Here is a 72,089-nt window from a genome sequence, read left to right on the forward strand (position 1 = left end):
AGCGGATCCAACATCGTCGGAAGATGCCGCAAACAATCAATATGTTGACGCCATTGACGGTAAACTAACCACGTTGTGGGCTGAGTATGATGTTCATATAAACGCGTTTACAAGACTTCGAAGAAACTTTCAAAAAACCGATGATGCCACGGATAAGTTCTTTGGAACTCCTCCCGTCATCGACATGAAACTTTCTGATATCAAGACCAACATTGACACGATCAAACAAACACAGCAGGATATCGTAGCGGGGATTCCTGATATCGTTAACAAAACCAGTTTGATTAAAGTCCCCACTGGAGTTACTTCCGGGCATATCACCAACATAACATACACGGTATCATCTGGATTTGCAACATGGTCTCGACAAAATAATACTATCAAATATACAGCAACAGCCACTGGAGTGTATAGACTGTCTGTGTTCAGTGCCGCTAAATTTGAAATCTTTACAACATATCCCTGGAGACATTCCACCGACAAGTATTCCGGGGTTGTGACTATCATATTAAACAAGGGAACCGAAGAAACATTTATACTGGAAGCCGCCGACAAGAAATTAACCGCAACATCTTACTGGTGGTGTTTGGAATTCGTAGCTGAAACGCCTCAATTGGTTACTGCATAAAATAATAAAATGGCAACTAAGTCAACAGCGCAACAATACAGATATGATCAAGTACGCAAATGTCATTCAGAGTTAAAAGATACTATTGACAAATGCACAACAAAGATAAAAAAATACAAACGGCGTGTAACCGTGTTAGACACAATAGTGCATTCGGTATCCGCGGTAGTTGCATCCACGGGAGTATTATTATCAGCGCTGACACCAGTGACAACTGCTATCGCAATCACAATTACAATTTCAACATCAACGACAATTGCAGGAGTTGCTAATATAATTGCGAAAAAAATATCCTCGTGTGCGCTAATAAAATTACACGAGTATGAAAAGTTAAACAGCGCGGCCACGAGCACCTACTCGAAATTGTCGTCGTTGATATCATCCAGTCTTGACGATACAATGATATCGGATTTCGAATTCGCGCAGATGGCAGGGGTGTACAACGATTACACAAAGAACTTCGATTTGAAACGACGGCAGATAAATAACGACGGAATTACTTCAGCAGATAGTCGCAAATACAAGCCCGGCGCGAACATCTTTGTTAACAGTAACCTCAACTAAGCCAGAATTCAGTATTAATTTTCCAACTGCAATTCCAGCAAGCGAGATCGCGTTAGCACAATTACGAGTATATCACAGTTGGCCCAATATCAGATCAGCGTCGTTTGGTAAAACAGTGTTAGGATGGCCTGAAGTCGCTCCACTGGCACAACCAATACCACCAACGCCTAAAAAGTCTGACTATGTCACTGACGCGCAGTCATATCATGAAATTACCCCGTCATATAAACAACATCTGGATGATATAAAAAATGCACCGGTGGGTAATTTGCTTAACTTCATCAACAAGGACTATATTCATTGGTTTTTTTCTAATGAACTACTAGGAGGAGAAGCAACTAGGGGTATTGGCCTAATTGGTATTATTGAATATTTTAAAATCCTTAATGAGTTACATAAAACACAACGAACGTATCTACGGCGGCTCTTCCAAGAACAACTTTTTGATATCACAAGTTCACGCAACGAAATTATTACACGGATTGAAATATTAAATCAGCTTGCCGCCGACATGGAATATATTAACCAGCGAGTAATTCAGGCAACAATTGATTACACTGATGACCTAAACCGTTATAAACAACGATTTCTAGCTGCATATTCACTGACAGAAGCCACGCTGCCAAATTTTAAATTTCCTGGGTATAATGTTCCCGAGTTGAAAAAATCCGTCACTGACCTCATCAATGAGTCCTTCGATGACATACTCGCACAACACAGAAAAACACTACCGGGGCCAACTGTCCTCAGACACAACAAAAACCCCGAAGGGCAAGGCCGTCACGTATCCCCGGGCATCGTAAATATAACTGAAGTGGTCGCGGTCAATCTTGTATGTGATGTCATTGATGGCAGTTACAGCACAGACACGACAGTATCAAATCAAGCCCAGCAAGGATTTATTCTTTATTCATTTACTCCGAAAGAACCACCTGGATTTCTGATTGTGCAAGAACCGATCAATCCGGTCTATCTACGATGTCACAATCCGTGGCTGACCAGAATAAATTTACGCTGACAGACCAGCGTGGGAATCCTCTTGATTTACGGAATGAAACACTACATATTAGTCTCCTGATAAAATCAGGGTGAAGTCATAGACTTCCAATCGTAAAAGGATTTTCAATTAATAATATTATATTATAATAATGTCCTTGAAAAAAAAATGTGATGATGATTTCATTGATGATGTCACTGACGACGACAGTGATGATGATAGCAGTGATGTCACTGACGACGACAGTGATGATGATAGCAGTGATGTCACCGTCAACATAAAAAATATTTCAATAAATTATTTTAAACAATAAAAAAATATATAGCATGTACACGCACGTGAAATGTTTTATATACGACAAACAAGTACTTGAAGAATATATCAAAAATGTATTCAGCGGAGGGTTGATAGGCGGTGTTAAAATAGTTATTGATAAATACTGCAACGATAATTTTTTACTGACAGAATCGCAGTTGGAACAACTACGAGAGAATCATATCACGATAATCATGTGTCTTCCAGACCAAATCATGAATTATGCTCACATTTCACGAGATCGTCTCTATAAGATATTGCAGTAAAAATATTTTATTACATTTTTTTGTACACACTGACAAATTCACTGAAATTTATGGGGTATTTACTAGTAAAAATCACAGAAATCGTCCGATTTGCTAATTTAATAACGGTGTTTACTAGTAAAAATCACAGAAATCGTCGGATTTGCTAATTTCATAACGGTATTTACTAGCCAAAATCATGCGAATTCAGTAAAAAGTAAAATAAATATTGAAATCTGCAAAAAAATACATTTCACAATTAATCAAGCAAGTATTATATAATGTATCACCGCGTGAAATGTTTCATACATGATAAAGAACTTCTTGATAAAGCTGTCAACGGAGGAAAAGGTACCCCGGAAAAAATAATGGTTGATATATACGGTCATGACGATTTTATACTGACTGATGCGCAACTGCAAGTATTAATAAAAGATCATGTTGTGATTGCGCATAGCAGTGTACATCAAATTCTTGAATATATACGCGTATTTAGATCTTAGATTGACTCTCAAATATCTACCACTTCACAGATGTTTTTGTATATGACAAACAAGCGCTCGAGCAAGCAGTTAGGGCTGCATTTGCACAAGAAGAAATTAACGTTAAATTGCTTATTCATGAATACGGAGACGAAGATTTCTTACTAACACAGCAACAGTTGGATAATCTCAGACGAGAGCATATTACCGCAATAGTATGTGACAGAGATCAAATTCTCAATTATGCACATTCCTGCATTGAACCCGACCAACTTATCGCGCTGATTTCATCACCTTGATTTCATCAAGGCGATTTCATCAAGGATAAAGTCCAGGAAGTAAAAAAAAGTGATATTTTTTTTTACTTTCGATTTCACTTCCAAGTAAAATCAAAGTGATTTCATCAAGGTGAGATATTTCCTTCCTCGTCGTCGTTGACTTTGTCATCCTTGACTTTGTCAGCGGACATGCAATGTTTCAATTTTCTAACCCGAGTGTTTATTATCTTTTTCATTTCATACTCGGCCGCAATGTATAGCCTATCGTGTGCTGAAAATGGCGTTAAACCATACAACAACAACAAAAAAATCTACTGTAGCCAGCGATTTATACAAATTATTTTCAATTATTTTATGAATCGATATTGGGAAGGAAGAATATAACGTCCTGCGCATTTAGCTTCATGCAATGATTCAAAATCAGACATAATTGTTTCAGAATTTAGTGATAAATTCAATCCGCGTTCTTCTAAATTTTTAATAGCAGTAATCACATTATTGATATTTTCGTAATTCATATATATATTGATATTATATATCTAAAAGAAAAAAAAATCACATCTCCTTGAGTTTCTAGGGTGCCATATGACATCCTACCAAACTCGAGAGCGGAAACACGAACCCCATGTGAGCCCCTAACCTGTCAAATAACAGTCTAGAGAGCCCAGAGGGTGTGTTTGCGAGCGACGAGACATTCCCCATGTGAACCCCTAGCTTACCTGAATGATATGCTAGCAAGGTTCATATTGGGACAACACAACATATAGTATTTACACTATTATACATAATATTTACATTTGTAAAGCTCCTAAATTGCCACCGCATTTTAGCAAGCTTACAGTAGGACAGTACAACATATAGTATTTATATTTGTAAAGCTCCTAAATTGCCACCGCATTTTAGCAAGCTTACAGTAGGACATAGCATTGTATTTGCACTATATAACTTAATTCTAACTTATCCTAGGACGGTACAACATATAGCATTTACAGTAGTAACTAAGGACGGCACAGACAGATAGTATATACAGTAGTAACTAAGGACAGCACAGACAGGTAGTAAGACGACTTATCCTAACGGAGTCATTTTCTACACTCAACAGCGGGTATACCATCCCCTCAAAATCAACCCCTGGAGGACGTAAAAAGCATCCGCCATGAGCGGATATGACGAGATGGTATTGATTGCTGTTGAACTTCGAAGACTCCGTCTTCTAATAAGATCGTATCGTATATAAACCGACGGATACTTGAAAGTTCAAAAATAGCTCAGCGTGACATGTTTAAAATGTTTTATTTGTTTTTTTCTTAAATATGATCGTATAAAAAATACAGATGAACCATAAACCCGAACAAGTGTAATAAAATAAAGATTTTATCCGCAAAAAAAGATAAATAGACAATTACGCATTTGTCAAGGATAAAATCATTCTTGACTTTGTTAAGGAATAAGGGGAAGTTATTTACTTCCTTGTACACAGAAAACCGTCTGCTCGTTGTGTTACCTCTGTGGTATGTAAACAATTTACCTCTGTAGTGGTAACATACAGTTAACAAATTCTGAATTTAAATTATAAGCTGAATTTAAATTGAAAAATACCTGTGAATGCGGAAGTGTTGGCTGTAAATAATATACCGCTAAGTGGCGCTGAATAAATTTACCTGTATTGCACAATCTCAAGGAGTATTGCACATTGACAAAGGGAGGGAACTAATTGCATGAAATATGCCTAACGGAGTTATCTCCGTTTGGAAATACTTCGGATTTTAGTGACAATGAAAAACAATTTTCTGATTATTATATTTTTTTGACAGAGCGGATTTAGTTATATTTTCTGCGACTTTTCGTACTGATGCCACACAAATATCAAAATACTTGCCAGCTGAGTTCATCGATTGAAATATTATTTCTTCATTCGTATCTAAATTTATGGATACAACTGGCCTAGACTCTCTCTTCCCCCCAGCATCCCCACGTGCAACATTTTGGCGTTGTGTGACAGTCCTTAGATAGGATAAATTATTATCAAGTCTTTGTCCATCAATGTGATCAATTACAAGACCGTCTTTGATCTTTCCAAAGAAACACTCGAACGCGAACCTATGACAGAGATAACCTTTCTTTCCAACAGTAAACATTAAATAACCAGAATTATTAGCAGCACCAACTGGTATTTTCCGCTTCAGTGTCTGACTATTCCCTCGCGAGATGCTTCATAATTTTTAATGGTCGGATGTCGGACAAATTCTTGGCTCATTTATATAATAATATATTTGTCCAAATCACAATTTGTCTGAAAACTTATTTAAACAATCGCGCTCCGATATATCGTTATTCTTTTTGTTGTAATATCGCTTGAGTTCACGGTATCGTTTTCCTCCGCCCCTTGCACTTAACTGTGTTTTCCGATGCCACATCACAGACACGGTATTTGTCCTAAACTTCCACGTCGTACGCTTTGGGAATGTTGTCCGCAGAATTCACCTCTGCAGGACTTATTACAGCGAGTTGATGATTTTGTACCAAGCCACTTACAATGATTCATATATATAATATTTTCTTATTTAAATATTTGTCTTAAATATAATATGGAGGAATTTAAAAGATTATCTACCATTGGCACTGGAAGATTTGATCTTGACAGACTAAACCGGGACTCACGAAGACAATCCCTGACTCATATGTTTTATATTATCAGGAATGCCAAAAAAAAATTTCGCAACGACGGCGCATCTCACGTATGGTCGTCATTTAAAATTATACGTGACATTGACTAAGTCAATGTCGTTGACTCTGTCATCGATGCTACAATGAATGATGCACGGGCGAAAACAATTATCAATTACCTCGCTGATGGTAGGAAATATTTTTTCAGAATAAAATTTATTGTGCAAGCAGATTCCGATACGTGGATTATCCGTGACAAACTCGACCCTGTCCTTGCTAGCGTAAAGACCTTTTTGTAAAGTAAAGACTCCAAACCAGGAATGCTGACCGGGATTGATAAACCATATTACGCTCGAGCATATCCTGTGACCGCGGTCATTTATGGAATCTATCCGATAAAAAAACCAAAAATTGATAAACTTACCCCGATGAGGACGTCATCGACGACTTCGTCGTTGTCGCTGAATTGTGTAGCCGAGCGAGTAATGGAACATTTTAAAAATGCGATGCGGGGAAACGGTCTGACTGCGTTAAGACAGTCCAAAATAACAGCGTGGGCTGAGCGGGTCAAACACACAGGAGCATCAACAAACGATGTCGCCAAGCTAGAAAGCGCATTAAGATTTCCCATAACCGTAACAACGATAACAAAGGAAGTATTATACAAATCGAAATATAATCGATACGGAGCTCCAATAAATATCATTGATCATAACGCTCATGCTTGGACTAACGCAGTTACGATATTTCCGCGGGATCGTGTTGTGAAATATTATCGCGGAAACATATTCGATGCTATCAAGCAGATAAGCAAAACCGACCCTGTGTCGATGTGGTTGTTTAAAAGTTCCGAAGATTCCGAGTATGATCAATTTGCAAAACCTAACGGTGAGTTATACCGGACGGAGTCGTTGCAACAACAAATGAAAAAACTCGCAGAGAAATATGCGAAAGTCGAAGAAAACACCGAGCAGTTATTAACTAATTGTTTTACATTTCCGAGTGTTGTCGCCCACTCTCAAAGAGAAAGAAATTAGTGGAGACCAATCCGAAGCGAGTTTCTTTCGTATATACAATTGAGTTGTGTCGAGTATGGACATGGCGGACTGTGGAATACCCGGTATGACCACCGGGATATGATTTCCGTGGATATGTCTGCGTGCTACCCGGGAAGCTTTCTCGGGAACGGCGAGTGCCGCGAATATTTTAAGCGATTTGGACATCCCACGAACTCGATGACACGAGTTGATATAAACGGTCCTTTACCCGACTTTGACTTGACAGGATTTGCTCGTGTGACTTCGTTTGAGTTCGCGGTAAACTTCATCCGTGCTGTTATGTTTGGTTTGGCAGACACGCTAGTGAAAAGCGTTGGGCACCAATAGTATTGTTGCGATATATGCTTGACAGCCGAATACTAGTATCGTTGACGGTCAGTGAAGCAATTATATCATATCGACCGCAGACTTCAGTTTGGTTACCAACACCGGAGCGTATCAGTGTAGATGATGTTATTAGCGAGTATGCACGAGAGAGTCCAAATACTCCGATGGATGTCATTGTCGGTGAAGCTCCTAAAATTCTCGAGATCAAACTCAGCAATAGTGAAAAAACAGCAAAAGACGAAGAATAATCGGTAAATTTACTCAAGGTGGTGCATATGATCATAAACTACATCACTCGCGGCTGATTATCGATGACGCTGAATTGGATTTTATAATTGCCGATGCCGTTGCGAGAAATATATTTTGTAATCGGGAGGACGCGCGCTTCTCCGACGGGGAAAAGTTGGGCACAGTTGTAAGTTATATCGACGGAGAATCGCCTCAATACACACATTTAAGATCTTCGATGCTGGCTTATGTTTCTATAAATTTGCTATCAATGATAAATCAATTTCCTGACACTGCAGTTAGAGTTGCAACGGATTCATTTTATATCAATAAAAGATATTCAGAATCACTGGCTCGTTTTACAAGCACTGATGAATCATGGAGTTCGTGGAGAATAAAAGCGGAAATGTTACATGGATATTGTGAATCCGCTGATATTAAAATTAAGGATGATTATTGTAAATCAGAATTATCAGAAATGTCGAACGCACCATCTGTGTATGATCCAATCAATAGACACAAAACTGTTTACTTGAACGGTCCAGGCGGGTCTGGCAAGACAACTCGAGCGATTGAATTATTTGGAAAATCTTCGATTTTCAAATCGGATATGATTGTGCTAACACCTACACACAGACTCGCCAGGGAGATGAAACAACGAGGAGTTAATTCTTGTACTTATCACAGCTTTTTTAAATACAGCGGTGGTGTATGGACTCCACATCGAATGGGAACAAAATATATTCCCGGGAAAATAATTTGGGATGAGATATGTACGGTACGTTAGATACATTGAAAACGTTTCTTGATTGGCTGCTAACATCGAATACTGCAGTGATAATGTGCGGCGATCACGGTCAGCCACCTTCGTTTGTCGGCGTATCTCCACATTTATGGTTAAAAGATTTTGTTGATTATTACGAAGAGGTGTTTGATGATTATAGAGCACTTGATGCAACGTTGAAGGAATTTAAAACATTAATCAGATTACAACCGAATAAAATTCAATGTGAAATTATGCGCGGGGTGATTCCTGAAACTTCAATGAGCGACTTTTGGAAAACATGGAAACCAGACGATTTGATAGTGGCAAGTAGAAAGATAGTCAGAGACACACTTCAACAACAGCTATTTCAATTACAACAAGAAAAGTTTCCAATGTTGCCAGTGCCGTTATGTTATAGACCAGCTGATACGCGGTTACAGAATATAGATGTTGATATTCCTGGGAAAACAGAGAAACAGAATTTAGTATTGAATGATATTGTGCTAGTTGATATTAATGCTGTCAAAGACGCACTAAAAATGAATAAATCCCCGTGGACGCTAGGATACGCAATGACAATTCATTCATCTCAAGGACTGACTATCAGTGATACAACTGTCTGGATCGTTGATGATCGAATGATCGAATGGTCAAACTTAGTTTACTTAGCTGTGTCCAGAGTCAGAAAAATATCTCAACTGCGAAGAATTGTCTTGGAAGAGTCAATAACTGATAGAGATGAAAACAACAGCGACATAATAAAAAGAAAACTAGCCGGTTACAAACAGAGTGACAAAAAAATAACAGACAATTTGACCTCGACAATGACTTTGTCATTTCGCTAAAACAACAGCAGAATAATCACTGTGCGAGCTGTAATTGTATAATGCTATGGTAGTATTCGGATAAAAAATTCAAGACAATTTACCGTAGATAGAAAAGATAACAGTCGCGGTCATACACGTGATAATGTGATGCTGACCTGTCTTGAATGTAATCGACGTAGAGGCGCTAGTTAAGTGATCGGGGTGGTAATTGTGTATCCTCGGGAATTACCTGCAGTTGCTCACGTGTGAAACCACGTTGAGGAGCAGTCGAATCCAGCCTGTAGATTGCTGGTCTACCATGGATCTTGTTATGTTAGATATCTTGTGTGTAGTAACACTCCAGATATGATCAGTCGCTCTTCGTTTACCACCTTCAAGTTCACCTGGTTCATATAATTATCTCACAGTGACATCACCTAATATTGGCTGTGTTGAAGAATCACGTCGTTGTACGGGTATATGTTTTTTTGTGATCGCGATGGCAGGTTTCATGTTGGTTGTTCGAGTAATTTCATTATTTAGCGCAGCTATCACACTTGGTAATCTTGCAACCCATTCGCGTGATCTCGTATCCTGAATGAATTCCTTCGCGTATTGATATCCAAATAACCGCTCAGCAAGTGTTCGATTAAATCGCTCAACAATTGCCTGATCACGGTGAATTTCAGTTTGTCCTCGTCTGATGGTAACATTATGTTGCTTCATCAGCGATGATACTGCACCTTGAAATTCTTTGCCAGGAACAACTTGTAACAACTGCGGCCATCGCAGACCACCTTGTGGTCCAAGTCCTCGTTGATAAATTCGCTCAAACGCATTGGCTACTTTAGATGCTGTTTTCGTTGATAGCGGTTCTGCATCTTTATATCTACTTGCAACATCAACTACAGTTAACGCGTACCTATATGTGTTTTGACGTCTTCGGATTTTAATAGTATCGTGTGGCAGAAATAATATATCAGCTTGGTGAACTTCATTTGGTACACTAACATCAAAATGTGCAAAGTGAATTTGTTTAGGACGCGGTAGACAAATTTGCCATATTGCTTGTTTGGATAACCAATTTTTAGCAGTAACTCGCGTAACTTTTGCTGCTTCAGCGAGTTTACTAATTGCTGCGCTACCTCTCCAATATCCCTTTGGGGAATAATAAATAGACTCCATTATTATTAATTACCAGCACCTAGCGCTAATTTACCTTTCATTGCAGATTTTATTAACCAGCTAGCTAACTTTACTTTGAAAGATTTATCAGTGATGGCATTTAGCGCGTGAATTAATTTCACATCCGGGAGATGGCGCTGTTGCAAATACTTACTTCGGTAAGCTACATCATGCGCATGACACGCCTTATCGATGGCATTTATCGGATACTCACCTGGTTTTGGTTGATCTAAGGCATCAAGTCTGATATCAAGTCGGGTTCCAGGACCACAGTAATTATATCCTGGAAGATGTTTTTCTCCTGGGTATTTGTCCCACGGAGTTCCGGGTAAATTTGTTAACTTAGCTGCGTTATCACCTCCTCGCTTTTTATTTACCCGACTGAATAAATTTAAACTTTTTTGTGCCGCAACGTTCACACTTGCCTGTAAGCGCAGATCGATTATTTTTTGTTGTAGTGGTTGTTATATCCGCAGTTGGGGTACGTGTTCTACATTTCACACAATATAAATCCATATTATTTTATAATATATCTAATGAAGATCACTGACTTTTCTGCTACAAAACGACAAGAGCCAATCAAACATAACTCGTTGCTACCAAATTCAATTCGAATGACAATTATAGGTCCATTTGGGAGTGGTAAGACGCAGTTGTTACTTAATTTAATAATGAAGTGGATGAAGTGGGAGAAGTTGTATTTGATAGCTCCGTCTGTGGACGATCAGCGGTGCTATGACGTAATAAAGGATTTTAACGAAAGTACAAAAGTTACAAGTGAGGACGATAAAGACGTCGTTGAATTTATCACAGATATCAATGAAGCGCCGAGAATTGATGACATTGATAGAACTGTAAATAATTTAGTCGTGTACGACGATGTGATGTTAGACAAACAGACAAACCCTGCCAGGATATTTTCACGCGGCAGACATAAAAACGTGGATGTGATTTATGTGACTCAACGATATACACAAATACCAAAAGTGATCAGAGATAACTGTAACATTCTTGCGCTGTTTAACGACGTTGATACTCATACACTGAAAAATATACATCAGACTTGGTGTAGCGGCGACATGGATATAAATAAATTTAGAAATTTCTTTAGTCGTGCTCAGGCAAAACCACATGGATTTGTAACGATCTCTTTACATGATCCTCGAACACGGTATCGAGTTGGGTTAGATACAATTTTTAACTAGACAAATATTGTCGAGTATGCATGCAGAGCGAATCAATATTTGCAGATCTCCCAACATCTATGCAGTGAATCTTTAAGTGGCATTGCAGTCTGTGTATGTTTAAGTTTAGGATTTAATTTGGACTTCTACTGAAGTTTATTCAGGACATTAAACTATTGGGGCTTGGGTCTGTAATTCTATTATTTTTTGGGATCTGATTCATAATACTATAGCTTATGTTCCTTACTATTACATTTGTATTTGGTGATCTAGGGAAAAATATTATTTGTTTAATTTTACAAAACTTTTTCCCACTTTTCTCTTACTTATTTTAAGAGCATAGACTCGTAATGATTTATGTATGATACAGGAGATTACACGTTCTTTATTTCCTTTGCCCCATTATCCTCTTTCATAGTCGCTCTTATATATGTATATATGTATATGTATATATATATATATATATATATATATATATATATATATATATATATATATATATATATATTCCTTAAAACATGTTGATGCAAAATAGACCAAACAAGGATGCATCTGAAACACCTTTCTAGTTGCAAACCAATAAAATTTATACAATGAAAATTCAGTTACAATTCGCAAGTTGCAAAGCAAAGCTCTTGAACTTCATCCATAGAATTTCACAAAGGTTGGTTACCATGTTTTTTCTTTAGAATGTATTATAAGGTTCATATTCGTTATATTGCACAATGAAACTCAGCTAAGAAATACTATTTTCAAGACCACATTTTATGTATGTCTCCTAGGTCCCTTTGCCGGGCCACGTTTCCATAGCCATTTCTGCCGCTCATGACCTGTACATTCATTAGCTGTGACGTTTTTTCCATCAGAGCTTATTTCAAGACATCTTCTCGAACTGGGATTATATATCGTGTCGTCCTGAAAATATAAATGTTTTATTTACATCCGCTTTGAAAAGAAGCTTGATAAAACTTTTAATTGTGCAGGGTGAAGTGATCGCCGGTAATTTGTTTTGCCTACTACGTAAACAATTAGGATTCGGGCATTTTTACTTCAAATTTGTTACATGAAAGTTTGTTTATTGAAAATCAAAGATGCTTTAGTACATTTTGACCCAAACATAGTCTGCAGTTGTAATTTAAATTTAAATTTATCTATTCAAAATGTTGAAGAGGAACCGATTACAGTTTGGGGTTACTACTCTTACCAACCGATTACAGTTTGGGGTTACTACTGTTACCAACTATGAAATAATATTTAGGTCGTATTTGCTGATACGATCTTTACCGTAGGTTTAACTCAACTAAGCAACAATAACTGAAGCCTTTGCATAAGACGTTAAGTCTCATTTGCCAGTACTTACGTCTGCGTATATCCATTCTTGGTTGCCATGCTGTCCATGACATCTGTACAGTTTTATTATGGCTGATCCTTGCTCATAATTCCAACAACTAGTATCACGCAAAATTTCATTCTTGGTACTCAAAAACCAGCTCTGAAATATGACAAGACTACTAACGTTGTATTGCAAAGCGATGTTTACTATAACGATACGAGGCTGGTGCTTCGCAAATGGTTGCACTTGTAATGATTTGCTCAGTACGGCCTTAACCATAGACGTTTTAAAGAGACAAAGGAGAAGGGGTATTTTAAACAATATTGTGCCATAATTCTACAAAATCATGATTTAAAATGCAGCGAAATACATAATGTAAGAGTTAAACTATTTAAAGAAGAATATTAAAGATGATTTAACGAATGGATGATATTGATTAAAACAACCAACCTGAAAAAGTCGTCGATCACTTTACTGTTATTTTAACCATGCAGTTAATCTCACCCTAAGAACACGCTTGAAACTTTAAACTCATCTGACATCACATAAATAAAAGGCTGTCAATATATATATAATTGAAATGATATAATCTTTGGTAAAGTTACTCAGCGGGAAAATATTGGAATTGCAATAACATCTTGACATGACAGCACAGGACGCTGTAAATTTTAATATTCTAGATTCCAGTGGTACTGAATGCTCGCAATTCACCTCGTTCACCAACACAAAGTTGCATGTAAAAGTTTGGTGGAAATCTAACAATCTTTGCTAAAGATTTGTCGCGGACACTAATATTAGGCGGACGTTCATTTAGATGAACTCATGTAATGACATTGGGGGAGCTGAAAATTACGACTGTTTTAGGTCTCATCAATAAAAGCACGCATTCTATTCCAGAGGCTACCCAAACATAGCCGAAGTCCGAGTTATGAAATTCAAAATGCACATTTAAATGACTTATGGCCATTGACTCCTGCCATTCTATTCAGGCTTTCATTGCATAACTTTGCTAATTATATTAGAGGCTACATTTCCTGTAAATCATGGTTTAATGCGCCGGAAATCAAACTAAGCGTCTAATCCATTTTAAGGTGTGTTTAAAACCCAACTTTTCTAACTTTTTTGCGGAACACTTAATGCGCTAATTTTTAGCATGGACAATGCTTATCTTTAAAATGCTATATGTTGATGTTTATATGTCAAACTATTGACAATAAGCACTCTTGTTGTTAGGGACGTTTGCTTGATATGGTATATCAGGTAGAAGACAGTAGAGAAACATGAAGAATAACCTTATTTTCGACGGACAAGCAGTTTGATTGCACTCGAAGGAACCGGTAAACAAACAACTGAAACATACAGGTAAAATGCAGTTGGGATAATGATCCTCTAATCGGACATATACGTACTGCTTTCTCTTGTCATTTTATCAAGCCATCATTATCCTTGTTAATTTTGATTTTTTGCATGATATTTCACCACTTGCGCTATCACCGACCGTACTGTTTCATAGGATGTTAATTGGGATGATGATAGGTTTCTCAAATTACTGACTCAACCGTGTTCAGCCTAGATGTTCAAGAGGTACTCCCGTTATTACAAGATTGTCATTTGGTATATTTGGAAAACCGCGTGTGTGTATATGTGTGTGTGTGTGACTTTGGATTTTTAACATAACTTTAAAAATGTTTCAGTCACATCGCAATGATATCTGCAAAGTGGCAGTTGATCGTGATGTTTAGCACTGGGGCATCATCCCGCAAACATGTAGCATCATGTCCCATCCAGCAACATTATCCTGATACGCGTCTCTTAATGCATATCACACCAAGTGAGGCAGCTGCTAGTAACATATTTACAAGACTTTGTTTCGAACCCACGGGCTCCCCATCCGAGGCAGACGCTCTAACCACTTAGGCCACCGGAAAGGTAAAACTTATTTGTACACTACATCGAATATATGACATTATTTTGACATATTTCATATTTAACAGCATGCGGGTGTACTATCACACATTCTTGTGAAACATGCAGAGACGTTGAATCGAAGTCTTCCGAATATAAATCAAATTACCAGCAACAACGCATTAGCCGTGTCTTTCGTAAATCTCTGAATATTTTCTTTTGCGATAATTAATATCTGATATTGATGGAAGTATTAGATTAAATCATAACCCCTTTAAATAATGTTAATGTTTAGCATACCTTATTACTTTGCTCATCATCAACGGCCAGAATCAATAAATAAAACAGAGATCACTTTTGACAAGTTGTTTTGTAAATAAACTGTTCATGAAAGATTCGGTATCTCCAAATTAATAAAGCACGCAAAGATAGGCAGCCAAAATAATTAGCTGAATACATGAGATTGCACTCACTTCCTGGCGAGTACATGATGCTATACTTACTGCCTGGTGACTATCAGCTTGTTGATCACATTATATCTGACTGATATAACATAAACCAGTTAGGATGAAAAACGGTTTCCAGCAATAAACGGTTTTGAAAGCAAAAGCCATGGTCCGCTTTCTTTTTAGAAACTAGTCGAACATCACTTAACAAAAATATATTATTATAATCCAAAATTTAATCTTTACAGTAGAAAGAACCATTTTCTTGTAAGGACTATCGGTAATGCACAATTCAATACAGATTGGTGGTGGACTATACTCTGATGGTGTAGAAATGGCTAAAACTATGTTAATTCTGATGCCCCATTTATTTCAATAAGGTATCCTGCAACATGTAGCAGTCTGTGTTTGAACGAATGTGGGTGTTTGAACGGATAACTTGTAACTTTGCTAAGCATGTTGCACTATAATTTGTTTAATATTCACAATTAGTATTTAAACAGAATTTGAACGGCGTTTCATATTCTACGTGTGCAGCTGCTCATATATCTTACGTAATCTGTTTGTATTATTTTAATTTGACTTTTCTTTAATTTCCACAACATTACACAGCTCCATGACTGTGGGTTGTAATTATCCCCCATTACATGTCATCGTGTAGTTTGCCACGTGCATTGTAATGAAGGCCTAATGTGTATGAAATATATAACGTTCGTTGCATTTTGCCTAGTCTTCATACAACACAATGATTGTAATGTAATAACTCAATACTATGTCAACGTCGTGAGAATGCAAAATCAAAATAACTATTTTAATTCATATTAATACCCTTTCAAATTTACCTAAAACATTTATGTTAATAATTTCTAACTTTCCAACTTTTACGTACTGTACGTATAATAATAATAATAATAATAATAATAATAATAATAATAATAATAATAATGAAAATAATAATAATAATAATGAAAATGAGGACTTTGTATAGCGCATAATCTTTCGAAGCTCTAAGCGCTTTACAACATTAGACAACACCTATAAGATTAAAACACCATATAATAGTATTATTACAAAAACAAACACCATGAAATTAGAAAAACGTTAAAAATAAAAAAAAATTATGCTGAGAATATTTAAGGTAGGAAACATTATTAGGTCTTTAAGTTTGTTCTTGCAGTCGAAATAAGTGAGTTTTGAGAGCACTCTTGAATGTGATCACAATGTCTTTGTGTCTAAGTTCAGTGGGCAATTCATTCCATGTTGCTGGGCCTTCGTATGCAAAAGAACGCTGTCCATATGACTTTGTTTTCGTAGTAGGAATAATGAGTATATGATTGTCAGAAGAGGAGCGTAAGTATCATGCTGGTGCTTACACATGGGTGAGATGGGATAGGTATGTTGGACTAGAGTCCGACAGTGAAACGTAGCACAGAGAACAAATTTTGTGTTTGATTCTGGATCGAATGGATAGCTAGTGTATGGGACAGAGCAGCGGGGAGATGTTCTCTGACCGTGGTACTCTAAGTATGATCCGAGCAGCTGTGTTTTGAACTTTTTGAAGTTTCTGAAGCAGACATTGAGATGAACCAGACATAATTGAGTTACAATAGTCAAGTCTTGAAAGTACTAATAAATACACAAGTGTTTTAGTGGCATCAACTGAAATATATTTGCGAATTGAGCTGATGCGTCTCAGCTCAAGATATGCAGCCTTGCATATGTTCATGACATGTTGGTGCAATGTGAGAGTACTGTCCAGAGTAACAAATAGGTTTCGTACTGATTGTGTGAATTTAATGTTGGCGTTGCTGATATTCATTGTTTGAGATAAAGGATGTGAATGAGAAAGCCTTTGTGTTGTAATCAGAGTGGCCTCAGTTTTATCATCATTCATCTGCAGCTTGTTACATGTCATCCATGACTTCACATCAAGAATGCACCTCTCTACACCATAGATGGTAGCATCAACTTCAGCTGGGTGGCTAGATTTGTATATTTGGGTGTCATCAGCGTACAACTGGTGAGACACTGGATGATGATCTATGACACTTGAGAGCGACTGATTGTACAGAATGAAGAGAACAGGTCCACGAAGATATCCATGTGGACAACCACAACATAGATCAACTTGGCTGGAGTGTATTCCATTTGCAGATACAATCTGTGTCCTGCTGACCAAGTAGGACTTGAACCACAGTAAGGCTGTATCATGAATGCCAAATACATGCTGGAGACGGTGAAATAATATATCATGGTCTATTGTGTCAAATGCTGCAGACAAGTCAAGGAGGGTGAGGACTGTAATCTTTCCGCTATCCAACGCAGAGAGAATGTCATTAACTACTTTTAGAAGAGTAGTTTCAGTACTGTGGCAGGGGCGATATGCAGATTGTACATTGCTAAAGAGACTGTTTGAATTTAGATGAGATACAAGCTGGGATAGAACAACTTTTCTAGGATTTTTCATATGAATGGGAGATTAGAAACTGGGCGGTATTTGTATAAATCGCTATGGTCTAGTGTTGGTTTCTTCAGTAGAGGCTTTACAATGGCAGTTTTAAAAAAAACGATGTGAATTCCCCAGATGATAGAGAGGTATTAATAACTTCAGTTAGTGAAGGCAATACTGGATCTAAGCACTCAAGCAGCAGTGATGTTGGAATTTGATCAAATTCACATGACTTTGGTGCACTCTTCATCAGGATTGTACGTACCAAGTCTATAGAGACAGGTTCAAATGCTACTAATGGTTGCCACTCAAATTCTGTATCCCAACTGTATGTGACGACGAGTCAAGTGAAATTGTGGTGTCAAGCTTATCTCTAATGGTTTGTACTTTGTCACAGAAGAAATTTGCAAACATGTCCGGAAGGTCGAGTAGAAAGAAGGTAGTTGGAAGTGGTGTTGAGTTGTTCCTTGACATTAGCTTGTTAGTAATCTCAAAGATCTCTCTGCAGCTGGAACTTTCCATGATCTTAGTAGTGTAGTGGGCTGATTTCGCTGCAAGGACTATATTTGTGACATTCTTCTTAGCGACTTCATAGATTTGCTTATGAATAGTGAGTCTGGTGGAAAGTCAGAGCCTCTCAGCTTTACTGCGGTCTCCTTTAGCAGTGCGAAGCTGGTCCCTAACACTGCTATACCATAGAGAACACTTTTGAATTGATACTCTGCACTTGGTAGCTGGGGCATGTTTGTCAAGCAATGAACGCAGACAGTTATCGAGTTGTTCTGCGGTAAGAGGTAAGCAAGTTGTTAGGTTAGCTTGGATGTCGTGCATTAGTTTGGTTCTATTTATCATACGGAGGGTTCTCTTAGTAGCAGATAAAGGTGGAGGATTAGGGACTGATACGTCAAGATGGCATATAATGCAGGGGTGATCTGATGCATGGTCATGGGATACCAGGGAGGACCGTAGAATGTTATCATCAGGTCTATGAAGAATCCAGTCTCAAATGTGACCATGTTTATGGGTGGGTTGGTTAACTGACTGTTTGAGGTTGTAAACATTAATGGAATCTACGAGTTTTGATGTATTTGAGTTTCCGGGACAGTCAAAGTGAAAATTGAAATCTCCAAGAATAATCAGGTTGCCACCTATCGAATTTTCATGCTCCAGGAGATTCGGAAAGTGATCCAAAAAGAGAGAGTCCGCCAGCTTATTTTTTTACTAGGAGGAGGGCGGTATAGGCAGAAAAAAATGGACTGACCTTTGCTTCAGTGTGATTGTGAGTTGGACAAGTTCAAACGATGTGTGGTCGAAACTGAATTTTGTGGTGTGGTTAAAACGTTTTATCATGGAGTTCTTTGTGATGACAGCAATTGCACCTCCGCGCGAATTACGGTGGGAACTACTTGATGGAGTAACCAGTGGGTGTTAGGTCCGCACACTTGGGCTCATCGCCTGATGTTTTAGCCATGTTTCTGTCAGGAAAAATATGTCAACATTTTGGTCGTTGATAAAATTAACTATTTCTGTGTGCTTTTCCGGTGGTCCTACTGATTTGACATTGAATAATGCAATTCGCAGAGGTATTTCTTGGATAGTTGACACAAAGGTTGACGAATTAATACGGATTTGAATTAGATTATTTAAATTAACGGTCGAAATGTTTTTAAATGGTTCTGCCGAAGTAAGGGAGATAAGTGGGATTCTTCTTCCTGTTCTACGCCGGCCAGCTTTGATACAAAGTTTCATTTTTCGCTTCTGTTTACATTTAGGTAATGATGAATGTAGTCCCAGTTCGTTTAGACTAGAGCACAATGTAGTGTGGAGTGCTAAGGAGTGATCATTTAAAGCAATTAATGAGGGTCCATTGCAGCATAAACGGGTTGACTTGCGAGTATCACGTGATGGAGGTTTGTTAAAAAACAGTCGAGCAAGACAGCTGGGAAAAAGTCTAATTTTTCTCGTTTCCAAAGCAAGGAGATGAAGAAACACATACAAATTTAACAGCCAATACAAAATGAACACAATAAACGAAGATGAAAACAGGCAACAAGAACAAATATCATGAAAACTGCACTAAAAAAACGGAACATTTGCTTCAAGCCGGTTACTCGATAACGGCCATCTTGTCTTATCTATAGATATATATATCCATCTAGAAGAACCTCACGAGTAGTTAGGCCATGATATCAGCAGAAGTGGCCTAGTGATGTTTCGAGAGTGCCAACGGCCCTTTTAAATTGAATCGATTAATGAGGATTAGACACTAACAATTGTGGGAGAAAGAGAGATAAAGTAACGAAATTTAGAAAAATGACGGAAAAGTGCAACGTGTATATATATATATATATATATATATATATATATATATATATATATATATATATATATATATATATAACATATGAAATATATATATTTTCGTCCACAAGAAGCTCGTGAGTAGTTAAGCAACATGTATAGAACAGCAAGATTTTTGTAGTGATTTATATTTGCAAGTATGTGTTTAGAGGAGCTATTCAGGCATCATAAATCTGCGTCATATGCAACATAGTGGTTTGCCCATGCTCATAAATAGTGATACCATTATGCACGTATAGAAAACTAATAACTACAACTTACGTTGTAAAGATTGTTAAGGATAATTTGCATTTTGCCAATAATTTCTTACCTGAGAATGGTTGTCATTATGACAGGGATATGATTGTAAATGATTTTCTGCATTCACATCGGCACATGTCGCGCTTTCTTTGTTCCGTACCTGTATTAGAAGAAGGAAGAACAGCTGTTAAACGTGGCATTTAATCTGCCTGACTATCTCGCTCTCACCACACAGATGTGTGTGTGTGTGGTGTTTATAGGTATATTTGTTATTCATATCAAATGTGCATACTTAATTCTGAGGGTTACGGAATCAATGTCACTGTTATTTGTTACAAACAGTCTATACTTTTAGATTTGTGATATAACATCTAAGATTATTTGGGATTTTAATTAAGAACTCTGTACGCGGCTTTCGAACTGTATTCATTTTATATTCAATTAAAATGATTTGTTGACTTTTACCAAACGTGTTGTTTTTTGTGGTTTTGTCTGTTAACTATTTTAAGACCAAGAGTCATAACAATATACACGCATATAAAAAGTAAAATTATTCTTGTCTTTAACTTTTTAATTACGTAGAAGCGTCATCGGATAACGCATTTTAAGCATAAAACTACATTGGATAATTCCTTGTAAGCATATAACTACGCTGGATAACATCTTTTAATCATACGATTACACTGGATAACGCCTTTTAAGCGTAAATCAAATTATAGATCGGGATTCTCTTTAATGATAATCTAATAACTATCTTTCCACTAATGATCGAAAACGCATATACGTTACACTATTCAAGTGGTTAGCAAAACAGCTATTCCGCCAGAATTAAACTGTTGGCAATACCAAGAAAATGACAAGGTAAGTGCATGTCAGACATTAAAATTTCTTACAATTTAGAAATATATATTCCAGAAGTACGAAATAAAAAAAAGATACTCTGCTTCACGGATAATTATTATTCATGTTATTTGTATTTACGTCTCCTTTAAACGCTTTGTTAGATTTTAGCGAATAATTGTTGATTATGGTGAGTTCCCACCCGAGTAATCACCCAGTTCATATAAGTCGACGTCGTGGTGTACAGTATCCACGAGACTTGATGACAGCGGGAATTAGTTTCGAAAGATGGATCCTCCCAAAATCGTTAACATAGAACATTTCACGTATATAGTTAGGTATACATGTTTAGTAATGTCAGATAGGAACAGTTCTTTGTGTAATGTGTTTCGGTCGCGCTTTGTATTACATGGCATAATATCCTTCGGCTCGAAAAGAATTACTAATAATCCCTAGAAGTCATGCAAGTGTGAAATTAGAGTTTCTCGATGTGCGGTCATTGCTTGATTAGAATAGACATTAATCTATCATTTTCATATTTAAGACGTTCAGTAGACAACGACTGTTGTCTTGTGATCCTTGGAAATAGGGGCAAACATAGACTACCAAGGTAGATTAATGCAGTTGTTTGATGTTCACGGTATGAGATCATTGCGTCTAACAGTACTGTCTCTTGAGGATCGATAATTGTATTATTTTTGTTTCCTTTTAATATAGTGTTCATTTCATCTGAAATCATATTGCATACTGTGTATGTCAATTTCTTTGTATTTATTACATAAAAATAAAATCTTGCTGATGGTGTGATATATCTACCTTCCCTGATGCTTTTGAGTCCGAAGGGATAAACAATTCCGGGTAGACGTTGTTGAGATACCATCTAAAACTCTTACAGTTTAGTCTCTCGCGAAGAGCTTTCCTGTCACTTACATCTCCGTAGTCGCCCTAATTAAAAGAAACATACAAGGAAAATATATACCTTCCTTTTCATGTTTCCACCTTCGCACTTTAACTACTGAACCATGTTGGAGCTCTATTCGTTGTGACATGCACACTTCATGTCTCACTTAGATCATAGTCTTTTGAATAAAATTAATTAAACCTGACCTGGCAACAACACGTGAGTTTGAAATGAAACCCAGGGAAATGTGCCCAGTACGCCCAACGCCAGGCTCTCTATTCCAACTTACAACAACTGTTTTCGCCATTATCTACAAAGTTTCATAGAAGAAGTTCTGTTATTAGAGGTCATAATTTACTCATCCAAAATGCTCATCATTGACCTCTTGGTGCTCAGTTTCATAAATAGCGCTCTTGAGCAAAATATTTGAAAACCGAGCCATCCTAAATTCCCATAGAATGCTAATGTTAAAAAGCGACCGACAGGGATAATAGGTAAGATAGTAGCAATAACATATGGAGGCTGGAACTTGTTTCGAAATACTTCCTAGAAACCAAAACTGTAATGGCTTCATTGAGCTAGACTTCAATTAGGATTTTAATTCATTTAGATTTCAAATTATGTTCAGTTTCACGAGGATACTTTAGATTAAGGCTGAAGGATATAAAACACGAAATAAACTTTACGGGATCAAGCAATACACACTGTAAATCAAACACTATGTTTCTTCACCTTTCTGCATACGACTACTACTGTGATGAAACAAGTAATGAAATCTATATTTCTCACAGTTTCTCCTTTTCCTGGTTTCACGACATCAATTAGTTTACTTCGATTTACCTTAGCGGAGGTGTCAGTATTTGTATATATTATTTTTAAATCATTGTGTTTCATGGGTCTTAATATTTGAGTATGCTACACTATCGCAAACCCAGCAAAAACACCTTACACACTAGAAAGTCTATTTACAGTACCTTAATGGTATAAAGTGTAAATTGTTGTCACATTTTTTTCTCGAGCGGAAGTATTTCACTGTTTGGCTGAAATATAAGTTGGAATTATGTTTTGGGATATCTAATATTCGCCAATGAACTTAATTTATGTGCCAAGCTTAAACAAAGTACAAAAATGTATAAAATATATTAATTGAACGTTGAAGATAACCTCTAACACATTCGTATGTAACGCACTATCTGGATCGTCAAACATCATCAAATTTCAGCAGTAAAGTCCACAATAAAGTATTGAACACTTTGAACATTTTGACGTAATGGTTATTTCTTGGCTGTCCATGTTGCGTGGTGCCAACGGCGCTAAATATTTGTCTGTTTTGCAACAAAATATTCAATCCTGGTAAAAAGTGCGAATGATAGTTTTCATGATTTAGAATTGGGGGTCTTAAATGGTGGTGCTACAGTTGGTGATATCTGTTATTCTGGTTTCACTGTTGTGTAGACGGTAAATTGTATTGGCCATACTAACAACACCATTATGTCCATGAGATCATTCAATACAATAATGCTGTTTCTTTGTTCTGACATGCTGACGTTAAATTGTTTCAACAACAGATTAAAATAATTCATGGATTATGCAACATTCGTCTGGAAGGGCAGACGTTTAATTTTGCTTTTTTAAGAGTACAAAGTTACAATTATGGTAAAATAGTCGAGATAACCATTTTAGTTTAAGAACACTTTAATATTTTTACTTCACTGTTTAACCATAACAGATAGATGAATGATTATGTAGCGATTTCAGTATATATTTCTATCAGTCATAATTGGACCTGATAAAATCAGCTTGGTAATTTCACTCTACATTCAACCTTAATATAAAGTATACTTAAGAGACAAATTGTATGGTTTTATGAATGTTTTTTTATTATTGGGTGAAATATATATTGATCAAAGGGATTGATTTATTTCCAATTAAACCCACAAAATGATGCAGTTTTTCTCTGTGAATGTGTAGCTTTGTTATCGTATAATATTGCTTCACCAAAATATTTGAGTGCAATAGATTTTTTACGCAATGAACAACGCAATAAATTTTAAGATCGTTTAATAGTATTAGCTGTATCTTTCGAAACAAGAATAAACTTGCTTACGTATTCTAAATAATTCAAACTTATATTAGTTCTCTTATATAAGAGACACGATATGAAAATATGAAACTGTTTTCTGCTAGACCTTAACATAATTATCATTCACCCGTTGGGACGAGCAAACTATGGGATATCCAGCTTATATTTTAAACTTATAGCTATTATTGTCATGTGAATTACAAAAGTACGTCTTAATTACAAATTTTTAAAAGATCAATACTCACTGAACGGATCTAGCACACATATTAAAAGATACGAAAATGATTGTCATGGAAATATGTGTGATTAATGTCAGTCCATTATAGTGATAGTTTGGTGAGAACTTCATATATCAATAACCTTTACGCGAGCGAACTTCAGCTGCTGATGTACATGAAATATAAAATTGCATTCTTTCATGCGATCCGTTTATGTGAAAGATTTGTATTATATGGAATGGTTCAGTATTTATGCTACATTTTAGAGACAGTTAGACCTATGGGACTACTGATGTCAGTCTATCGGTTTCAGATTGGCCATGTTTTGAACTTGACAGACAAATTTAACTGAGTTATACGTGCATCCATCTATCATGTGTACTGATCGAGTTCGTATACTTTTGCGTGATTAGTCTTGTCGGATACATATTCATGTTTGAATGTGGTTATTATAATAATAATTATTTACGTTAGTTTTTGATGAAATAATTTAATGTGTAACGATGCCAATTCATGTGCGCGCATGCGTAATGTGAATCATTGCCTTCGTGACTAACTGTGTCTTATGCCCTATACGGCTCTGTTATGTTAGTTTTTAGCTGTTTGTATTGGAGATTTCTAGAACTTTAGTGGAAGTGTCGTGCAACCCATATGGTGTGGTCGATTGTGACGTGGGCTTGGAAGATGGAATCGGTTTAGTCGGAATGAACAAACAAAGCTACTGGAACAAAAGGTCTTCAGGGAATAAGGACGCTAAAGAGGGATCTTTCGGCAGGCTGAGATGGGGCAAGGCATGCGTGGTGGCTCATTGGCCATTAGACGAAAGCCATGAAACTAGAAATACTTCGTGATCATCAGCTGGACATCAAGAGTTATTTCCATTGCTTTATCAACAATTCAATATCACTATATCAGTGAAATTAATAATTTGATATCACTATAGGACTGAAATCAACAAGTCAATATCGTTAAACGACAAGACATCAATAACACATACATCCTACTTGCATACGATACATTCACATTTTTGTACAAAGTCTATACTTTGATTGCATTTAGTGACAGAATCATACCTTGTTCCGTTGAATTAAAATCCTATACGTCGTTATCCTTGGTGATATATAATACATTCTTCATATTTGTCTTTAAAGTATATACATTGATCATCCAAGGTATTAAATCATAAATCAATCATACTTGATAATAATATGCATAATTTGATTCTTGTTCGATTGCTCGCTGAAGGTACACGTTCAGGTTAGGAAGGATATCATTTCCTTATATCAGTTGTTGCACTCGGTTTGCATCATTCTGTTTAATCCCTAGCCGGCCTTTAAGCGCACGAGTCTGGTCAATGTCCAATTACATTATTAAGAAACATTTCATTCACGAGATAGTTTACAGGCTCTTCGCTAAATTCACTTCCAGCCCTGCGTTGTCTTTTTACAATAGCCATAAGTAAACATATATGTGTGTGAATCTTTATGGACAAAAGAGTTCAAATGATTTTGTTTAAATGTTATATTTAGTCTACTTACTACATTGTGGTTAATTCGGTCGTAGTAAAACTCCTTAAATTCATCCAGCCACACTTCAGCCAGTCTGACATTGTTCCGCTTCAGGACGTTATACCAGTCGGGCCATTTATATGGGATTGTCTTACGAAAAATATGTCCAACGTGTGAACATGGAATCGTCTCTAAAGTACCCCCACACATCCAGGTTTTGAAAGACAATTCTAGGTTCTCCGCTCCCCAATAATTGAAGCCAGGGTCGTACTTTCCTAATCTTTCGAAGAAATTTCGGCTTATTGCAAATAAACCACCAGGCATAGTCGGAATCCTAGATCATAAAAGATATCATAGGGAATAAACACAGCATACATAAAAGAGTATATATATATATATATATATATATATATATATATATATATATATATATATATATATATATATATATATATATATAATGAAATTTACACTAATTCTTATCTTTTTAATGTCATATGCCATAACGCAAAGTGGTTAAAGTGTCCGCCTCGAATGAGAGAGGTCACGGGCTCTAACCCCAGGCCGAATCTGACTAAAGTACTAATGAGCGCTTTGTAAAAGTCCAATGAATAATTTTAAAAAAATAAATCCCCTATAATCATAACTGAAAGCAAGCAAAATACTAATTCCAGTAGTCAGATGATAAAGTAGGAATGAATAATTCTAAGGTGATCAATCATTATGTACAATAAACTAAGATACAATAAAGAAAACAACATGAGGGTCATTTTCCTATCAAATTAATAAACAAGTGTATTCTTGAACATTCGCAATTTAGAAACATATCTGTCTCAACTTCGAACTCAGACGGAGATCAACATGTTTACCGCCAAGTAAGTATTATCTTAAAATAGATATAAAATCATAAACAAGAATTAGCTACGAAACAGTTTGCCTAAGAAAAGATATTATTCAGGTAGGCCCTAAATCCTACCGTCAATTATGGACATAGGTCGATCATACACATTAGAAATAGATAACACAAGTAAACATAGTACTAACCGTGAAACAAATATGTCAGGTACATTTGAAACAAATGACAAGACTTTGCAACACCATGGATTAAACAACAATGTTATATGTTTCAGTATTGTTTTCAGACCAACCTGAAGATTTATTCTCATCGACGGTCGTGCTAGGTCATCCTGGTATGGTGCAGTTTTATTGAGATGACAGATCTGGGTTTCTATTAATATTCGCATATATAAAATTTGTCTCTACCAGTCAGTAACAAAATTCTCTGTCGAATTTCTTCATTGATCGATTTATTATCTGTATCATCGTCCATTAAATGCACAGATTATTTATTTGCTGATCGACTATTAGGCCACCCGTAATAACGTGCAGCGAAGCCAAATTAATCTCAAGTGCGGGATTCTCATATGGTGATTGATATAGAGAAGGCAAACAAAATATCCTTTTTTCGTTGCTGAAATTATAAGCATTTAGGTAATGCTCAAAATGCTGCTTCATTGCATTATTTTTAAGTAAATTTGAACCCTGGATATTTGGTTGTCAAAATTAGCAATTTCGCGTTAACGTTGGTTACACTACCAATAAGTTCCTTGGCATGTTTCGTTGTTTCCTATTCTGATGGGGAAGTATATTGTTCTTCTTCCTTAGGAGACAGATCCTCTTGCTGAGGTTCCCAACCAAAATTCATAGATAGTTCGAGAGATTATTTGAGGTATGCTTAAAATGATCCCAGTATGGTTTGGTCTCAATATATATAAATTTTCACTAATTCGTGAAAATCATCCGAAGAAAATTTTCAGTCCACTCTTAATATACCCATCCGTCCCCTTCCCTTGATGGTAGAACCCGTCCAAGTATCCACGGTAATTTTTTGCGTCAACAGATCGGTTTTAAATTTTTTTCAGGTACAATTAGCAACAAACCTATTGGGATAGTGAAAGGTTATCTGCCATGCATCTTCTCCGTATTTTAGAACTGGTGCATCTAGCCTTGACTAACCTTGACTTGATTACCGATCGATCCTGTCGTGGAAGATTTGCAAGTGCCTTCTAACAGGCTCGTGCATGTAATCGAACGTTTAATAAATTTGTGCTACCGTTTCGGGCGCACTCTAATCGATCCAGGTCATCTTTCTGTTCCCACCATCACTGCAGTGGTTTCCGCGACTCTCTTCTCTGTTCCACTGTTTCCGCAATCTTGACAAAACTTTCTTATGTTGGTTTAATCTGCGCTGCAAACTAGTATATCAAAGCTCACCCTAAGGTGTTCTCGTGCATTTCGTCTCGAATTTAATATAGCTTTGATATGTTCGCATGTAAATCATGTACGAACTCAAACGTTCCAGTTCATCGCGTGAGGCTTTGCTATGCCAGTCAGCAACGTCTGCGATCGAAACAAGGGTGTATGTCATCACTGCGTTTGGATTCATTCTACATTGATACGGAGACAAGCACCCATGATACACTATAAAAGCGTCTACGGCCAACATTTACTCATTATGGGTGTGGGGAAATTTGTATATATACCTCACATCAACTTCAATGACGTATCTATTATCTATGATCGATGCTATTGTTGTACACATATACGTGTTTGTGACTGTCCATATACTCGGAAGCACTCTATTCAAAATAAACAACAGGCATGAGCACCATCATTGCCATTCGTAAATATTGTTGGCGCAAAGACACTTGATGTAACTGTTTAGTACAGCAGAATCATAACCTTATCTATATAAGATGTTAGCATCGAAGGCTCGCCATTGATAAACCTCCACGAAGTCCACGCTCAAAAAAAACAGATATTGCCCAGTATCAGTGAGCAGTTCCAATTCTACTTTTGTTGTGACATCAAAACATCCCATGCCATCCGGGTTAAAAAAAGTAGTGTGCACAAAACAGTATCAAGAAATGTCTCTTAGAAATCCGCGAGCAACAACACATCAAAAAATAAATATCGGTAATGATAGTCACCAAAAATTTGGCCATCAAACGCGGACCACACATTGTCGCAATGGCTCACTTACTCGTATGGATAAATTCCTTGATGGGTATGTAAGCCGAATCTTTCATCGCTGGCGCCACCGTATCGACTATAGATTTTTAATCGATTATTACCAGCAGAACTTCTAAGCTTCTGTAAAGCACCAATCCTCTTCTGGAATATATTAGAGCTTCTCAGTAATCGTTGTATAACATTTGTTAATTTAATCGCTGATAACCGCATTGTCCTTATAATTCAGATCAAACAGGCGCAACTGTGAAACCATGGCTGAAAAGTCACAGATGGTGAAAGTCCATCTTTGCTTATATCAACTTGGAAGGGTAAATTCCACATTACGAACAATGCCATCCTTTAATCTAGATATCATAAGTGTCTCTCTAAAGTGATGTAATGTTGAAAATAATTACTAATTAAACGTTTTGAAACGTCTGTATACGCTTGAGATACGACTAACGATTATGAAGAGGACGTATTAGTTTAAACAACTGAAAGTTTTGACCATTGTGAACATGAACATGCTCAAAATCTGCATTTGCCTTAGCGGCGATAGTAGCTAAACTTCGTCGACAGTTGCGTTCATCCTCAACTATACATGCAATTTCTGAACCTTTATCCTGTATATGAATTGTTATACTTAATCGAGCTCATATTGAACTTAGTTCTCTCAAACTCATATGCGGTACAACTGTAGGACCCATTAACGCAAGTATTTCGGCTTTTTTTTGCCTCGTTATTAACATATTTACACTGAGGTGCAATTTGTTTCCGTTGTTGTATCATCAAAGTCGTCCATATTGCCAATACAACAGGCCGAGACCGGTACGTTCCGAAAGCTGTACACAAACAATATTGTGGGAAAGATAATATAAGGGACATACTGGAAGTAACAATTTACTACGGCAAAACTTGGAGACAGGCACCTTTGATGATAAGTTCAACATATTAAGTCAGTTAAACACTGGCAGAGTTTTTGGAAGAAGGTTATTTTAAATGTAGGTGATTAGTGTTTGAGGCAGCAACATTATTTGAATTAAGCATACAGGTTAAAAGATATGGAACGAAGAAAAGAGGGATCAATACAATTAGAACCTTTGTCTGTGGACTGACTATGATTAAGTAAACAAATTTCACATACGTACAGAACGCATTAGACATTGCTCATGAATGTGTCAATGATGTAGAACAGGAACATAATCTGTGTGGTCAAATATACTTCATAGATTTTTATCTAACGTGCAGAAAAATAATAAAAGTGAATGGACATCGATGTTACGAAATATTTCGCATTATAATGTGTTATGTGTAAAAATGTGGACAACCACATGATCGCCCAAAGCAAAAACATTACGAATTTTGACAAAAGCAATGAAACAATGGCACGTCATTATTCCGTAATAAGGTCTTGTAGTACTTGAAGTACATGCAATATTCATTTAAATACCTTTCTGAATTGTATATCTGATGCCATTTGGATGGTTAATTAATTGGTTCCGTAAAAACAAAAGAGGATACTAATCTCGAAATAATAATTCCAAGCAAGAAGGTGGGGTTTTAATGCTGAGATATAATTAACACAAATACATTTAAAGGACTGTAGCTATCGGCCTTGCTGTCTATCTATATTAGAGCATTGATATAATCATAAAGTTGCGACATAATTATTGTCAAACGATATTTAAGTTTGATGAAAATCAATCAACATCAAAATGCTGATCGGAACACTTTATATTCGGTACATTTACAATAAATCACTAGCTTGCATAGCCCATTTCATGCAGACTTCGGTGATGTTCGTAATTTGCTCGGAATTTTGATCACGTGGCGGGTGGTCAGCTGACCGTAATAGGTGGTGGGCAAAATATGGCAAACGCTTCAGCATCAGCATCAAGTTCTGTAACCACTTAAACATCGTTTATCGAGTTGAAATATGCATATTCAAAAGCGATGCTGCCGCAGATATTGACGAAATTTAATATTGGAACCATCCTGTAATATTTTCTGGAAACCAGGACGGATTTCAAACCCATACGAGAGAGTAGCTTTGAGCTGTTTACATCTGGACATGTACATGTAAGTAAGGAAACGGTATCGAAGTAAACAAATTTAATCCTGACAATCAAAGAGCAAGTTGTTCAAGCTATTTCTCTGCATCCGAAACGTCACTATAACAAAATGCGTTTAATATGAGTTTATCAGATTTGTTTTTGAAAGTATGTGGATAAGTTGCATATAAATTTCAATCATTTATTTACTTTTATTTCTGAAATATTTCTAAATAACAATGGACGACATTTTGTTATGTTCATGTGCCCACCAGCGTTTGATTGGCTGGAGTATAAAGTAACTTGGGAAGTTATTCGGATAAGTACGGAGTAACTCGGTCAAATTCGGTATGAAATGAGCTATGATTGTGCCCCTGAGTATCTGTTTTGAAGTATCTCTTTGCAAAGTAGATGTTCTTTTTCTCGTTTTATGTCCTAAAGCGTTTACAAGTCCTTCATTGTGAGTAATGGTTAGGTACGACTATTGGATTATTTCAAAGTTAAGATCAATGTGAATGACTATTTATTGCAACAGTAAATGACCAAGAAGATTAAACATATGTTAGCAGAAATTATACGCTTTGAACAAGTATTACAATATGATTGAATACGACTGACCTTTAGAATAAGTAATGGAGCAGGGATTCATCGATAACAATATCAACAAAGCAAATAAAAATTGTGCGCAATAGTCAGCATCGCGATGATTCTAATGAAGAGTACTTAATAGTCAAGTCTGAAAGAGAGCAAGTAGTATTCCAAGGATGAAAGTGGCATTTGCGCATAAAACATTTAACTCCGTGAACTCCAAGCAAACAAGATACAGACATCGATAATACTTTAGGGTACAAAACTAAGAGGTATCCCTGTTGAAAAATAGTCACCTAGACGCATGAATCCTTAAGAGATACTGCTAGGCAGCCAAGCTAAATAATAGCATAATATGGATGCATATTTATCAATATTACAGGGACAATAAAAGACATTGTTTGTTCGACGAAGAACAAAGAGCTTCACATGCACGCCAATTATATACAGACTACCCACCTGAAGGGATGACAGTCGTTGTAGTTTCTTCTTTTACGCTCTGTTTCTGGAATTGCATGCCATCGGTAAATCAAGTCCCAGCTAAATCCGCCCGCCAGAGTCTCATTGCAGCCCAGTATTTGGAACTCAAGGGTATCGTCTGAAATGTTGTTGACATCCGGAACAACGACGGTTGAGTCATTTCTCGCAATTCTATCAAGAAGTGGTTCCAACCATCCTGTGATAATCACATATTATATTGCGAGAAAGATATTTGGATATAAAATAGTACATTTGCAATATTACAGCAAATTCATATCATCTTTTGCTGAATAATTCCTTTCCAAAAATAGCCGAAGGAAAGGATATCTCAGAGTTTTTGAACATTTCATTAAATGTGCGGATGACTTTGGTTGGTTATTCGAGAAAAGAAAGTAGCAGAAAAAAGCTATAATATATATATATATATGTGATCTCGGGGTCACCTCATTGGAGTCATGACCGCTACAGAGAGTATCTTCAATTAAACTTTACAAATCGTTTATTGATATAGTCAATAATGGTACTAAACGTAAGTAATGGAACAAAACATAAGTAAATGTATGGTAGCAACTCATTTTATAGTATACAATCAAAATGATGAATGGAGAAAGATGTTTCGTGAAAATTAACAATTAGAAAGATCTTATATTTAAACAATTGCTTCGTATGTTCGATTTAATAAACTTTTTGGCAGGAAACAATGGATGAAGAATGCAAATACATCATACATAATTATTAAGCAGGCAACTCTATTGACCTTATTGTTGATATTGCCTGTGTCAGTTGCGACATTGATTGAGTGTATCTAATGTTTTTTTGTTATATGTCAGACAATATTTCACGAGTAGCAATGAGAACTATTTCAATTTGCGTGCGAAATATTTGTACAATATCTACATAAACAATGTAGATGTTCGTGTTATTATATATATTTAATTGTGCAAACAATCAATTTCCATGGATGTATTTCTCCATCATGTGTGAATGTCATTGACGACTGAATTACTACATCGATAACAAATTATACAATACATTTAGGAAAACAATAATTTACAAAATTACATTCTACATTTAATACTACAAATTTTGTATTTCTCAAAATTAATGAAATTCCCATTCTAATAATGAAGGGATTTTTTCGTGAAGATTTGTTCAACTGCAGATTGACACAGTGAACGTTTCTGGGATTGATATATCATAGAAACAGGAAATAATCAATCCTGATGGTTAGTGATTGTTCCTTTGTTTCTACACTTGATCATGATTGTGATGACAGTTAAAATCGCTTCTAAAATAATTGTATTAGCAAATACAATCAAAAGGTGTTTTTTCCCCCTCTTAGCAATGATACCGCTTGTCGCTGAGTATAAGCAGTATATAGTACTGTATGAGTGAATATAGAATAACGACAGGACAAAGAGTTCAGACATTGTTAATTGGCACGATTCTTGTGCCAAACTAATGTTTAAACTGACAATGCTTGAAAAATGCTTTTTCTGGGTTGAGGTTACAATTTAGGCATTCTTGGTGGTGCCTAGTATAATTGTATTCTAGAGGGTCAACAGTCTTGACATATTTTCATTCTGATTGAAAGAGAGAGAAATATAAATAGAGAGAGGGAGGGGCAATGCAAAAATAGGCCTTAATATGGAAATACAGTTCTGAATAACATTAGTAAGGGCAGATATGCATCCTAAATAGGAAGAGGAAAAGTAGCTACAAAAGTGACATATCCACTTTGGTCCTGAAGATGTATCGCCACTGGCGATATAATTTTTATCCAACTGATATTTCTCAGTATCTCCTCATGAAATAGATAATAAGCATATCAATGAAACGGACCTGTTTCTTCTTATGCCTTGTGAATAATGAAAACAATGTTGTATCATATCAAATGTATGACCATTCATTGCATGTTGGAACTATTAGTTGAAGAATTAGTGACTACATATTTAACAAAAAGTAGTACAATGCAATGCATAAAATACAACACTGCTAAGTAGAAATAAGGTAAACTTATATGCAGACTGCAACGCTACACTCGAGCAAATTTATACAAATGAACGAGTAAGCTAAGTCATTTGATCGGAAAAATTGTTGTTTGAAAATTACGTTCATATTATTTTTAGAATCATGAGTAGGCAATCTCAAATCGATTCTAAATAAAATAATTTTGATCATTTTAAGCAGATCAAATACTGTTGCAGGTAGAACAACATTTGCATATATAATGGATAGTTGGTTCAATTAATGCCAAAATATTTAGAAATAACTTGTTACACGAGAGAAGAGTAGCTAGAAAATGTTTTAAGAAAGACACTTAAGCTAAATGGGAATTTTCCTTGGTCTTCGAAACTATATTCATTCACGACTTCAGTTTTCATAGCTGCCAACATTCAACTTCTTTGGAGAAAAAAAAAACATGTTATGCACAGAGACTCTAAGAATCATTATCACGACGAAATCTAGCAAATAACTGAAAACACTGTAATCTTGACGGAGGCACATCCGTTTCGTCATTAAAATTTATGTATAGACTAGTTTGATAACATGATTATCTCCCTTGACGTGTGGATGCATAATTCTCATTCTTGCAACGAACGTCCATCGACCGCTTCCGGGGACCATATTGAATCTAAATAATTAAATCCGAAAACGTTTATAGCGCTTGCCACACCATTATCGTATTAACAGAAGAATGTGTGAAAAGTCTTAGAATAAGTAACCGAAATTGTCAAACGCAGCAATTAATTTTATTCCCAAAGTTATATAACTAAAACTTATGATGAAATTACATTATTGTGAAATAAATCCACACAAATCCTAAATTGTTATATCACATGTCCAAAAGAACAATACTAGGAAATATGATGAATTACTTGTTTACTTTATCATTTTTTACTTCCCCCTCGACTCGACTGGAACTAAATGTCAAAATAAGTTTAACAATTTATATCTTATTAATCACATAAAATCATAAAGCATCACATTCTTTAATAGGTATTGAAATATATGTTTGTTCTCCGATCTTAAACATTACTGATTGTAAGACATATGATGAAAATTTTATTCTAACAACATAAATACTTCCTTAATTATGTAGAGTAACTGAATCCTAATGTATTTATCTAATTGTTAAGATGTTAAGATAGACGAATCGATAAACTATCTGAAAATTATTAAATTAACATTTGATATTCGAGTGCTGAAATCTTGTAATTGCTAGATCAAAGATAAAAAAATGTTTTTTTTTTTTTTTTTTTTAAATTCAGACACAAATTATCTAATAGCTGGTTTCCTTTGGGTAGATTTTGAAGTATTTTGGAATAGTTTTCTCATCAGAAAATGAAGACATATAAAATATAGTTAAAGATCACTCGCCATTCTTTGTAATTGCTCCCCGGAAGTTGCAGTTTATACTTTTATTATAATGGTGACAGAAAGCACGTAAAGCGACCCAATTTCAAGAAGCACTTAACGAAATGATCTATGTCCATGTCAATCAAATCTAGGATCAAAGTGATGGTTAACTGGGGTAAAGGATAAAGAGTTCTGTATAAAAACATTCGAAACATCAGTCAAATGACTATTTTGAATTCCTTGATTGGATTATCTTATATCTCATTTATAACACGTATAACAGTCTTGTCTGCAATTATTGCTGTTTATAAAAGCAAGGTTCATTTATCACATCGTGTTAGAAGACACGGTAGCTGCGGCTTTACTTTGTTCGTAAACATTAAACATCCCGCACATCACGTGTGGTATTACAATTTCCGAAACTTAAATAATTGCTTGTTCTTTACATATATTAGATAGGCCGCTTAATTAAACCATTGTAATCTTTAAAGTTCAAAAATACTCAAGCAACTCGAAAGTGCACCACTGCTTACCAAATCAAGATAGGCAAACTTTTGTGGAAATGGGCTACGGTAGAGCCATAACAATGGTACATAGTTTAAATGCAAAGTAAGTCAAAGAAAAATGAACAACAAGAAAAACAAATAAATATGTGTTTGATTTCAGAAATTTGTTAATATTGTCAGCATTGTACAAATAATTATTTCATTATGATTTCGAAATCACTTTGTATTCTAAAGATAACACTTTTGTTATAATTTTTTAAAATACTAAAGAATAATCTCTTATATGTATGTATGTATGTATGTATGTATATATGTATGTATGTATGTATGCATGTTTGTATGTAATTATGCACATTCACTGTTCCTTTAATGAATACTTCTGCTGTTATAAAATGATCGCTATTTCCGGCTAGACCCTAACGTACATGAACATTAATTCATGTTCACCTTGTCCATCATGGTGTTTAAATAGTTTAAGATGTAGTTGTCTTGTGTATGATATAGCATACAATGAACCTTTTCATCTCAATGACCTTTCTGTTCGTTCATTGTAAATACTGTATACCTTGTCAAAATATACTGAGTCTTACGACTCAATGTCTTAAAGTAAGTAACCGAAACAAGCAAAACCAACAACGTTTGTCAAAATTATCAATTAATTTCATTTTTAAAGATATCTAATGAAAACTGATGATGAACTTACATTATTGTAAATTAAATCCAGAAAGGTCCTAAATTGTTATATCACATGTCCGAAAGAACAATACTAGGAAATATAATGAATTAATAGTTTACTTCTTTCTCGTTATTTACATCCCCACGCCTCTACTACGACTCAATGTCACAATAAGTGACTTGTGTCGCAAACTAACCAACGGGACTTCATCATCCAATGGGAAATTACCTGAGACTGTAAACAGATTTATCATATAAAACAAGGACCAAAATAACAACATTGTATAGCGGTCATTGCCATACAGAGTCATTTAACAAAAAATAAAGACACAATATAAACGTGCATCATAGGAAATACCTTTCTAACACAACTGACCTTCAGTTGCTTCACAATGAGAGTCAAGAAAAATGGCGACTTGTCCGGTGGAAGCGTCAAAGCCTGCTATCCTGGCCCGGATCAATCCGGATCTCTCCTTTAGGCGGATAAGTGACACTTTCGGAAGACTGGTAACATATTCGTCTAAGGGCTGCTTTAAGTGATCTATATTTTTACCAAAATAAATAAATAAAAGCAAATGTTTCATGTTAACCCTTATGGACCCTTAAAGTCTCTCATCTCTTTTACTTTTATTACCAGTTATTACTTTGTCATTTTGTAAAACCAGAACATTGTTTTCATCGTGAATATTTTGTTTTTAAATCTTCACGATAAACACATAGACAAAACTGTTAATTGGTGCTTATTCTATGTAGAACACCATGCACTAATAATACTCTGCCGTGAAAATTAAATACACTGATGTGTATTTCTACGAGCAAGAAAACATACATTCACTATAGTTTTTTCACTACTGAATGTTTACTTTGATATGTATCTGATCGTGATGATTTAAATGACAAACCTCACAACCTACCTCATAAACCATAACACAATCTACTTCTGATGCCTATCATGACCGACTTCTAACGTCTATCACAACCTACATCTAGCGTCTGTCAGAACCTACTTCCAAGTCCTTTCCCAACTTACTTACATTCAAGGCCTATCTCAACCTACCTCTGAGGCCTTTCATAATCTACCTATAAGATCTATGACAACCTACCTCTGAGGCCTATCATAACCGACATATACGGTCTATCACAGCCTACATGTGAGGTCTATCACAGCCTACATGTGAGGTCTATCACAGCCTACATGTGAGGTCTATCACAACCTACTTTTACGGTCTATCATAACCTACCTCTAAGTTCTATCACAACCTTCTTCTAAGGCTTTTCACAACCTACCTATAAAGATAAACACAACCTACATCTAACGTCTATTACAATCTACCTCTAAGGACAAAACGAAACTTTGACCTCTTTTGTTATTGAAAATAAAGTTCTTGAAATATAACTGTGCTGACTAACATAGGCGAGGGTCACCGACGGAATTAGCTATAACGTTTTGAAAGCAAAATGTACTGATCATATAACGTATTCATTAACCGTCTTATTCAAATTGGCCAATTGAGATAATTGTTTTTATTCCAGACTGGTTGTAAATTATTTATCCCTATGCTTAGAAAAGGTCATATAAAACTAGAGATTAGACAAACTTTATACACAATTCCCATGTTTAAAGAAAGCCGTATAAAAACTGTAAATAATTACAGGCCAATTGCTCTAGTAAGCTGAGTTAATAAGATACTGCTACGAAACATGTTTAAACCTATGTATATCCAATAAGTTATATATTTTGTTATAATACCTAAATCCAGTGATTATGGAGAGTGTATTCTTGAATAATATATTGTTGTGTTTATAAGTCTATCTCGCACTGTGGTTTGACACATGAAAACGTTCTTACGGACTTAATACTATGTGCTCTGTATGTATCTATGTCTTGTAGATCCTTCCGTTAATGTTGGGAGAACCATTTTACTAGTGTGGTATAATGATCAGCCCGATATTCTCCTGCCCTAATCACACAGGTGTGTAAGGATTTAATGTTATGATACAGTTCCTATTCCTACACTAAGTAGGCAAGCAACAGGAAGTGCATTTGTGGATCAGGATAATCTGCCGTGATACCAGAATAACGTTGGAATCGCTGCGCAGTTTACTAGGCTCGATCTAGAGAGACATTAGCATGCTGCCGAACGTTTTACTGAGTTGGACGCTCAGACCTTATGAGAACCAGGCAACCTACGTACCCTGATAAGGAGAATGGGATATTTGTATGTGTTGACAAAACGCTATATACTAAAGAATTCAGTCAAGTCTAAATTTGCAAAAATGGTACAGGGAATAACCTAGGGTATTTCAATCATGACATTTATTTATCTTATGTAGTAGAATCATTCAAAGAGATATAAATATCGTTTTGAAACAACTGTTTGATTGGCCTAAACAATGGTTTTGAAACATTCGATTCCAGCCAAACATATCGTTTTATTGAAAGATCGATTTTCTCTAAATATACAGTTTCAAGCAGAACAACAATATCTCTGTACTAAATAATTTCGATGGTCATACTTTCAGTTTCGGATTCAAATAGAGTCGCCACATAGTCTCAAAATAGATGTAACAAAATGCTTGCAGTAATACATAAATTGATGCTGTTCTCATTTTCTTTAAGGTGTTTAACTAGCATGTATATTTTTTATAAAACCAATCTTAGAATATACTGATGCAGTTGATACTAGATCAGACTGATGCCGTTTACGATACAGTCATAGAAAATAATGATATAGCTTAAACCAGTCTAAAAGTAATATGATCAAGTTCAACAACAGTCACTGTAATCAAAGCTGTGCTTTGATAAGAAATGGAAATACGTCTTTGCAACTAAAGATGTACTTTGATAGGAAATGGCAATACGTCATTGTAATCAAAACTGTATTTTGAAAGGAAATGGTAATACGTCATTGTAATCCAAGCTGTACTTTGATAGAAAATGGTAATAGGTCATTGTAATAAATGCTGTACTTTAACAGGAAATGTTAATACTTCATTGTAATCAAAGCTGTATTTTGATATGAAATGGTAATACGTCATTGGAAGCAATGCTGTACTTTGTAAAGATTAGTTTACAGCTAACTGCTATCAATGTATAAACAGTACAGTGAACAAGCCACACACACACACACGAAACACACACACAATATATATATATATATATATATATATATATATATATATATATATATATGTGAAACATTTGCTGCACTATTGTATTTGCTATCCCTCAGATCTGGATCTGTTAGGAGAAGATCATGTGGAAAGTACTTGTGGAATTGCCTTAGTGTCCTTGTTCAAGAAAATATGTACAAAGTAAAAGTAATTTAGAGGTGTATTTAAATATTTCCACAACCTGACTAATGTTAAATGTTAAATTCAGGTGTATATTTGTGTAATTCTACAGTATATATATATATATATATATATATATATATATATATATATATATATATATATATATATATATATATATATATACGCAAGGAAAGTTATTATTTGTTAAAATTATTATTTTATGTTTTAAGTCTCGGATTCATCATCTTTTCTTTCACGTACACAATGAAGCACAAGTGACTCCAAAATTACTATATATCTCCACTTTTGAAATATGTATCCAAGTCCGATGGAACACGATTCTCTAGAAACAACCATTACGCATTCTGCCCTTCAAATATTCTTGCCACCATTAGCAACTACCATTTAATAAACTTAGTTCGGTTCACAGCTTAATTAGAATCACCTTATTAAAGTAAAAGGTCATGTAGTAGTGAGCGGTGTTCAAGTTTCATTCAATAAATGAACGATATGTAAATGTTAAATAAAATGTTGAAGTAATACTTTATTTAAATTATGTTATTGTTATAACATAAGATACTGTTTTATCTACTTCATTTTAATTCAAGATGAAAATGGTAGTGATATTCTGCGTTACAATATTTTGGGTCCAATATTTTTCAGGCCGCATTTGAAAGCCCATACTTATGGCGATGTTCTTATAAAGGCGCATGCACTAAAAAACCTTAACATAAATTAATGATAGCTCATTTGCTTGGAGAGTTTGGCACAGCAGTATTGGTAACCACGTTTTGACTGTGAGAAAGCCATTCTGGACTGATTGCATATTTTGTATTCTGATGGGGCAACAATTAGATAATACGATCAGGCCTTCTTTTTCATAGACGTGTGCTTCCACCCACTTTCTCTTGCAGTATGAAGAAGTGTTTCAAACCATTGGTCATGTAAACAAGGTCACGTCATTTTTGCAAGGATCCATTGCTTGATGTCAAAAGCGTAATCGGAAAATTGGCAAGGTATAAATATAGTTTAAAGTTTGACATTAATAAGGGAAAATGGAAGGTACTGAGTGCAGATAATTCCCGGAAGTTAGCTGCCTTTTCAACTGCAAAAGATGGGTTTTCTTTGGTAATGGTAGCGACTTGTGGTCACATTATTCATAAAATAATAATGGGGATGGAAAATGTTGGAAAAAGCTTTGCCGATGACGTTCCTACAAAAGTTCAAAACCGGGAACAGCACCTAACCGTACTTGGTGACCGTTTCGACAATATACCCATGGCTGAGCTCAGGGTGATACCCACCAAGTGTAACCTTGCATATATGAGATTTGAATGCTTAAGGTGCCTGATAAGTGGTTCAGGGAAATTAAAAGCTCACCCAAACAAAATTCAAGCAATAGAAGACGCTTTCTGAATTTAATACTCTATTGGGTCTGATCATTTTGGAGATTTGTTGGGTTCTATTGGAAGTATGTTCCCAGTTTTGCTGTAATAACTAACCCATTAATAGGTGTTTGTCACTTACTGTTTTATTTTCTGCTTTGTCTGTCTTGACACCGCTATGGCTTCTAATTGTATTTAGTAAACAAATGATGAATATAGTTTGAAAGTGACTTTTGCATATATTTAGATAATTATTATTTATAAAAGTGTAAAATTGCAATTATAAAAATATAAAGTACTTACATGTAATAATATTCAAATTCATTTACCAACACTGAAGTGAACACAACAACAATAACAATAACGACAGCAAGGCAATAAGCATTACAGCTGCTAATAATTATACCAAAGTCTGAGAAATCATCAACTAGTACGATCTCTTTCAGCAGATGCATTGGTGATCTGTTGAGCACGCTGTATACCGTGCGCATTAATGTGGACCAAGCCTCGTTGTGGAAAATAATGACGACGCTCGCATCAGGCAAATCTTTCAGATAGTCTATATACTTGCACCTAGAAAAGAAAATCAAGAGTGTATAAGAGCACACCATTTTATGTGTGGCCAAGTCAAATTATTCCGGTGTGAAACCTTTTGCAGATATCGCGCACGTATTTGTCCAGATTGAATACGCATGTCACCTTCGTACCTTGAATAACAAGGCAACATAGACTACATCATATACAAAACTGCTGCTGCTATTCCGTGTTTACATGATTCCGATTCGGAAAATATTGGTTATCATTGCTACAATTTGCAAAACAAATTTCTTAGCAGCTATTTTATCTCAGTTTAAAGGCACAATAAGGTTTAAAGCATACAAAATATATTAGAAGTTAATATTTCATCCGTACCGCTTTAGACAAGTGTCAGCTATGACTCATGTTTGATCACAACCTGCCATTAGGATGCTCATTAGATACTTCTGCACATGGTGTAAATTTCTATTTTGGAAAAGACAAGTCTTCTTTGCATTTTTGTAAGATAGCTGGTAGTACAGTAAGAAAGTCACGTTGGAGACGAATACTTTCTTTTGTATGAATTATGTTCTCTGGATTTATCTAATGGCTTATGAACATCTAATATTTGTCATTTAGCATATTGTTTCCCATGATAGTTTTGAGTCTCGATCTTCTGGTCACTCTGGCTGCTATTTTCTTTCTTACTCATAATTTATGTGGCTGTGGATCTGAATCAATGGATTTGTAAAGCCTCTGTGTTTATTAAATATCGCCATCCTCGTATAAAACTCTAAAACATGCATCAATTCAACTTAAGACTCACATAGCAATGCAAATCACTAACAAGAGAGTCTTTAAACTTACTCTGGGTCTCGCACATCTGGCAAACTTCTGTGGAGCGAAATCATGTCGCTTGCATACTGATTGAAACTATTTCTTTTGAATCCCTGGTCATATTTATGGCGTTCCTCGGGGGATAATTTGTTCTTATCTATAATCACTGGCTTCCCCATCTCACCTGAAGTAACGATTCAATTTAGTTAGAAAAGTATCCCATAAGCTAGCGTTTACTATGTGCATGCACAACACGTACTATATGGTCGAGAAAATGAAATTTCATGAGCAAAAATTATTTTAAAAATCTTTTATTCTGAACGTGTATATATTTAATAATAATAATAATAATAATAGGGTTCATTTGCACGTGTACAAGAAAATATATGCTATACACAGGTGTGTAAGTTTCATCACTGTAGCAGTCCGAGAGACAATGGAACAAACACATTAATGATTTTTTAATGCAAAATCGTCGTATATCGAAATAATGCCTTAGAAACTCCATTATGTAATAGTGTAAGAATAATGTCTTAGAACACTCTAGTAAGTAATTACTTTTAGCCAATCAGATTTTAAATATATTTGAAGAGTAACATTGTATTACAACAGCTTCAATCCAATTGCAGGATTGAAGCTATATTATCTTATTGCATTATATTGTCGAAAGCACTCAGGCTACTTAGATACTAGTTTCGTATTGTTCGTTGTCAGTTTATTGCATTTATCTTAATCAATCCCTGACACACATGTGGTGTTGCTGGATCCAGTGCACTTGAAATGATTGTTATTCGCCATATGATTTTGTATTATCGATATATATATATATATATATATATATATATATATATATATATATATATCGGATCCTTCATATTCATCTTGAAATATTCTTACTCAGAGGTCATTGTGTAGTACTAATAAACATGGACCAATCACTACTGTTGCGTTACAAGTGTTAGTTTTGATTAGTAAGTTGTGTTATAAATGTACGTGGGGTTTGTGCACCATAAAAGGTCATATTTTCTGCAACATCAGTCGCTGAGAAAATAATAATTAATGAAACAAAAACGATAACAAAAATAAAGCAATGAGAAAACGAGCAGCCGCTTTTGCATACTGTGAGTCATAATATAATCTTAAACATGGCTCATCATACATAAGTTTCCGCTCGATGATCGTCCATTTGTGGAAATCCTGTATGCTTCAGACCACTACATGCAACGAGGAAGAAACAACTGAGGCAAGGTATGATATTTAAAGGTGTATCCCTTGGCCAATAATGCGAAACTGTGCCACCTTAAGGAAATTGCAAACATCTGTCGTATAATACCTCTCCTTTCCTAGGGGATAATATGCTCGATTGTAATATAAACGTTCCAACTCTTCGTTACTGTACAAAGTTAAGCTTCCTATGGACATATCTAAAGTGCATTTCAGATCATTTTTTTACACGTTTCATTACACAGGTGTCGAAGAAATCTCAGCTGCTTATTACCACAAAAATATATATACAAAACAGCCAAATTCTTATATCAGATGCTTATTACCACGAAAATATTTTTCAAAAGACAGCCGAATTCGACGATAAACACCAACAAGGAACTCACTGTATGCAATGTTTTCTATTTCAAAATAAAATTGTAACAATATTTCATAAATACTGGAGGAACGACATTCTAAATAAATATGCCTCAAATAGTGACCGAACTAGTGAAATATGGAGCTCTGGCATATTATTACCCATGATTCCGTTAAGTTTCCAGTGTACCTGGGGTTAGTGCACCATAAAAGGTCATATTTTCTACAACATCAGTCGCTGCGAAAATAATAATTAATGGAAAAAATACGATAACAAAAATAAAGCAATGATCAAACGAGCAGCCGCTATTGCATACTGTGGGTCAACATATAATCTTAAACATGGCTCATCATACATAAGTTGCCGCTCCATGATCGTCCATTTGTGCAAATCCTGTATGCTCCAGACCAATACATGCAACGAGGAAGAAACAACTGAGGCAAGGTATGATATTTAATGGTATATCCCTTGGCCAATAATACGAAACTGCATAAAATAAATGCAGCACGTCTTAATGAGTTCCACACACTCTATCTGTATTACGAATCTTACTCGCTCGGAAAATAATAGTGAAATAATTATATATATATATATATATATATATATATATATATATATATATATATATATATATATATATATATGCTCATGCAGGTTCTAGATTTAAGTCGCGCACATGTTTGCCTGAAAATCTTTAAAGTGTTCCGATTGTCAAATCTTACAGTTTTCACAATCTCCTCTGGTATTACGGGCACTTTCAAAATTTGTATCACTGGTTTGGGGAAAACTGTCCACCTTTTATTATCAGGTATAGGGGAAGATGTGATAGGGGAGGACTACAATATTATGTTTCATTTATTGTTGTGTAAATAAAGGTACTGTGCTTATGCAACACCTCACGAAACAAAGCTATCAAAAGACGACTGAAATGTTGCAAATGGTACAAATATGTACCACAATGCGCTTAAGAGGATGCGAACTTTCAACAGTGTTCCATCAAACTTAAACATGTATTTAACACAAACGACAATTAATTGAAAGCAGGACCTGTATTGAAACGCTAATACCAATTTCTAACATTTCATTTTCTGAATTCATTACAAACCTGGACCAAGCAAAATGCATAAAATAAATGCAGCACGTCTTAATGTCAGTAATTGTCTATCATCAATGTATCTATAAATTACAATTTGTTCTTGAAAATAAGCGCATTCGACATTGAATCTCAATTGTCATCACACGTCACTGCAAAACTAATATTACTTGCCATGAGTTCCACACACTTCATATATCTATCTGGCTGACTGCAACTTTTGACGGATACGGTATTTTCTTTCTTGATGCATCTTTTAATTGTGTCTTTAGTTGTGTCTTAACCATGTGCTTCTAATGACAATCTGGCCATCTGGGATATGGCCTGTCAACTAACATGTCAGTTAATTTTAGCAAATATGCTTAGTAACTGCTTGATTTAAATGATTTCAAATATTTTCCCCTTGCATGACATTCATTATCATTCACCACTGCACTGCACTGCTCTGTTTGGCGTTTGTCGTGTGAACACGAATATTACTTTTTTAACAGTTTCACATTCTGCTCTCTGTTGTAGCAAAAAAATAAAAGTATATATACACCCATTTAATGACAGACTTCATATTCGACCAAATGATAATTGTAATTTTAATAACTATGTAAATATATTATACCAGTTTGACCAAATGTTGCAAACTCTCGAACGATTTATACGACAGCTGACAATTGTTGGAAATGCTGTGTAAATTTTACGATGCACAATATTTAATGTATTTATGAATTAACCATCAAATATCTCTCTCTCTGTCTCTCTCTCTCTCTCTCTTTCTCTCTCTCTCTCTCTCTCTCTCTCTCTCTCTCTCTCTCTCTCTCTCAGTGTGTTTGTGATAGAACCATACATTTATATCGCCCAGTGGCAAATCACATTTAACTCACCTTTCCAAAACCTCAAAATGTCATATGAATCACGTTTATTAAGGAAGTAAGGCATATGAATGTAAACGTTACATTTTCCGAAATCATTTGATGTATGATTTAATAATGAATTAGCCACAACTTAATGTGTGGTCTTCAGTCTGTCACTACAGAAAGCAAAGAGGTTTAAGCAAGGTAGACATATCCGGAATAATTCAGCTGTATACACACAAATACATATTCCATATTTTAGCCTTCAAATTGAACATACCTAAGAAAGGAATTAAATTTAACTGAATTAAAACAAATTGAATTTGATTTAATTCAATTTATTACACTGAACATAATTGCATGATGATGATCTCGACTTACCTGGGGCATTCGGGTCTATTAGAAGTCTTTCTGTATGAATGGGAGGAAGAAGTATGGACTTTACCCTCTCTTCCGCTTTCATTTGTGTTTTCGCTTTCTCCATTTCTCTATGTCCTGGAGACATTTCTTCTTTTGTCTTTTTATCCATAAAAGTCGTTCCATTTTGACTGACAGTTTCCTTTTCAAATGATACAATAATCTTATCGGCTTCAACGGGATAAACATCTATCGCTGAGTCTATGTCATCCTCGTCATTTTGAAAATCTGAAGCTGTTGAATCTGGTGATTCCGATAGAGGTTCTTTTTTAATAGTGTTATTCACAATTCTGAGTTCATTGAAGTGTACATCATCAGATAGTTTTATTGCAAAATAAGGTATAGAGATAAACGACACCAATTTAACCACCCAAATTAGGTGACGCAACAATCTTTGTATTATCCTTGGGAAAGGCATTGTCCTAACTTGTATCAGTTGTATTGTACAAAAGGTATGTTTCCTCTATCTTTATTACACTGAAAATAAATTGAAATGTGCATATATTTGTTCCTGTATGGCAGAGAAAATAAAACTTTACTTAACAACCAATACAGCACAATCACCATTTAATCCTTACGGGGTCAAAAACTCTAATAAGAATCAAGCATGCTAACTGTTGAACAGCAGTGGCATTGTGGTATTAATTAGCTTTTAAAAATATGAGAATATATATATATATATATATATATATATATATATATATATATATATATATATATAAGCTCCATATTAGATCATTCTCATCATGTATATATTATTGTCCAAAATGTTTTGCATATAGTATTTACCTTAACGTTTTTAATAATTTCGTTATTATGGTTAATTTTATGTTTTATTGTAATGATACAATGCATTGAAGTTTCATCAGAGTCAATTAACGAGTTTAACCAGGTTCTACCATTGCTTATTGAACTTTTGCTATCTTATTCTTCCTGATTTTTGCAACGGAAATCACAGAAACGATTAAAGTATTCAGCTTCCGTAGTTAGAGATCGAATGGAAGGAAATTTTATATTTCGATAAGAGTATGCATTAAACAAGAGTTGTAATACATATGACACTAACAAATGAGGAAATTTCGATGCCAATCGGGAAGGTTGTATTTTAACGAGTTATAATGAGACAAATATTCTATGACACCACTGTAGGACACACGGTACTAATTCAACTCCAATAGTAAACATATGGAAACACCATCATATTCAAAATTCAATAACTTAAAATTTCTGGGTACTGATGATGAGACCTATAATTCTCCATGCACATCTAACCTTGGTGCAAGCTTATGTGTGGAGAACACCATATGACCCGCGGCATTTTGTTTATCTACATGTGCATGAAACACATATTATTGATTCTGCACCAAATGAATCAGGTGCAACTTTCATTATTCAGTACTCTGTAAGAATGCTAAAATTGCATCAATAGAAATTTTTCTATATTTTTTTAAAAATTACATATAGGATAAGCTCTCAAAAGATATTTTTACTAAAATTTTAATTTTCATTATTGACCAATTATGGACCACCAAACCCGTAAATACTCTTATTTCGTCACCCATTTCTAGACTGGTTCACAGTTCATTGGTATAATTAGTACCGTATGTCCTGTAACCAGATTTAAATTTTTTAGAAAAAAGTTGCATTTTACTCATTGATATTGGAGCATAATTGTAAGAAAGAATTGGCAATGCTTGTGCATGGATAATAGTGCAATATCGCATTACATGTTGCTGTGTTGTATTGTACTTATTAGTGGCTTATTCTTGTTATTAAAATAATTGTTTTCTGCCTTTGTATCTTCATGTTATCTTTCTATGGCATGCACGCTACACAAAAGAAACACAAGCAAGCTGACATCAGCAAGTATGACATCACAGGGTATCAAATTACATGACGCATTGTATTTTCATCTCTCACTGGCTATAAGACAAGTTTTAAATGTTTTAAATTTCAAAATTGCATTTCTTTTCTTGCTGACTCTCACAGAAATAAGATGCAGTGCATCCCTATTCACGTCAATCAAACAAAACAGATAAGTATGCCACATGACAGGTCAAAATGATAAGAGGCCATTGCCCTTTTGTGACTAAAACAAATACACACACCCATGAAGCATCAAGAGATGATATTACAAACTTATTTAAACTATCATCACATGTGATTCATCACCCCCAAATCTTAAAAAAGGTATAAAAGCCAAAGAAAGTTCCATAAGCTTTATTATACTGAATAATTAAATAACAAAGTGCTACCTTTTAGTGTCAAACTATGGGGAAGGGTGAGGATCAAAGAATAGCCAGAGTAATTTCTTCAAGCCTGGTAATGTTCCCCACAACAAGGGGGAAAATGAGCATCAACCCAAAAGACACAGCAACATGAGATATATTACATAAAGACAACAAGAGACAAATTTGAAAAAGCTATCCAAAGTTCCTATAACGCTGACATTGATGTTGGAAACAGAAAGTATATACAAACTGTTACGCCTCAAGCTATCAAGTATGCTGGAGGTGGAGAAATGTGTGAAAAACTTTGCGATGGCAAGACAAGTCCATGTCTCTATGCAATATGCAGACACTGATAAAACTTATCACTGCATAAACTACTTGTTAAATTTAAGTAATATAATTGAATTGCATATTAAAGTTGTCTAATACATAAATCTATACCTACATTTACCCAAAACTCATAAAAAGTTAAGAAAAAGTCTCAAAATCATTACTGTGGCTACTTTCCACTATAAGCAGTGTTAAATTACTTACTGTTTAATTTAAAGCTGAATAAAATGCATACATTATTGAACAAAAGAGAAACAAAACAAACCTTGCAATCACTCAATTTCAGTCAAAGGGGAGGTAATACATCTTGATTTGGCAAACCAAATAGCAAGCTCTAATTTTACTATTACTTGATAGTAAGTGCAGAGCAATGTTGGCTTTATAAATAGCTTTTGTTTCAAATATGAAACCATATTTCTGACATGAAGCTTGTTTTCATATATTCACAGCAACATATATTGTGAACAAAACACATATCGCTTACTGCACACAGGAAAAAATGCTGAGATGTGGGATAATGTGTTCTGAAAGCACCAGTTGCAACACCATGACTATAAAGGTTTTATATCATAGGACTTGGTACATGAAGAAAAAAGAGGTCTGGTGTGGTGGGAGAGAGCAATATGTTCACCATGCAGTTATACATCAAGAATGTTTAAACTGTATGAAGAGAGGTTGGGGAAGAAAGACTGCCTGTGTAAATAATGCAATACAGATGGGACTTTTGCAAACTTATATTGGGAATGAAGGGTTGAAAACTATTATTTTAAGTGAAAATGTCCCTCCCTGCTCCCTCAACAAAAGGGATGCAGAAAATTTCCAATAGTGTTTGCCAAAAAATGTAATGTGCCAATATGAGAAACATGCTGAACATAGAATAGGTGTCAAGGAGTTTAATTATATGATAAGAAATAAGACAGATATAATTGATATTCAATGTGACTCGACATATAATAATGCAATTTACAGGTTGAGGCAATGCAGCATGTGCATTTTTGTGCACAGTCCTTGATTTTTACAATGTTCTCTGCTTTGATATGCTGAGTGTGTCTCTACAGTTAAATGATCAGTATTGATACTTAAGTGATTGTGACATAAGTGGCTTACATATAAAATCTTCCCCAACCCCCTTTTGGGGAATTGTTGCATGTGTTGAATGGTATTTAACCATATAGGCCCATCTGTGGGCACCATCATATGAAATTCTGCCATCAGGCCACACTATGCTCTTTTCCCCATGGCATGAGCTATCTACTGCCACTGTCAAGTGTAAAAAACCATCCCCGTCTGTCTTTTGTGTAGAACGTTTCCCCAAAATCACATGCAAACCATAAAAAAAGACTCCATTATGATTGTCATATGCAAAAACCACCAAAATGATACTCTGGATGCACATGGTAATCATGGAAACAACAAGCTCCTATTATGGTATAGGTCACATATAGAACACACGGTACTAATTTAACTCCAATAGTAAACACATGGAAACACCATCATATTCAAAATTCAATAACTTAAAATGTATGGGTGCTGATGATAAGACCTATAATTCTCCATGCACATCTAACCTTGGTTCAAGCTTATGTGTGGAGAACACCAAATGACCCGGGGCATTTTGTTTACATACATGTGCATGAAACACATGTTATTGATTCTGAACCAAATGAATCAGGTGCTACTTTCATTACTGAGTGCTCCTGAGTCAAGCCTGTAAGAATGCTAAAATTGCATCAGTAGAAATTTGTCTATATTTTTTTTAAATTGCATATAGGATAAGCTCTCAAAAGACATTTTTGCTAAAATTTTATTTTTCATTATTAACCAATTATGGACCAAGAAACCTGTAAATCCTAAATTATTTCTTCACCCATTTCTAGACTAGTTCACAGTTTTTCCGTATAATTAGTACCGTGTGTCCTGTACGGATGCCAATTTATTTGATTATAAAATTATTTCTCAATTTCGTTTTTACAGATTACTTTAGAATCTCTTAATATGAAAATTGGAATTCATCCAAAGCTCCCGTCTGAGGAGTCGGGGAAGGGTCGAGGATTTTAAACTTTAACATCAGAAAATGTTGCAGTTGAGTAATTTATGGGGAGGAGTATCATCGGGACTTCCCTCTATATGATGGAACATTGTTTATTTTTTTAGAATAGTTCAGCCAAACTGAAGTCACTGTGTGCGTGTAGTCAAAAATGATAGCTGCTAAGTCGGAAGTATTCACCCATCAGCCAGAAATGCTTTCACCGTAAATATTACTGGTACGTCCAATGTATAAGACTTAAGTGCTATATATATACGAATTTGTTCAATTACAGTATGGACATATAAAACGGTAATTAGTGTTTCTACATTGTAATGAAAAATTACATCAAATCGTGAATGGAGATGTACATACAATATTGCAGATATTAAGATATTGACACGGTCGTCGTTTTACAGAAGAAGCGAGAAAGAGGCGAAATTAGTTTACCTATTTATGTCTTTGTTAAATTAGTTAAAATTACTTACCAGAGACTGTTGGAAATGTATCCGAACTGATTTTTTATTTGGTATTCTTATTTAAAATGCAATATGACTGCTTATAAACAACTGCATTAGTTGGAACTATCTAAATTGGAAATGCTATTGAATGTCCAAGTGTTGATAGTTTAATGTATACTGCTCATAACCAAAAAAATGACAGATCATTATTTTGGAGACAACATATGTTACCTCTCGCATATTATACAGGTCTTGAACTGTGATACGTAGCAAGTCCCTGTCGTAGAATTTATCAAAGTCTGAACAGATGCTACATAGCCAACACCGAGCCCGAGAGGCTGAAACACCAAGATCGTTATAAAGCCATGAAATGAATACAAACCGATATTGCATGAAAATAAAAATGCCTAATAAATTATAATTATGGAGAAAAAAAATTTGCTTTACCCGAAGACGGCTTTACAATTCAATTTCTTTAATTTTGTGGGTTGGGATAAAGCCACCAACAAAGAATACGTTTGGAATGGTTGGGCGTTTTTTATACTTATATTTTTCGAAATGAAGTCAATATTGCTTTAGACCAAGAGTAAGTATGTTTTTAAATTTTTTTATACATACATCCATCCATCCAACCATCCGTCCGTCCGTCCATATATATATATATATATATATATATATATATATATATATATATATATATATATATATATATCGGTAATTCGGACTGTATTGTTAGAGCAGAACAAGATGTAGCTTAATTAGTTAATGATGTTAAAAACTAATTAAACTTGCGAACATCGACTTCTTTCAAATATTATCATTATCAAATTATTTCAAGAACTGTAGTAAATAAACTATTTTCTTCTAAAGTGATTTAATTTTTACCATTACGTTAAGAATATATGAAATGCAATGTACATATGCGGCGAAAATGAAAAATGTTCATGGTTGCGAAGAATAAAATAATAATTTAAAATACATTAGTCGGCTATATTTCTAAAATGATGCGCGTGTAGAAATGCACGAAATGTGTACAGAAGATGAAACCGAACACAAGTAATGGCTTCATCAGGTGATATATGTGCACATACAGTCAGCAAACATCCCAACATATAATGTCCTAAACTCTTCTGGCATTAGAAGTGTTAAAATGTTAAAAATCGCTCAGCATATTATATTCTAAACATTCCAACATACCATGTCTGAAACTGTTTAAATATCTCAGCATATCATGTCTAAAGCTGTTACAAATGGCAGCACATCATGTTCTAGACTATTTTAAAACATCCCAACATATTTTGTCCTAAACATCCTAGCATATCATGTCCTAAACTTTTAAAAACATCCCAGCATATCTTGTCATGAACTGGTGAAGTATCCCAGTATATCATGTCTGAAACTGTTCAAATATTCTGGCATATCATCTCCTAAACTGTTCAAACAGTCCACCATATAATGTCCTAAACATCGCATCATATCATTTCATAAACTGTTCAAACATCCAACAAATCATGTCCTAGCGGTTATAATTTCCAGGCATATCATGTCATAAACTGTTATATCATCTCAGTATATCATGTCCTAAGCTGTTACAACATCCTAGCATATCATGTCATAAACTGTTATATCATCTCCGGATATCGTGTCCTAAATCAGTCATTTGTAACTTACTCTAGCATGTGTTCCAAATAAACGTTTTTAAGGCTACAACCATATGATGTAAATGAGTGGATAAACCAGGTTGCAGGCCGGATCCAGCCCACATGTTTTAAGTAGCACTAGCCGGTCCTAAACTATGTAAACATTACAGAATATCGTTTCCAAAACTGTTCCAGATGAAAACAATTGATCCATATATCAATCATGTTTGTTATAATGCCGTACATTGATCATATATGTTAACATTCCATACATCGATCGTGTATGTTAATACATTCCTTACATCGATCATACATGTTAATACACTCCGTACATCGGTCATATATGTTAATATATTCTATACATTGATCATATATGTTGATAATAATAATATACGGTGATGAATTCATTAAGCTGATTATATCCGTTAATATATACGGTTATGACTGATTTTCGATTGTATTCGATGAAAAACGATACCTTTCTTTCATATCCGTTGTTGAACTTTTAGTGCAAGAATAGAGTATCATATTCATTCGTCGTTCATGTGCAGTATAAATAAACATTATATTCAGGCATTGTGTTTCGTTTTCCGGTTAAATCCAATGTCATAATGTTTATATCTGATAAACGATTGACATATGCAATTGAATATAAACACCAAATAATTCAGATGCATGCTAGCAGACTTAGCCAGAAACAATCTACCTTGTGTAGGTTTACTTATGAGAATTTAACAGGAGTTTGCATTTCTCAACATCCTCGAGATGTTGATCATTACTCATCCAAGATATTTTCTTTGGCAGGTTATATTAGTTTGTACTATAACTCGACTTCAGTCTGAATGACTCCTTATTTTCTTATGTGGTCTTTGAACATGCACAATATCACATTTCAATACATTAAATGCCTTTCTTTTTGGTCCAGTAACATTTTCTTGGTATCACTGACATGCCAAACACTGGCCAACGTCTGTCAATATCGTTTTCAGTGTAGTTTGCTCTTCTCGCCAAAGTGCAATGTACAAAACGATGGCGTAATTTTCCATCAACGCTATACTAATTGCATACACCCCGCATCCATAGGGTTTGCCTGTCCTTTTATGCCCATTTGGCAAACGATTAACTTGTGTGCGACCAAATATCGAATAGGTGGTACAAACTAATAAAATATACGACTTATCTACTGGGCTTTCATACATTAAAGTTGGTTGTAGCACAATCAATCTAAACGAAACCCAATGATCTACATCTAAATGGTACTTTCCGCCTACCCGAATTGACCTAATTGCGGCCATTTGTTTCAAGACTCTCATGCAATGCAGCAAGCCCCGTGAAGTCAGTCCATGGAGTGCTGATGTAATGTGGAATTCCCAATAACCATATTAACGCCGAATAAAGATCGATATCCTTGTCTCTGTTTGTGTATCCACCATAGGTTTATAATTTCAGTGATTCTTTAGATTTAGTGGTTTTGAAGGGATATTTTCTACCGGTCATGGCAAATAAATGTCATTGCATGACGTACCGGATTATTCATTTTCGAAGTCAAACAGGTACAGCTGTTCAAGGCTCAGGTCCGAGACAAGTATTTATTTCTGACATATGTTCATTTTTATTTTTTAATCCTTTATCTACTCTTTCTGGGTCATGCGTGGCATCTGTACGTTCTGACTGCTTGCAAATAAGAATTATTTATTTCAGACTGTATGGTCCATACATCTAAATGACAATATAACTTTATTTTGAAAATCGATGTTTTATGTACAAACATACTGACACATCTACAACAGCTGAATGGGTCCGTGTTTGTTAAGAACAAAAACTTGTAAGAAAATTGAAGAGTAATGTGTTCCCTCTGATATACAATCCGATAATGAAATTGAATATCTCATTTACACAGAGATTTCCAGATACTATTCTTACTATTAGATATTATACATCCTCGAGTAATCCAGTCTGTGATATATATATATATATATATATATATATATATATATATATATATATATATATATATATATATTTATTTATTTATATGGTCATTGGTAACTGTCCCATTTGCGCGCTCTCTACTACCAATTTCCTGCACTTTTTACTAAGTTCCCGATTTATCAGTAAATCAAAACACTTCCTACAAGACATCCATTATGGTTAATTAACAATGTTTTAATGGCCTTGTTGCATAGTTGTTTGCTCAACTCAGATACGCACAGGCAGATCACCTTTTAGTTTAATTCTGCCAGTTAATTCGATTAAATTAAAGTAAGGTTCTTTACCAACATTACTGTCGTTTCAATGATTTGGTAAAATTATACTTACGATTCTTTGATTTCTTATCTATTTTACGAAGGAGAACCGTTCGCGTTGGAGCAATATTTTATTCGTTGATTATATACATTGCTTGAAGCGAAACAATTACGCAAATTATAAAGCTGCCAACAAATATGTTTGAGAGGCCAAAGTGGCCAAGTGGTCTCCGTTATGGACCATTGCCATCTCACCTCTGGCTGGGTCGGTTCTAGTCTCGGGGTCAGCCAATTCGGGTAAGTGAGAATACTTGCCAGTTGTTTCTAGTCGGTCGGTGGATCTTTCCGGGTTTTTTCATGGGTTCTTTCTCCACAATTTATACTGTCCGCCATGAATATCCTATCTTGTGCTGAAATTGGCGCTAAACTCTGCAACAACAAAAAAACAACATATATTTTTAAACGACAAAATGTATGTCATGATCACTTTGGAAGTACAGGTTAACGTAGGTATTCTTTACAATGTGGATGGAATTAATTTTGCTAAATTGTTGTTCGCACCGAAGGTAATAAAGAAAATTTGGAGAAGGAAGTTCTATATAAGAGAAATTCTGAAAGATTTTCTATCGAAAGCAAATATGTGCCATCATTCATACAAAAAAATAGCAGCAAAGTATTTGGCTTAAAAAAAATTTCTGGACAAAGCAACCAGACTAATAAGAAATAAACTCCATACAGACATTAGCTTACATGCAACTGCTAAACACATATTCTCCCATTCATCAGTCATACAAAGCATATATGTTTACCCCTCTCACGCGTATTGTTTCCAAACAAATTTATAGGAAATCAGCTGGGAATATAAAACAAAACCTCACTAATGATAGTGAGAGAGACTTTGAAAATTATGATCGCCAGTACTAGAATATTTGGTGCACAGACTAATAATTTAAGAGAATAAAACAGTTAAAATGTATAGTCATCAAAAATGTATTTTTCAAATGTTATATTTATCATAACAATTATAGTTGACATTTTATATGAAAATAAAATGATTAAATTAACCTAACCACCATATGACACATTTATAGTGTCAGAGATATTCAAATTTACCATAAAAGAATGCAACTGTTAAAAACTATATGCATGAGTATCGAAATATATAATTCATTGTAATAAAAAAGAATCAGTTTTATAAAGATGACAATATATGTGTCGTGGCCTGCAAAATGATGGTACGACGCTGGTGACATTCTAAATAACAATAAAGTTTACTGCAATGAAAAAGAAACACGTGGAATGTTCAGGCATGATCTAAATGGAGTTCCATCATGAGACTTATGTTGGTTAATATTAGAAAAACATTCGTTCAAACCTGCAAAGAAAAAATAACCTCTGTAAAGGAATAATAGTACGTGTTCGAAAAGGATGTAACATGTTATACGTAAACTATTTGATTAATAAGTCGCAAGGAAAATTATCAAGTGAAAAATGCTACTTGTGTCACACAATAACGAGATCATACAGTATCAAAATTAACAAAGCAGCGTTGTATATGTGTCATGTTATGTATATTTGATTTAGTGTGTATTTGGTTTAATTTAATTGTTTGTAAGTTTGAAAATCTTTTTATTTTTTAATTGCATTACATATCAAAATAATTTAGTTTTGTTTATTAGGAACTTGATATTTTTTGAGGAAAGAGTTTGACCTTAATTCTACAGTTGTAAACATCTAAAGCTGACCTAGTTCTGGACCGTGACTTCAGAAATCACTGCGACATGTAAACAATTCTTTTAAAAATCTTATTCTTAGAGTAAAGTGATTGGTTTTGTCAAGGTCATGCTCGGGCTACGTGATTTTGTATATGTAAACAGCATCCATTTCACAATTCTGGGCTTTCCGAAATTGTGTATTAGTTAGTTTAATAGGGATACATAGAGATATATCTCTCAGTTGGGCTTAAAACACTGGGATGTAATAGTCCTCTTTTGCTGTGTCAGTTTGGAGTTATTTTAATGTTTATTCGGATTATTTGGATTCGAAAGGATTAAATGTTTTTCCGTGAAATATATGAGTGCTCATACAGAATTCTTGGACAAAGACATTTATTTAAATTGTATTGGGAAATTTTAACACCGGATTATTGTTTGTGAATAACACAGAACTGTCGGCACAACAGTAATAAAAATAACTACAGTATAGGTCATTGCCGTCCAACTTGGATTCATCGTGGGGGCTCGAATTTGAACTCAATAGATTATTTCATTATTAGGACTTCTAAAATATAATTCGTGGATTATTCTTGGACCTTTTTTGGATTTGATCCTTAAAACCGTAAGTTCTTATTTTTACAGTATTTGTCCAGGAGAATACATTTTTGTTAAATTTTTCAAAGCTTGGTGTTTTCACTCTTTCTTTTGTTACTGTTTATTCGAGCCTAAACAAGTAACATAAGAAACACGACTTCTGTAATGTTTGCATGACAATTTAAATACTATTACAGCACGGTAACGGCAACACCTTGACAAAAAAGAGATTTAACTTCTGTTTTATTTGTTCCGTTTTTAAAATATCCACGTTATCCTCTTTTCAGTTTGTTTGGAAAACATAATTTACTGCCAATATGGTTTACATTTACTTTCTGCCCCTCCTATAGAAGGTGACTTTAAAGGCGGGCATTTGCTATACAATTACTCTAAATTATAATATATCAATGCGATATATCATGGTGTTTTTCAACGAGCTAATTAAGTCCTCAATCTTGCTACATGGGAAGCTTAGAGAGAATATATCGATGTAAGCGATAATAACACGCATTCAGTCTATATCCGATTTAGGGCATGTTTTTCGACAATTTGTGCTTCTGCGTTCTATATTAGTATGAAATTCACATTAGACAAGGCTTTCGCGCAGTCGCTTTGCGAAAAGGTATGCTCTAGCACACGCCAATTTCTCAAATACATTTGGGGGGGGGGGCTTAAAATATAACTGATTTAAGCTGATTGTTTTGAAAAGTTAACCTGGCCAGTGAGATAAAAAATTGACATATACATGTTCTTTCCTGTTGATTTGAAAACTAATATATTGTTGCACGTTAACAGATTTTAAAACAGATGAAGTACTTGTCATGGAAATATTGTAGACACTTAACATTACTAATTGTGTGTGCTTCTTTTCTCCATAAAATAATGTTCAGTGGCTCAATTAAAATTAGGGATCAATTATATACTCTAGAAATAAGTCATGATAAATAGGTCTTTAATAGCCACTAATTGTTTTGTACTGCTGTATTCTAAAGTTTATAAGATTCAATATCTTCACAATATTGTACAATCTCTGAATATCTTTTCGTGTCGGTTTCTGAGAATCATGAGTAAAGTTTATACATTTGCAATAGCTGCTTCGTCGATAATTCTTCCTCTAGTAATGCAAACAAAAACTACTCACTTAAGATATGTATTGTTCACAGTTTGCATAAATGATTCTCAGATAATTATTTTGTACTGAAGTTAAATATATTCTAGTTTTTTAAATATCATTTCTTCCTTCCTTCACTACAGCTGATTGTGCAAGAGTAACGTTAAAGTCATGAGGAAGAATACATGGAAAGAGTGAACAAGAATATGTTATGATCCGGAAACAGAGTAATAATCTAAACTTTTTTTGGTAATCAGAAGTGTATTTCTTGTGTGAATAACCTACCCCTGACCTAAACTTTCTCAGTGTTTCATTCTAGATACATTTCACATTCTAGTTTGCTCAAACACATAATCGTAACGACAGAAAATAATCATCAAAGAGGTCATGTTATGAAATGAAAATGGTGTAGGAATTTAACTTGAAATGTTCATTATCGTTACGGTATGATATTTTACTGCACCGTTAAGTAAGTATTTCACCTTCATACCAAATGAGATGAAAACTGACATAATATAATATCAATATGTGTTCTTATCGCTAGTATACAAATTTGAAAAATATACTCGGGCTTAATGCTCCAATGTGTGTGAATGTGTTACACAAATATGTAATGGATTGATTATTTAATTCTTTGCGGTAAGGTCTAGTGTTTGCTAGCAGTGATGAATATATAATATACAACGATATTGTCTTAGAGATGCTTCACTATTTATCTGGACTGAACGAAGAATCGTTATCTCGAAAGATGGAAGTAGTGAAGGGGGGCACTTTACGTACAATGGGAATTAGCATTGAAAACACCTTTGGGGCACTTTACGTACAATGGAAATTTAACATGGAGAAAAATCGTGGGGCACTTTACGTACAATGGGAATTTAACATGGAGAAAAATCGTGGGGCACTTTACGTACAAGGGGAATTTAACATGGGAATAGAGTTTGGGCTTGTTTAGGGACAAGGGGAATTTAACATGGGATTTTTTTTAAAAAAAATTTTAAAAAAGGGGTAGGCAATTCAAAAGACTATCTCTTTTCGAGAAATATGGCTGGCCCTGAAAAGGGCCTTTGGGTTTTCTTCTGCTTCTAATTTCTTCTTTTCCTCCACCAACTTCTTATTTTATCTCCAACACTCTTTCTCTTCTTTTTCTTCTCCTTCTCTTCTTTCTTCTCTTCCTCCTCTTCTTCTTTCTTCCTCTTCTCATTTTCCTCTTCTTTTTCAATTTTTTCGTTCCATGTTCTTATTCTTATCTTTTCCTCTTCATCCTCCTTCTCCTCCTTGATCTCTTTCATGACACCACTAATCTTGTCCTTTGCTTTCCTTAAATTGTTAATTTCCATCTTTACACGATGGGGACTATAGGAATAATGGTCTTCAACGAGTCTTATTAGCATCTGTTCCATTATTCCTAAGTTGTCTAAAACGTCTTGCAAGGTTTGTAATTTGTCCATTTGGTTTGACGCCATCTTCTTTTTATTCTTTGCAGAATGGTTTGAACGACGAATACTGTGGGTTCTTATACGAAAAGCGCGTACGTGAAGGAAAACATCCCCCTAAAACATAAAATGGATCTTGCCTAGATGATGACCGAACATCGCGCGGACGTGAAGGAAAACATCCCCCTACTTTCTCATTTCATATAATATAACCCTAACTATACTCTCCACATTTGCTAAGAAACCCATAATCTACTATTCACACAAACATACCTGAGCTCTTACCAACACACAAACACATACACTTCCACTATTAATAAAGAGTTAGTGTTTATATACACACTACTCTACCTACACACATTGGCAAATTGATCGTTATTTCTTTTCTAGAGTATTGGGTAGCCCTGAAAAGGGCTGTTTTGTTTGGAACTTCATGGGCACCTGGTTAATGGTGGCACCTTCCAGGCCTGGCGCCACATACGCATCTTATCCCCCAGTTACTTTTTACCTTTTGGGGGGAGAGAGCAGAGGCAGGATATGTTGCTTCAGAATCCCAATTTTCACTCTCTGGGATTTTGAAATTTCTTCTCTCCTTTTCCTCCTCCTCTTCTTTATATCTTCTCTCCTCCTCTTCTTTTTTTCTTCTTTCCTCCTCTCTTATCCTTCCCTCCTCGACAATGGCTTCAGCGGCCAGTTCATTTAATATGCGCCTGGCATATTCCAGATGCACATGAAGCTCCAACAGTTTCTCAAGTCTCGTGTTCATTTTTTGGTGTTGATCAATCAACAAGGGTAGCTGGACTGCCGAACCACTTTCAATTTATACTGAAAGCGCGGACGTGAAGGAAAACATCCCCTAATAACATAAAATTCATATTACCTAGATCATGAAACTAAAAAAAAAACAACAACGCGCGGACCTAAAAGAAACACTCACTCACTTTTTATGCTACCCATCACTATTGTAAAATTCTTTTATAAATCACTTCAATAGACTATCCACATACTCAAAGCAATCCAATCTAATCCCAAATATACACCTCAAACACTAAGATAAGATATCATTTTAATCTACTATCCACACCAACTTACTTTTAGCTCTTACTAACACTAACACACTAACACACAAACACATACCCTCACATTTTTTAAGAGAGAGTTAGTGTTTATTTTCACACTACTCTACTTACACACATTGGCAAATTAATAGTTATTTCTTTTCTAGAGTATTGGGTAGCCCTGAAAAGGGCTGTTTTTTTTGTTTTGCTATGGCATTCTTTTTTAGTTTCTAAGAATGCGATGTCCTCTGAGGATAGACTTTCTGGCGATAGGTCTGCTTCTTCGGAAAGAGAAGAAGAACTCTTTGGTGTCGATACGGCAATCGACAAAGCCTCTGTCAGCTTCAGGTTGCTGCTGCTCTTGTTGTTGTTGTTGCTGTTGTTGCTGCTGTTGCTGCTGTCTCTGAAGTCTGTACTTCTCTGTCCATTCTTCTTTTTCCCTGTTCACTTCTTCTCTGAAGAGCTCTTCTATTAGGTCTTCAGTGATTTTTAACATTCTCACGTTCTCTATTTCTTCTGGCTTTGGTATCAGACTGTGTCTGACCCTATGCAAATTCACGTAGGCTTCGTTGAGCTTAGCTAGTTTGGAGCACATCTTCGTAGGAGGATGAGTCGACAATGGATGGTTAGACTGGGAACAAACCGGTTCTTAAAGTTAAAGCGCGGACGTGAAGGAAAACATCCCCACACGGTTTTCGAGCCGCAACGTTCATGAGAGGGATAGTAAGAAATGAAAGAGCATCAATCCAACATTCTTATAGCTAAACAAAAGACAAAGGCATTTTTTTCAAAACACAACATTTTTTATTCAAAAATCACTTAACACTAAACAACAACATTTCTAACATTTTTTAACAATAATCCAACACTATAACATCAAACAATTTTTTTCAAATCACAAACATTTTTTCTTCAAATACTAACTACTTTGAACAAGGCTGACAACGTTGTGAATGAAATTGTGATTTCCACTGTTGGAAATCATTAGGCCATTGATGGACACTACGTTTCCTAGCTTGAGACAAAAGATAAGCATAATGGTCACAAAACCATCGATCTACTTTCACATCGTTTCTAGCAGAAGAACGAGGATCGAAATGAGTCACTAAATGTTCTAAGGAATAGCCCAGGCTGCGATGATGCAGAAAATACACACAATATTGTCCACACACCAAGGAATCTGTGCCTTGTAATTTCACGTTATTGAATCGGGTGGTTTGAGCATTTCTTCTCATAAAGTCAATGATATCGTCTTCCAAAGGGGGCAATCCGTACGAATCGAAATATTCCACACATCCTTCTTGAGGAAAGTAGATGGCTACCCAGTGGGTTCCTGGGAGATGACTGTCGTCCGTGTTGATCACGTAAGCTTGATGGTCTTTAGGTTTGCGATGAGGGAGTTCATCTTTAGCACAGACGACAGGATTCCAAGAAGCCGTATACGAACTGTGGTTCAAAAGGTAATAAAGTTCCCAGGTATCCATTGATTTGTGTGTGCTTTTTTCTTCTTCACAGGTAATAATAAGTTGTCAATTCGATCCTGACTTTTTGCTTGAAAATGTCTGACGAATAAACGGTTATTCGTTCTGTTTCCTCACTCTGATTCAGGAGAGCTTCGATACGATGGGTCTCTTGGGTGGTTAATGGTGGACAAGAATGTTCACGCAAGTCTTTATACCACTGGTGCAACACGTCTTTGTTCGAGATGAGACTCCAAGCTTCGTCCAGATACTCGTCCAATTTTTCTTCTTGACTTAACATCAGGCATTTATCGTGTTGAATTTGACTGGGATGATCGTTTTGACATCCATAGCAATTTTTCTTGATCAATTCCGTCATTTTGTCGACCAAGTGTTTGGCAAAACAGGAGACTAAATGGGCTTCTTGTTCTGGCCATCTCGATTTCATCATGACAACTTCTTCGTCTTTATCTTGAGATTCTTCTCCTTCCACGGTCTCCTCACATTCCATCTTTAAAGTTTCTCCACTAGGTAAAGAGGGATAACAGTCTTCCATGGTTTCTAGTAATCTAGGATGACTTCTCTCAAACTGTTGATTTCTATGGTATTATCGAATTCGGCATACAGGATGACGTTCACCGTGTCTGGTAGAGCAGTCGAAAACTGAAGTTCCACACGAATCTGGCCGGATTTTATAGGGTGGAAATGTCCCTCGTCGCTGCCTTGGTCAGGAGTGAAATCGAAAGCCCACAAAGCATAGCCTCCTGTATAATCGTCGTACTTAATACCGTGACTGGTGTTGGTTCCTAACTGTCCGGTAGCTTCGTACAGGGACAAGTACGATCTCAAGTAATTGTTCTGGGTAAAGTTAGGCTCGAAAGGCCGGGTACACAAGGTCTTGCCATCACGACTGACTTCGATCTTGGACACATTGTAATGATGAAAGTTGAAAGGATTTTCATGGTAGGCTCCGTTGAAGGCTGAATTCTTGACGATACCAACAATCAAACGTTTGGGTAACTGTCCTTGGAACAGATGATCTTGGATCATGGATCGCTGTCCAGTAGGAATGGTGAACGTTTTCACATCCACACGTCTGATCGGATACTTGGCGGTTGTTCTGCTCAATGTCTGACTGATGTCGTTTCCCACTTTAGGTAACACTTCCACACGACGCACGTAGAGTCTGGCTTCTTGGATGACGGTTTTGTAAGTGGCATCACGATCAGCCATCAAATTGAAAGTGACATTGCTACGATTTAGTCTCAGGCGGACATCCACCCCGTTCAGCAAATACTTTTCTTGCAACCACATGTCCAAATGCAAGCGATCCATCAGTTCTAAACTACGACTTAGTGCAATTTTCGCTCGTCGGTCTACAAATCCCTTTGAATGTGAAGCATCCGCAGCAAGTACAATAGCGTTGAACTTATTCGCTGGGTCAGGTCTCCATACCACGCAAGCATCCAGATGACTGTCCTTGGCATTTATTCCGTACGTCAAGAGATTTTCCAGGTAGGCACGGTAAGGGTATGTATCCATGCTGCTGCTGACTAGTTTGTTATTCAAGTACAAGTCCACCTCGCTAAACAAGGAATGCATGAAATTGTTGACGGGAGCTACTGCATCATCATTGCCTATGGCATCGTTGTTCGCTTCAGTTACTTTGACTTTCAAGTATAGGTAACTGCTATTCAGATCGATGTAATCTTCGGGCTGTCCTTTGATTTCAAACTCGATGGGAGCAGAATCGGTCAATGAGGAGACGGGATGAAATTCCACCCACTGGGATTCTTGCATGGTCATCATGGTGGGGGGCATGGCAAACAGATTCAGTTCCGTCTTGGAACAAGCGCAAGACTCTCGGTGCATCATTTTTTTCTCTTTCTCAATAATCGAAAACGTCTAAGTCTCGAACGGTTCTTCTTTTCTTGGCCTTTCTAGCTTGAAGTCTGGTGAAAGGGTGTTTTCTTCTTCGTCGTCTCTTTCTACCTTGTCCTTGCTGAATGCCAGACTCGGTAGCGTGCAGGGCATTTATAGGTGTGTCTCGTCGCCCTAAAATGTCTTTGCCCGTTTGCAGCAAGACATTTTTGCCTGCCCTCATGAAGGCTTCTTTAGGGTTTTGTTTGTCGATGATGACATTTTGGAGAAATTCTTTGCCTTGCGTCAGTGCCGCATCTTTCAAGGCGTGCAATCCGCGTGTCACCATCGGTTTCAACACCGGGGCCACCGAACGAAAGGCCGATTTTAACATATCTCCTAAACCGTGTCCTCGCTGTCGTGCAACCCCTCGGTACACTGGATACATGACTTGCTTACGAGTCGTGAGAGAACCGTTTTCGAAAATGGAGTTTCACCGTGACTTTTCCTTTGGTGAATGGAATATTTTGTCCCAGATCTCCTTTTATAGTAATGTTGACCGTGTCCAAATACGACTTGCTGACCGGTAAATAGTGAGGATGGACAAATTCGCGGTGGACGTGGTAAGTGTTTCCACCTTCCTCGTCAGCGTTTGCGGCAGAATCCACTTTGAAAGGAATGACACGCAGTAACGGTACGGAGGTGTGTCCCACCACGTTGTATTCCACTACATCGGAATACACAAACATCAAATTCAGTCCTTGGTTCAGTTCTACCGGGGTATTAAAATACTGGCCAAAAGACTCGTTGTCGTAAATGATTGATAATTCGGGGGGGTTTTTTAGTTGTTCTACTCTCTTCCTCATCTCCATGTTACCGCCCAACATGTCAAACAATTCATCACAAAAATAGAAACCCATGATTTTATCCTCAGGAAATTTTATCAGGAAGCGACGAGCTGTTTTGTGGTATTCCAGGGTGATAGTTTTGTTCTTGACATTCTTAAAAGCTTCCCCGAACACGCCATTAAACCTGGTGGCTATGGTGTTGACCAAATGTTGACCACTAAAATAATAACCTGGGGGAATGAACAAGTGATAGGTGGTGTAATGTCGACTTTTTGTGGCAGGGGTTTTATGCTTATATTTGCTATGGATATCCATCCACTGTTGCAATGGCTCGTCATAAACTTCCACATCAAATTTATTTTGATTGGCAACGACATTGAAGACTTGGGTCGGGTGAATCATTTCTACTAAAGCCACTTCCCAATGGGCTTCGTGATCTAAGGGGATGGCTTGAGGTAATTTGGCCGTGTAACAGCACAACGTGTTGTGGGGAAACACCTCCATGGAACTGTCACTGGGTAAGGTTAAGTAAAATTGGTTTTGGTGACTCATAATTCCAGAGTTCTGTGGCTGTCCGAGGGAATATTAGTGGTTGTCAGAGGTGTGTCTCCGCCCAAAATGGGGTTCTGGTTGTGGTTGTTGGAGTGGTGACTGGCACTGGCACTGGACACAACGTTCCCGTTCGAGGAGAATTTCAGGGAGGGATTGGGAAGCAGGTAACCGATGCAACTGCTCAATAAAATGGTCCACAATTGTTTGTCTCCTTGTTGCAAACTCAAATTGGCGATGGCTGCCCCTATGACACAATACACCACGAAAATTTGGCAGAAAAAGACGATTTGCGTTTTAGGCACACGTTCTCCACACCACACCCACAAGGGTTGTTTTTGTAAATCTTGCACAGAAGAACTAGGGGAAGAAGGACTGGTCGACGTAGCTGCGTCTGCTGTGTGAAAGGGCATGATGGTCACTTCTTCTTTTTATAGTCGATGACTTGCGAAGCGTCGATCCAAGAATCGAAACTGGGTGGATATCCTTTCCAACGTACTTTGACTTCTTTGACACGTCGTTTGCCCACTTTACGGGTTCTGCGTTCGAGAATGCTTTCGATGTCGTACACGTCGTCTTCTTTTTTGGTGACACGTTGTAACTCGGGCAAATAAAACGTTCCTTTGAGTACTTCTCCGTTCATGTCTTCCAATTTATAGACGGCAGGATGACGGCCATGCACTCGTCCAGTGACGCGAAACAATTCGGTCGTCCAGTTAGGTAAGTAACCTTTGTCGAAAGTGCGTTTGGTTTTGCCAATGCGCACCCAATCTCCTACGGTCAACTCTCCACTTTTCTTGGGGACAGCCCTCGTCGGGGACGTACCAAACAGGCGCTCAAACACCAGCACTTCGTTGTCGGGAGTCACGTCTTGCGGGGCACGTCCGATGCTTCGATGGTAAGATTGGTTGTACGCTTGCACCAGGTGCGGTAAGATGTCGATGTACTTCAGAGTGTGGTGATGCGTAAAATATTTCCACATGCGTTCTTTCAAAGTGCGTTGAAAACGTTCCACGATGCTGGCTTTGGTTTCGGGATTCTCGGTGGTAAAAAAATGAATGTCACGTTTCTTTAATTCTTTTTGGAAAGCTTGGTTCAGAAATTCGGTGCCTTTGTCCGTTTGCCATCGAAGAGGGCGACGACCGCTTTGTTTCAACACCCGTTGCAGGGCTCGCACTAACTCGCTGCTGGATTTGGAAGTCAAGGGCACGACCCAGGCAAATTTGGAAAAGACGTCGATGACACAAAACAAATATTTGTAGCCGCGATTGTAGCTGGCCAAATGAGAGACATCGGCTAAATCGGCTTGCCATTGATGATCGATGCCTTCCACTCGGGTGCGTCTTCTGGCAAACTTGCGTCGAATGGGTTTGTGTAAAGTGTAGGTAGCTTGTTCTTGTAACCATCGTTGTACTTGAGGCAAACGGAGACTTTTCAGTCGCGTTTTGGCAGCACGATACAATTTTTGAACTCCTGCGTAACCTGCAGGATGGGAGGGATCGTAGTAAATGCTGGCTAAGACTTTTTCCATTTTTTATTTTTTGTGTTGGTGTGTTAATAAGTCACCCACTCTTCGGTGATGCTACTTTGGGTGGGTCGAAAGGGTGGTTTGGAAACGGATTTACCTGTCCGATGGGCTACGGGAGTAGAAGTCGAAGGTAGTGGTGGTGGAGGTGGAGGTGGCAATGGAATGACTTTGGTTTTCTTTTCTTTTTTCACTTCTGGTTTCCCTTCTTTCTTTTTCACTTCTGTCGAAGAAGGCGTGGACATCATCTTTTTAACCCAAGCTTTCATTTCTTCTCGTTGGGGTGTGGGGGACGGGGTCAACAAGGATCCTGCAATCTTACTCGAAATGGGAGCTGCTGACGGTGTTTGAAACACTTCGCTCATCTCTTCTTCCTCAGGTCTTTGTGGGGTAGCATCTCTGGTAACCCTTGGGGATGGTAGTGGTGGTGGTGGTGGTGGTAATGATGGTGCTGGACTTTTCATCAAGGTCTTAAAATCTTTTAGAGTGGGTAAAGCTGTTTCGTCTAAAGCTTTCTGGTGAAAGAGTTGCAGTCTTTGCAAGAGTTGACCATACTTTTGCGATTTTTCTGTTTCGGACAAATCTTGGCGATCCATCAAGGATTGCAATTCGTGTTGTAACTGGGACATCTCGCTCAAATTGGGATTGGGAGGTAAATGCGGGGTGCGTTGTTCTTGCCACCGATGGTATTCCATCCATCGTTTGTAAGGCACTAAAGCTAGTTTTCGTCCTTCCATGGGGTTGTCAGGGGTGAATTCTGAGATCTTGGGACTTCCGAAGGCCTTTTTATCTTGCTCCCATCAGTCCTCCCAACATGGTTCCCAAGACTCCTTTTAGTATGGGGCCTAACAAGAGAGGTAAAATGCCTCCACGTTGGACCAACATCTTCTTTTTTTGACGAATGGGAATTTTCTTTTGAACCATTTTCCGAAGAACGTGACGATGTTTGCCTAAGCATTGTTTCTGGTGTTTGGACAAAGGGATCGTGCCTTTCAAAACGTTCAAACAACATTCGCACACGGTATCGATGACCTCTTTGGAGGCCGTTTGAATGAGTTTTTTTCGTAGGGGTGGAGAAGCTTTGGACAGGACAGATAACATGTCCCCATGTTTGGCTAAACGTGGTGGCAGTCCTTTCCTTTTTTTTCCTTGGGGTTTTCTGGAGGGTGACATCTTTGAGTCTTTAGGAGCACCTAAAAACACTGATACCCGACTCGGTCACAGGCCTTTTTTATACTGGAACGCGTCGCCACTGATTGTCTTTACGGCGTATCAGTTTGAGGACAGGCATGACACGTCGTGCAGGGGTACGCAACGGACTAAATCGAGCCAGTTCTTGCTTGGACAAATCCAGTAAACTTTGTAACATGCCCGATCTTTCATGGACTTTGATTTTGGGAGAAGGTACTTTGTGAGCAGCAGCCACTGCCGCTAAATGGGAAGGTCCTGCCACTGGGGAAGTTCTTTTGGGGGTCATCAACGGAGATGTTCTTGGTGTGATCAACGTCTCCAAGTACTCTTCAGTTCTGGGTGTCATCAACGGAGAAGTGGACGAAATTGAGGATGCCGGAGACGCAGTCACTGCCGTGGCAGGTCGTGGTTTGCGAGTGTAAGGTTGCGTCCTGGCCGAAGTGCCTCTCTTGCGACTAGTTTTCTTCTGTGGACTTTTCTTTTTCTGGGGACTTTTTCTCTGTTTCTTTTTCTGGGGGCTTCTTTTCTTTTTCCGGGGTGATGGTGGTGGTGTCTGGTAAGAGGAGGGTCCTGCCACTGGAGAAGTTATTCTTCTTGGGGACCTGGTCTTTTTCTTTTTCTTCTTGGGGCTTCGTTGGACTTTTGTCTTGGGGATAACTTTGGGGGCATTAGGATCCCATCTTAAGAGTGAGCGAATGATGACCCCTCCTAGAGTACCGCTCCCTCCAGGTTTCAAAATGATTTGTTTTTTGGTTTGAGTGTCGATGCGGGGATCGGCCAGTTGGACCAAAGCGACTTTGTTTCGATCGAAAAAGCGTTGGGTTTGATGAGGAATCTGAATGATTCCTTGGAGTAATTGACGTGCCGTCACCGTGAACCATCGTAAGACTTCTTTGAGACTAGCTTCTAAGACACGAGCTCGTGTTTGTGGATCTTTTTCTCGACTGATGCCATACAAGGCACGAATCAATTTGACGGGAAGATGCGACTGAAGGGACGTCATGTTCGCACTGAGAGTGAGACAGACGAAAAAGGGTCTGAGGTTTTTATAGATTTTTATGGGGAGTGAAATGAAGTCGAGGACGGAGACGTGTACAGGACAGGCCCTCCGTCTTGGCACCAGTGGTGAAACAAGTGGGTACGAAATCGCAAATCCTCGGGGGTCGTAGGTTTCAAATCGACGAGTAAATAGGCGTGTGGAGTTTGAGTGGCATCGTCGTACGCCAGAGTCAGCCAAGGCGTTCCTAATTGTTTGGCTAAGACTTGCACTTGCGATTTATCTCGAGGACTTTTAAACAAGACCACGTAATGTGCATTGAGACTGATGGTGCGATGGGCTTTACTTTGTTGAAACAAATTTTGGGTGATGTAAACGACACTGGCATTACGGTGATGCCCTTTGCGCGTGAACCACAATTTAATTTCTTCTTCGTCTTCTCCTAACATGTCGTCGAAAATGACCAAATGGGTTAGACGGGAGTCAGAGACGATGCCGTCGTCTTCTTTAGGAATGCCTTCCACAAACACGATGGAATCGCCTTGACTTTCTCGCAAAAGGCTGTACGCCGATTGCCACTCTTTGTAACACCACACGATCCGTTGAGGGGGCCGATCGATCAAATGATGTTTATGCTCGATCAAACGTTTGACGAATTCGGTTTTGCCTGAACCGCTAGGTCCAGCAATGAGCATGTTAAAGGGATGGCGAAGATACAAAGCCTCCCAACTGGCACGATCTAAGTGTTCGTCGATGACTTTGACAGTAGAGAAAGAGGGAGCAGAGACAGCAGAGGTAGCCATGGTGTGAGAAATGTCACTTGTGACACGAAAAACAAACAAGACAAGAGTTTATATACTTTTTCAGAACACGTTTATTGAATGTTTCAAATATGAACACGAAAGACAAAAATACATACAACCCAAATAGTGATGTACAGGAATATAAAACACAGCAAAGCGATCAAAGTAGAATATAAACAAGTGTCTGTACAACATGTTTTGGGTAACCAAGATGTCCTAGGGACAGTGTGTAATGTTCTTACAGTCTCTACATGAGGTATTGTCACACAAGTGTCCTCCCGGAATGACCTTTCAGGAATGTCCATGACAGTCCTGTCCTGAAGCGAGTGGTTGTTCTCGGTGACGGGTTCTTCTGGCACCGTCACTAACACAGGTTGAAAAGTAACTTTTTTCCTTGAACAACTCTTGTGCATACTGGGCCACTTCTTGGGTCCAAACCTCAAAACCCCCCTTTTTCCAGTCACGAACATCTGTCCAATGAGGGTGTAAGTCACAAGCTACACACACATCGTCATACACGTCTTGGGTAGCTAAAAGTTGACGAATCTTTTTTTCCTGTTGAGGTCGAGAAGTATCCAGATGAAACCGCAAGGCTTTGAGCAAAAGGAGTTTTTCGTGACCATTTAAGGCCATGGAGGTGGTAAGTACTGATCGTAAAGAGTCCACAAAGAATCGGCTGGTAAACGAAATCCCAGAAAACAAGTCACTAAGACACACACCACTTGTCGTCCCAAATTGAATGGATACAGTTCTTGCAATAATCGATGGTAATGATCCACGGTTTGAATATGGTTATTGAGTTCCTTCCACGGAATCTGTTGGATTACATACGACATAAGTCGTGGCATAGCTGCCTGTTTTTATAGTCTCTTTGTTTCGAAAAGAATACACGTACTTTCTAGCCAGTGATGTTCGTTTTCCAGTGGGTAATGTAAATCTTGCATACTGTAACCGAAACGTCAGAGTTCGATTAGAAGTTTCCTCTTCCGCTAAGTAGATTCCACGTAAAATATGTTGGTAATCCTTTACCTCGTCTTCCTCAATGGGTTGCTCTAGGTGAATCTCGAAGTAACCAAAATGATCAACACGTGAATCATCGGGGGCCTGGAAGTATTGAACAAGGTCTGACCACTGAAACAATTTCTGACGAATCAGTTCTCTTATACCCTTCAGGTACCAGTGGTTAAAGATCTGGTGACGTAACGGATGCAATTGTTCTTTACGTTTCACTTGTATTTTGACCAGCTCTCGGTAAATGCGTTCTCTCAACTCCACAGGCAAAGCACGAATGTTCTCTTGTAAAGTATCCATGAATAGGTCATACTAAATTCTCTTTGGTCTGACACAAGA

General features: G+C 36.5%; 1 protein-coding gene across 1 annotated transcript; it reads right to left on the reverse strand.

Annotated features, from left to right (window-relative positions):
- Positions 1–12,495: 12,495 nt before the first annotated feature.
- On the reverse strand, positions 12,496–47,076 carry LOC149776767 (polypeptide N-acetylgalactosaminyltransferase 5-like). Its single transcript, XM_089941352.1, has 9 exons — positions 46,623–47,076; positions 42,752–42,905; positions 41,775–41,941; positions 37,063–37,227; positions 32,125–32,341; positions 26,045–26,348; positions 22,121–22,249; positions 20,535–20,624; positions 12,496–12,645 (listed from the first exon to the last, which is right to left on the reverse strand). Exons 1-9 carry the CDS (start codon positions 47,074–47,076, stop codon positions 12,496–12,498), a joined length of 1,830 nt encoding a protein of 609 aa, XP_089797478.1.
- Positions 47,077–72,089: the final 25,013 nt, after the last annotated feature.

Source organism: Sinohyriopsis cumingii, chromosome 18 (assembly GCF_028554795.1).
Source record: "Sinohyriopsis cumingii isolate HCF-2022 chromosome 18, ASM2855479v2, whole genome shotgun sequence".
NCBI classification, from domain to species: Eukaryota; Metazoa; Mollusca; class Bivalvia; order Unionida; family Unionidae; genus Sinohyriopsis; species Sinohyriopsis cumingii.

What these genes read in the sequence shown, in the direction of transcription:
- LOC149776767 (XM_089941352.1), bottom strand. Translation starts at nt 47,076, where the DNA reads ATGCCTTTCCCAAGGATAATACAAAGATTGTTGCGTCACCTAATTTGG. An exon ending in AATAGACCCGAATGCCCCAG is followed by an intron (nt 42,906 to 46,622) that starts GTAAGTCGAGAT and finishes TCGTTACTTCAG; the next exon opens with GTGAGATGGGGAAGCCAGTG. An exon ending in ACTCAAAAGCATCAGGGAAG is followed by an intron (nt 20,625 to 22,120) that starts GTAGATATATCA and finishes CTTCTAATACAG; the next exon opens with GTACGGAACAAAGAAAGCGC.